Below are 72,089 nucleotides of genomic sequence, written 5' to 3'. Positions count from 1 at the left end.
GAGTATGAAGGTGATCATGCGGTTGACTGTGAGACTATTGTAGGTATCTCAGGTGGACGGTCATGTGGCAGTGGCAGGGGATGTTGAGGATGAGGTCTGTGAATGCACCCTGGATGTGCACAAGTACTCCTGGAGTCTGGCACTTGTTACTGTGTAGAGGTTTCTCTGTAGTTGAGGTGGCTGGTGTTGTAGACTTGGGTGTCTGTCTGTCTTGACTAGGAGTGGAGCTATCTGCAGGTCATGTCCAGCATGTTTAGGGACTTGCAGCATGAGGGAGTGATGGTGTGGACTTTGAGATTGAGAACTGCATGCAAAAGGACCCCAGGTTGGGTAAATGTGTGGAAAATAAATGAATATGAATATCATTGTAAAAAAAAATGGTAATGTAGTTTCTTATATAGCGCACGTATCACCACAAAGGGTATCTCGGCGCTTGCTTTGGGAACCCGTCCTGGTTTTTCCCTGTGGGATAGCCCAGCTGGGCACCCCCAAGGTGAAAGCCAGGCATCCCGCCGCGGGGGCTGTAGTGGAGATTGAGCAAGCTATTGCCCAGAGTTGCAGAGCGTGAACCCCTGATTCAAGTAGGCACCGAAGCGAGAATTATCAGGTCTGTGGACATTTGGGCTCCAAACCCTGCCGCGTCGGGAATTGAACCCTGGTCCCGGGCCAACCTCTGCTTCTGGGTCTGCCTCCTCTAACCAGTGAGCCACACTTCTCCACTAAGAGATGTCTTAGCCAAATTGTGTGTGTAGGCTTGGAGATCTGAAGATGATAGTTACACTGAGGGTAGTCAGGGTGTTGGTGTAAAACCGTATGTGAGGGAGGCCTTTCTGGCCTGTCCGGACCCTCCTCTGGCCTTGCTTAACCACTCCCTGGCCACTGGAGAGGTCCCTCGCTCCTTTAAACAAGCAGCCGTCCTACCTATCTTGAAAAAACCTAATGCGGACCCTACCATCTTAAGCAATTATCACCCTATATCCCTTCTTCCTTATTTAGGTAAGATTTTGGAGACGTATGTAACCCGCTGCTTGACCTCTTTTATAGAGAAATCCTCCTTCCTGGATGTCCAACAAGCTGGATTTCGACCCCTCCACTCAACCGAGGCGGTTATAGTAGCAGTCATGGATGCCCTCAGGACTGGTGCCGATAAAAACACCTATCAGGCCCTTGTCCTTTTGGACCTTTCTGCAGCATTCGACACGGTCGATCATGCTATTCTGATCGACCGTGTCCACAATGCTGGCATTCAGGGAGTGGCCCTCGACTGGCTAAGTTCCTTTCTTGACCAGCGAACTCAAGCTGTCCACTTGTCCACTTTCTTTGCACCTTACACATTTCTAACTTGCGGGGTCCCCCAGGGCTCGGCACTATCCCCTCTTTTATTTAATCTGTATTTACAACCCCTTTTAGCTATCCTCAGAAACTCTCCGGTCACAATCTTCAATTATGCAGATGATCTTCAGTTAATCTTTCCCATCGATTCCCAACCTTCTTCCAGTTTTCATTTTCAGTCCACTATGTTGACCATCTCAAATTGGATGTGCCACGGTCAACTAAAACTAAACCCCACAAAGACTGAGCTGGTACCCACGGGCGGTCCTGCTAACCCTTGGAATGACACCTTCTGGCCACCTTCCCCGGGGACGGCTCCCACTCCGGTCAGTACAGTCAAGAGTCTAGGGGTGATGTTTTCTGAAGATCTCTCGATGAGGCCACAAATAAACTCAGTGACTTCATCTTGTTTTTTCCAACTCAGGAGGATCTGTAAAATTAGTAGGTTCCTCACAAGAGACGCCCTGATTCTAGTGGTCATTGCCCTCATCACCTCTAGGCTTGACTATGCCAACCTGTTGTACGTGGGGACCCCGGCATGCCACCTCCATCAGCTGCAATTGGTGCAGAATCAGGCTGCCCGCCTGATCTTTCACCAACCCAAGTATCATCATGTCACCCCCCTCCTCCGTAGTCTCCACTGGCTTCCTGTTTCCACTCGGTGTCTGTTCAAGATGGCTTGTAATGTTTTTAAGGCACTTACCGAGGCGGCTCCCGCCTTTATATCATCACGCCTGGTTCGCTACACCCCCCCCAGAACTCTCCGCTCTTCCTCTCTCAACCTCCTTGTGGTCCCCAAATACAAACGGAAAAAACATGGTGGCTCGAGTTTCTCTGTTTTAGCTCCCTCCACCTGGAACTCTCTGCCTCTCACTCTCCGTCTTTGTCCCAGCTATGACTCCTTCCGTAGACAGCTGAAAAGCCTCTTTTTCCAGTCAGCATTCGAGTAACCCCCTCTCCGTGACCTCTGCTGTTTGTCAAGAGCGCCAAGAAACCGTTGGTGTATGTGCGCGGTACAAATATTTTTAATGTAATGTAATGTAATGTGCAGATGTCTGACAAGGCTGAGTGTGTCCTTGGTGTTACATGTGACTCTGAGGGTGTACCTAATTAACTTTGGCCTATCATAATCCTGGATTGTGGTTGAGTACACTGCGGTTGGTCTACTACCCGTCTGTGATGGCAGTGTAGAAGTAGTGTGCTGAAGTTGCGTACTACCACGTCACAGTAATGAAGCCAATGTGTGGTGCTGTTGTGTTGATGAGATAACAGAGTACAAAGTGGTGCTGGTGGAAGTAGCATGTGTGCAGTACGAGGCACATGACCTGGTTTAATGTACATGCACTGTTATGTGGTGCAGCGCAGTGTTGTCTGTATCATTTGCACACATAGCCTGAGAAGCTGTGATGGGTGCGCTTAGGGGTTGCCTGATACCAGGTGGATGTTTGTCTGTGTTCACTGTGTGGAGGGTCGCATGAGCATGAGTCTGTTGTGTCACCCGCATCATGGAATGACCAGAGTGTCTTGCAGTGTGCACGTTGCAGGTGTTGACGGTCCTGCCTATAGCATGGAGGTGGTGCAACAGTGGCACAGACAAGCTGCGGCATGCTTCTGGAATGGATGGTTGGAGGAGTATCTTGTAGGTGTGTGTTGCAGAATCGGGGCACTCGGTGAAACATTGTCACTGGGGATGCAGCAGCAGGAGGAAGTGAACACATGACGGCAGAAGGGTTGACACAACATGCTAGAGTAACACACAAAGACAAGTAATATTGCAAGGCACTAAGTTACTTGTGTATGTAAAGGAAGTAGTGTCTGATTACCCATGGGTCACTGCAAAAAAATGGGTGAACAATCACCAATGAACATGGTCACAGGATTAGGCAACAAAAGGCTAAGTGGGCCACAGGACACATAGCCTCATCAGGTGTAGCTTGAACGTTGTGGGTAGCAAGCTAAACAAAACATACCCAACCATGTAGATCAGAGCTTTCCAAACTCTGTGTCCCGACACAGTAGTGTGTCGCTTGCAAGTGGTGGGTGTGTCGCAGGATGAGGCACTTAGCACGTAATTGCTAATTAGGAGGCATTCCTTTGAAAGAGTGTCTCGGAGTCAGCCACAGCAGCGCAGACTCCGAGACACTCTGCTCTAGGGGGGCCGGCGATTCACAACAAAGCCCCATTAACAAGTAAATGGTCCTTTAAAGACGCCTTTAACTTCTCAAAAACGAGAGATCCTTGGATTTTTTTTTATTTACCTGTTCCTTCAATGTTTAAATTATAAAGCACTGACATCTGAAAGGAGAGTGCGCAGTAGCCAATCGAAGCAAACATGTCCCAAAACGAATTTACTGAAAAGCAAAAATAAAAAAAACAATCTCTGTCAATAAATGTGGGCCAATTTAAAAACTGCCTGTCTGTCCTTGGTAAGAGAAATGCATTGCTTCTTTCTAACATGCGGTGCATTTAATTCTATGTTCCTCACTGGTCCATTTCGTATTTAAACTAGGAAGAATATTTTTTTAAATGTGATCTTTTGTTCCGTTCCTACTTTATAAATATAAAGTAAAGCAGTCTGCAGAGGCGAGGCAGCACTGAGCGCTGTGCTCACAGATTGGTGTCCCTCCCCGCACCCCCCTAGTGACGCCTTAAAGACCTGCATGCCCGGGAGGCTGGGGTGAGGTGCCAGAGGGTGACGGGCAGAGGGAGGGAGACAGTGAGAGAGAGGGAAAATAGAGAGAGGGAGACAGAGACAGGTAGGGAGACAGAGGGACAGATACAGAGGGATTGAGACAGAGAGAGGGAAGGATACAGAGAGAAGGATACAGAGGGGGACAGAGAGGGAGACAGAGAGAGGGAGACAGAGAGAGGGAGATAGAGGGAGGGAGGGAGACAGAGGGAGGGAGGGAGATAGAGAGAGGGAGATAGAGAGAGAGAGAGGGAAATCGATGGAGAGAGGGAGATGGAGAGAGAGAGGGAAATAGAGAGAGAGAGGGAGATGGAGAGAGAGAGGGAGAGAGCGAGGGAGATAGAGGGAGATAGAGAAAGAGAGGGAGATAGATAGAGAGAGAGAGCGAGGGAGATGGAGAGAGAGAGGGAGAGAGAGAGGGAGATGGAGAGAGAGCGGGAGATGGAGAGGGAGATAGAGAGGGAGGGAGATAGAGAGAGAGAGAGAGGGAGAGAGATGGAAAGAGAGAGGGGGAAGGAAAGAGAGAGGGAGAGAGATGGAAAGAGAGAGGGAGATGGAAAGAGAGAGGGAGATGGAGAGAGAGAGGGAGATGGAGAGAGAGGGAGATGTAGAGAGAGGGAGATAGAGAGAGAGAAAGAGGGAGATAGAGAGAGAGGGAGAGAGATGGAAAGGGAGAGGGAAATGGAAAGATAGAGGGAGATGGAGAGAGAGAGAGGGAAATGGAGAGAGAGGGAGATGGAGAGAGAGGGAGATAGAGAGAGAGAAAGAGGGAGATAGAGAGAGAGGGAGGGCGATGGAAAGAGAGAGGGAGAGAGATGGAAAGAGAGAGGGAGATGAAAGAGAGAGGGAGATGGAAAGAAAGAGGGAGATGGAGAGAGAGAGGGAGATGGAGAGAGAGAGGGAGAGAGAGGGATGGAGAGGGAGAGAGAGAGGGAGATCGATAGAGAGAGGGAGATGGAGAGGGAGGGAGATATGGGGGAGATAGAGAGGGAGGGAGATAGAGAGGGGGGAGATAGAGAGAGGGGGGAGATAGAGAGGGAGGGAGATAGAGAGGGAGATAGAGAGGGATGGAGGCAGAGGGAGTGAGACAGAGGGAGGGAGAGAGACACAGACAGACAGAGATGCAGACAGAGACGGGGACAGACAGAGATGCAGATAGAGGGAGACAGACAGACAGAGACAGACAGACACAGGCAGAGACAGACACAGGCAGAGACAGACAGACAGGGAGAGAGACAGACAGATGGAGAGAGACAGAGGGAGAGAGACAGACAGAGACCGAGACAGACAGACAGAGGGAGAGAGACAGACAGAGGGAGAGAGACAGACAGAGTGAGAGAGACAGACACAGACAGCAGACAGACAGACACAGACAGACAGACAGAGACAGACAGACAGACAGAGGAAGATAGACAGACAGACAGACAGAGGGAGATAGACAGACAGACAGAGGGAGACAGAGGGAGAGAGAGGGAGGGAGGGAGACAGACAGAGTGGGAGACAGAAGAAGGGAGACAGAGGGCAACATACAGAGGGAGGGAGACAGCGGGCAACAGACAGAGGGAGGGAGGGAGACAGAGGAAGCAAGACAGACAGAGAGAGACAGAGGGAGGTAGACAGACAGAGAAAGACAGACAGAGAAAGACAGAGGGAGAGAGAGGGGGAGGGAGACAGTTACAGAAAGAGAGAGGGCGAGAGAGAGGGAGACAGACAGAGTGAGTGAGAACCCCCCCCCCCCCCCCCAGCATCACCCTTAGGTAGTTTGGGCTCGCTACGCTACGTTCGCTCGCTACACTGCCTTACTGTGTCCCAAAATTATGCACCTCCAAAAAGTGTGTCCCCAACATAAAAAGTTTGGAAAGCTGTGATGTAGATCATGCACAATATGGTTCATTACCCATTACAAACAGCATGCATGTTGCCACAGTACACATAACCACATATGGAGAATCATCTTAAACAATGCCAAATATGACACATGCAGACTGGCAGGAGAGCTGACGTTACATCAATGAGGTACAATGTACTGTGGTAAAACACAGTTTATACACATTAGTATCTAGTTTGTTGTGAGGCCATGCTGCTGTAGAAAATGTACATGCCCAGTGGCATTGCTCTGAAGACAATAACAGTCATGCAATGATATTACCTGTAATGCTGGTCAAACTATCTCAACACTACTGCCAGGGACTGTTGGTACCTTTGATCCTCAGAGTGGTGCGATTCTGAAAGGGGTCTATCTCCCAATAGCCCCTTGGTCTGAGTCCAATTGACAGACACAAAAGGGTGATCAGGTGAGGCAAGGAGAAGATGGGAACAGCAGGGAGGGAGATCTGAAACAAAGTTAAACAAGCATAAGGATTCCACTCTGCTTGTCACTGAGTCACAGAAAACCTCAGAAAAATATACTGTAAAAGTCACACCTGTGCAGTGTGACCACAGCCACAGAATCATATTTTGGATCACAGATTTTGCAATGATGTGAGATCTGAGGATTGAACAAGCAAACATAATGGGAAGCAGAGTTTGCCACATTAATGAAGGCTGTGTAATGGTCACATGGCTGCTCCAACGCAATTAGATCCTGGCAGTCATCAACTACGTCACAGTGTATGATTGCGGCTGCAAATATTTTCAAATTTAAGGTGTAGCAGTGCTACTCCCACAAAGCCAACAATAGGTAGTTCTCGCTGTGAAACGTTGAGGGTCATGAATGGAAATTACACATCACCCGCAAGATACGTAAGAAGCTCATCCAACGAGGAAGGGAATTATGTAAACACAAGGAAGGCCTGCAGGAGCCATTCGCTGGCTCTCCCAACTGTGACAAACAAAACTAAACATGACAAGCAGGTGGTAACAAACTTAACTGAGAGCAATGAGTAGCAGACAAACACTACCACCCCTACCGTGACCAGGACATGCAGCAGATCACAAGAGGATCCTGGGATAAACGTCACCCGACTGGTTCCACGGAAGCCAATAGATTTGCTACAGCACAAGGTTGTGATGTCATCAGCACAACATACCTGGCATCATGGGAATTGAAAGTTAACATCCACTTACAGAGAAGGCTAGCAAAGCTGTGTTCTCCACCGGCACTGCGGTTGCGACATGACAGTGACATGACATACTGGCACAAGGGCCAATGCATCCATACAAACAGACTCACAGGTCAGTTGACCAAACATGTGGAACATACCCTGGAACACACCTACACAACATGGTTTTGAGGAAATCCAACTGTACTGGTCCACAAGGTTGAGGGGATGAGCCAGACACATCCAGCTGCACACAGTTAGGCTGCAATTCCCAACAGAGCCTGAGGTTGTGATGTCCCACACATGTCAACATGTGCCATCAGCAATGTGTTGTTGGCCAGTTTAATACACATTGATGTATTCACCAGAGTCACAACCCAACATCAGTTGACTGTCAATAATGGTGACTGTCCTGTCATGGGAGTGTAGCAACATGAAATTTCCTCGATGGTAATGAGACAGGTATGGAACCCATTTAAGTAATGGCAGTAGTTTTTCAGTGGCTTCTAATTGTCCCAAACCGTCGTACAACAGTTTTATGTATTGTAATTACTAAATCTTTCAGAACACTGCTACCTACAACGTTGCCTAAAGGTTGTGTAAAGCATGCTTAATCTCTTAACTGTGCAATTTAAAGCCATTATGAGATTTATTTTAAAATGTTTTTTTAAAATGTATTGTATTATTTGTCTGTATGCTTTTATGATTTTAAACCTAAAATCGAATAAAGCCTTTTTGATTTGATTTGATTTGAGACAGGTATGTATGGTCACACAACATGCTCATGAACATTTTCCACACATTCAACCACCATGCCAATCCAAAATGGCCTGTTTGTATTCATTACCCAAACTGACATTTCCACAGGTCCATGCATAGAACTCTGATTCGCCACACGTTGCAATCATCATGAGGAATAGCAGGAGGACTAAGATGACACAAACAGACAACAGGCAGGGTGACCTGAGAATGACAGGCACGCAAGCGTTAACGTCCAGAATATTTCCATATAGACATGGTCATGTAGACTACACTAACAATGTAGTACACTTGTCAATTCCAATATCACTCATTGTGCATCTGTGTGTCATGACATCAGCACTTGTGGGCCACATCACAAAAAACATCAAAGTGATGTTGCGTACAGTTAGCTGGACACCCACTATGCTACACATGCTTCTCTATGGTCCAAGCTAGCACACTATTTTCAAGTGACTCACCATTAAGAGAAAAAGTTGCGTATGAGCTGACTCCGGATATCATCCTCCTCCTCATCGCTTGCAACCTGGCCATGGCCTTCCTGCTCAACGGGTGGATGTTTCAGCTCCTCAGGATCCAGGATGAGTGGCATGGCCTTCTCTACTGCCATGCTGTGCAGCATGCAGCACACGATGAAGATGTAAAAAACCTGACCGGGGCGTATTGGAGGATCCGCCAGTCTTATTGAGGCACCTGAACCAGCTCTTCAGGAGTCCAAACGTCCGCTCGATCACTCACCTGGTCTGCCCGTGTGCATTATTGTAACGGTGGTCTGCAGCTGTTCTCGGGTTGCGTAGCGGAGTCATGAGCCACGGCATGTTGGGATGTCCAGCGTCTCCTACAAATATACATCATGTCAATGAGTGTGTCATGAGATGCCATTTGAAAATACTATGACCTTGAGACATACATGAGAAACAGAGTATACCCACCAACAAGACATGCCCTATGGCTGTGCAGCTGCAGCATCATCTGTGGTACCCTGCTACGCATGTTAGCAAGACACACCACCAGGGCATTTATAGAGTGGTAATGTTTCCTGTTGCGGTAGGCCTGTTCCTGAGCCTATTGTGGCTCCAAAGCCACATGCGTTCCATCAATTGAGCCAATTATATGTGGCATCTGTCCCAAGGCAAGAAATTCACCCTTGACATCTGTCAACTCTTCTGGAGTAGGAAATTTGATAAATTCATCAATGTGGCCCAACATAGCACCTCACACATCACGTAGGACATGGCTGAACATGGGTTCGGACATCCCCCCCACATCAGCTATGGTGAATTGGAACGTACCTGTAGCAAAGAAATGTAGGGCTTCCATCACCTTTAGCTTGGGTGTCAGCGCTGTTGGATACCCGTGTTGTGGTTGGAGATGTAGTTCCAGCCTGTCCGTCAAGTCCTGTATCAACTCCCGAGTGAATCGGTAACGGCAGATGCAGTCACGTTACTTCCCTCATGGTCTCCAAGTCTGGAAAAGGCCTTGGTAGAGGCGGTGCCCTGCACGACATATTTAGGAGTAATTGGGAAAATACTGTCAGGCAAATCCGATAACAATGTACATAGCATAAGCAACACTGCTACAACACATCAAATCACTATTGACTCTGGCGTGACCAATACATCCAGGACACATATGGCAGTTAGCTGGAACTCCACCATGACAACAGATACACCTGTTGTCTGTGAAATGGACATCACATGCACACAAATGAGCTGCTGTGCTGGTCAGAGTAAGCAGGACAATATATCACATTAGTGACAAACCTCACCTGACCTGCATAAGAAGGTTGGCATCACACCCAGACAGCTAACGGCAAGGCACACAGCCATGTCACATCACATCACTGCCATGTGTGCGCATCGTCTCTGAATTGTGATGGTGCCATACGTGAGCGTGTGCAATGTACATTCCCCCTGCGTCAACTCCAGCCTGTGGCAGGCACCCTGAACAACGCCCCCCCCCCCTGCGTCAACTCCAGCCTATGGAAGGCACCCTGTACAACGCACCATCCCCCTGCGTCAACTTCAGCCTGTGGAAGGCACCCTGTACAATGCACCGTCCCCCTGCATCAACTCCAGCCTGTGGAACGCACTCTGTACAACGACCGTACCCCACCATTGCTGTGTGCGTGAGTGCGCATCTTTTCACTATTGTAATCGTGCCATATGCGAGCGGACCATACTCCACCATTGCGTGTGTGTGTGCGTATTGTTTCACTATTGAAATCGTGCCATACGCGAGCGGACCGTACCCCACCATTGCGTGTGTGTGTGTGCATCGTTTCACTATTGTATATGTGGCCATTGCGATGGAAAACGCACCATACTTGTGTGGGGATCCCAGAAAATACATAGGAACACCTAGGGGATGAGCAGAATGCCCAAACTGCAGGCTGGTTGTCATGGAAACTGAGATTTGAGTGTGTGCTACAGGTGTCCTGCAAAATTCAGTTGGGCAAAACTATACAATGTTGCAAAATTTGTTGTGGAGCTAAAGCTCAATTTTTAAACCATGCAAATGTGTGTCAGGGTCTTAAGTGGAATGGGATTGGAAGAAACATAGGATGCTAAGTAATCTGGCCTATCACACTCTACTCCTGAGACTGACAGCCCATCAGCAGCACTGATTGAATGCTGCATATGGCTATGAGAGGGCACTTGCCTGCACAACATTGGAGTGGACTACACTGCTGCTGTCTCTGCTTTTCCTGGACCCTGATTTTGCTGGCCATGGAGAGGGCACCCGCATTCAGTGAGGAGGAGAACCAAACCCTGCTGGATGCCCTCCTACCAAACTACAGCAAGCTGTATGGGGAACCAGGGGAGCAGGTGAGTGATGAATTTGTGAGTGTCACTACAGCCATTGTGTATTTGTGGAACAGACATGCAATGTGGTTTTGAGTGAGTGCCGGGTGTGGACTTTGTGGTATCTCCCATGCAGTGAATGATGTAGTTCAATGGTGTTCACTGCTTAGCTGCGTTGTGCTAACTGTGACATTCAATGCAATGTGATTCACACATTCTGCTGTGCCACACCTTGAACGTGTTATTACCATGATTTACTGAGGTGTAACAGTGTTCCCCCCAGAGTGACAGATGAATGTACTCACTGGTGTTAATTGTTTTTTGTGACCTGTGTGGATGTTGGCCAAATGCATGGTTTGAACTCATGAACATTGAAGACTCTGAATGTTTCTTGTCACCTGGCAAAGTGTATATGTGATGTTTTGCAACACAGCTGCATGGCATATGCCACATCTGTAGCCATCTGATGTGACAAGTATGCAGTGTCGTGTGCATGACTTGGACAGTTAGCATGACACCTGTGTCACATCTTTGTCAAGTGTGACATGTGCAAAGTGAGGGTTGTATGCACTGTTGACACTGACAAGCAGATGATGTGTGCCAGGGTGTTTATGTGTGGTCTGCTGAGGGTTCTTGGGTGTAGTGGGATATGTGGCAGCATGTCACGTGCTGTCCACCACCCTGCTGTTGCATGTCTTGTTCAGTGTGTTACATGCTCAGTGAGTGGTTTCACACCTGATGGCATCTGTTGCCTTTAAAAAGCATGTAGTGCATTCATGTGTGCTCACAGGCCACATTCACATGGACAATGTTGCAAGTCCTGTCAGCATCCTATGCCCTGTGGTCATCGTCAATGTGGTGCAAGTGTGAGTCTTTGGGACATGGAGCAGGTGTACTTATGTTGTTTCACTTTGTCTTCCTGACAGGTAACTGCCTATGAGAAGGGGAAGATCTGGTCGGACATCACCAGGGCTGTCAGGGCTGTCAGGTCTGTGGGGGGCCCTCGCCGAAGGATCCGTAACATCAGGAAGAGGTGGCAGGACATCCGGTGCTGGACCCGCCGTATTGCCCGGATTCGGCAAACTGAACCCGGCAGTGCGCGAGTCTACCAGAGTGAAGGATCAACTCCGAGATAATTGACAGATAAGACTCCGCACGTTGCAGAACGGAATACGCAGTGACGGCGTTAGAATTCCAAAAGAGAAACATGTGAAGCGCTGCTAGCACGCAAACCACGAACAAAGTATCAACATATCAAAGCGGGAAGAGAGCCGTTACCCGATCGGGACTACCACAATTAATTCCGAGGACTAACAACTTTTGCTGCATGAGAGAACGCTTTATCTAAATGGAAAGGCTGCCCACAGTTGCAATTTGAGAACAACCCGGTTCTCATTGGTTCCACAGACACAGATTGTTCATAAAGCCCTGATGAGAGTTCGGGAACCTTCTTGGCCCTTACTCGAAACGCGTCGGCTCACCAGCGGGAACAAACTAGTATATTGAGTATACACTAGGAATAAAAGAGACTCATCCTATTATTGTTCCTTAGCATCTCTAAAATTGATGTAGCTTTGTGACAAATTACGAAGTTGATTTTCTTTCGGAATAAAAAAATATTCAGTGCGATGTTTGTATTGTTCATGCAATAATTGTCACGTCAATGTGTTGTTGTTTAACTTGTAAATATAATTGACACAGTATTCGTCTTGTTTGAAATGTATATACACGTGGTAAATGTTTAGATTTGAATGTGTACATTTTTCTGCCCTAAATATTCTTGAAAATTTTTTTTGGAAAAATAAAATGAAGTAATTGGTACAAATTGAGGTACCTGACTGAACACAACTAAGTATCTGTTTGGTCTCATTGAATTTGTGACATAGAAGTAACAAAGAGGGTGCAGGCATTTTTCTCTCTTTTTCCTTGATCCAAATAAGGTCCAGCCTGCCCCTGTCCCGTTTGGACCTAACTCCCTCAGTTTTTCAAAGTATTGCCCGGGTCCAGCTGAAGCTTGAAGCTCCACGCCAGCATGGCGGCACCCGTCACCTCACCCCCCACATGCTCCGGGTCCTGGAAGTGGTTTTTCCTGACCTCCATAGGCAGTTGCAGGAGGGACAGCAGCAAGGAGGGGGTAGGTACATGTCTGTTTGTTGTCATGTGTGTCACATGCTACCTGCGGTGATCTGAAGCCTGGTAACACTCCCACAGGTGGGGTGGTCTGGTCAGACAGGCAATGTATGCATTGTATTTTCAAATCCACATATTAGGCTGATGCTATTTTACATCCCGTCCCCTCCTCCACATGTGTCCCCTGCCTTGTGTATTTTGTTTTTGCACATGTACTCCTAGGGTGCAATGTATTAGTATGCATATTGCTTAGCACATCATCTTGTTGGTTGGAGGTCTGTGACACGTGTTGGTACCTTACCTGTTCCGCAACCTGTGCACTGTTTGCCCTTCATGATTTTTGTGAATGATCATGAGTCTCAACATGGAGTTCACCACAGGTATGCCTCAGTGGCATTTGTCCCTGGTAAACTTTGTATTTCTCACATGTTAGCTACATGTGCACACTGTCCATGTATACAAAATTTGGCTTGGGCATACTCACACTGGGCAGTGCCTGTGTGTCTATTCACAAGAATATGTTGCTGGTTGTTTGTGACTAATATGGATGGGCAGGCACACGAGGTGACCTTGGGTTTTTTAAATTGCAGCACAGTTATTGATACCCTGATTCTGAGTTTTCACTTCTTGAGCTGTATCGCTCACATTGACGGAGTGATGGGTGTGTTGGGCAGGAGAGGTGTAATGGGCATGCCTGTTTAGCCTTGTCAGTGGTGAGCTGTGTATGTAATTTCTGATGTGAAGTCATCTCTATGCACTTACCCAGTGATCCTGGACAATGCTGTCATTGTTGGCTTTACAGGCTATGTTGTTTGCTCACAGAGATGATTTTTCCGCATAGATTTGTGAAACATGTATGTATTGGTGTTGCAACGCAGTTTTGTCTTAGTGTGCACACTACTGTGTTCACATTTCCCATATGGTTGAGGGTGTGTCTACAATGCTGCAATGATTTTGATATTCACAATTGCAGGCACATTAGCTTAGGCATTGTCCTGATTTTGGACATGTGGGCCAATTCTCTTGACAGCCTGTGTGTGTTATGTACTAGCAACTGTATGATCTGGTGATAGATGCCCCTGTGAGGAGTGTCACAAAAGGGGGTGGTGATGGAGGGATCATCTGTACCAATCAAACACTCACACACAGTCAACAGATCAGGGTTTGATCCATCACCGTTCGGTTGGCCACTCTGCCACCCCAGTTCAGACATGGTCATGTGCAAATCAGTCTGACCATGTGCCTCATGGGAACAGTCCAGCCCGAACTGCCAAGCCATGCCTTCCCTGGAATGGCAACAAGCTTTCTGGGACCGGTTTCTGGCATTACAGCCGCCTTCAGCTATGCTTGCTTGAATCCAGATCAGGGTTTCACGCAAGCCTGGCTGAAGATGGCTGTGATGCCAGTGACCGGTCCTAGAAAGCTTGTTTCCGGTCCAGGGATGGCATTACTTGGCAGTTTAGGCAGTACTGATCTCCTGTGGCACAGGGTCATTAAGATTGGCACATGGCCATGTCTGTACTGGGGTGGCAGAGTGGGCAAAAGAACGGTGATGGATCAAAACCTGATCTCTTGACATACAGTGGATCATCATTGTGACTCTCATTCACGTTGTGGCCTGGTCTGCTACTTGTATCCTTGTATCCAAGGAGCGTTGTGTCTATTACAACTGCACAGTAACAGTCTTAAACAATGTGCTGAGTTATGTGGCATGTTGCTCATGATGCATGCCATGATTTGAAATGTGCCCAAAAGATTTTGTGCTCATGTGTCTGATGTGTACAGGTGACTGATACATTTTTTTACTTTCTCCTTGCCAGCAGCACCATCAACCGAAACTGGAGGAGACACAAGCACGGACTAGGCAGAGGAACCCACCATAGTGCCACCAGCTTTGAGGAGTCGGAAGGAGGCAGTGGCACAGAGGGTGAGGGGAGTCAGACGGCCGGACCCCATGAGCAAGACACATCATACCATGCGGACGGGTCGGCTTCAGACTCCCAGGAGGAGGGGGAATACGCAGCTACAGCATCTGCACCCACTCTGTCTGTCCCCTCCTCCTCCAGACCCATCTCCACCCTCCCAGTTGCTAGGGTCCCTTTTGTCTGTGCTGCCCGTGTCTCCTTCGTCCCCGGCACCGCAGCCCTGCCCCTGTCTCCCCTGCTGCCCTCAGTGCTGAGTCTGTGGGCCTACTCTGGCTGATTCAGGTTGGTCAGATGTCTATGCTGACTGTCCTCCATGGGCAAACACAAATCTTGACACAGTTGTTGTCATTCATGGAGGGCATGTCAGCTAACATGTCTGATCAACGTCGGTGTTTGTCGTCCATAGAGTCAACACTTGCCCTCCTGCAGCGTCACCCCCCCCACTCCTTCAGACCCATCCACGTCCACCATACACGCAGACGCACCAGATAACACACCCGAACAGAGACACCCAGCACACCCACATGGAAGTCAAAGCGCAGATCTCCAGGAACCCAATCTCAGGGGGATGTAGGCACACCCACAGGGAGAGGGGACAGATATCACACACGCAGCCACATTCTTTTTCCGCAAGACGTAGAACCCTCTACCTCCACTCCCATGAAGTCCCCGGGTGCAGGTGATACTCTGGCAGAGCTGGCTGCTGTGTGCAGCAGAGTGTTTGTGAGCAGCTTTTCGGAACCACTCGCCACTGAGGAGGATTCCACCACCCCTGCACCCTCAAGACCTACCCTTCCCTCTACTGTCCCTGCGGTGCCGGACCCTGTCCCTGATGATGCCCCCCACGAATCACCGACCCTTTGATTCATTCGTGTGCAGGCAAGTTTGGGGTTGTGAGACTCCACTATCTCCCCCAACAACAAATGTGATTTTGTACTGGCCAATGGCCTAATAATATCCGGGAATTATTACTAATATCTTTTTCCTTTGCTGCTGAATAAAGCATTTTATTTTTCTTTCCAAACATTTGGATTTCTGGTACTTGCTTTAGGTGCTGGGTGCCTAGGAGTTGTCATGGTAATGTTTAGGGATTGTGTAAGATGTATATTTAATGATGTTGATGAGTTGGACCATGGTATCTATGTGCCTTCACAATGTTGCAACAATTGCTCTTTGTTTGTTCAGTTTGCATACAGACATAGTCCCAAAGTGTGTCACTTCCTCAGTGACACATGTGATCTTCACTACAGCCAGTTGCACAATTGTTGTGTTGACTTTTGTGTAGATTTCCTATTTCTTTGTACATTCCCTTCATCAATGGCCATGCCTGCTCACAAATGAATTCTGAACATTGGTCTGTGCCATCCATGCTAGTCACTGTGCTTGGGTTTGTAGTATGTAGTAATGCCTTCAGGGAGACCATCATACTTTTTCACAGTATGCATGACAATGTTATCAGGCTTGACCTTATGATTCAATTTGTAATGCAACTAATTTGTGCACACGAATCACATTTCGGTGCTTTGCATCTAGGGGTTTTCTACCCTGTTCCTTCCATGAGGGAGAAAATGTTTCATTACCTGGACATTCACATCATGGCCGGGATGTACATGACACTTTATTAGTCCATTTGTGCTTCATTTGTTTGGTGGTCTGTTATATGACTACACACTATTGAGTCATGATGGAGGGGTGTGTGGGTGCCTGCCAACTCCATGGGTGGATAAGCATGTGGGAGCAGACAAAACACACACGTGGTGTGTCACGCAGTGTGTGACAGGATACCATCCTCCGTGGAGTAGGTCACTGCTGTGAGTGATGTGTTGATATGCAACTATCATGAGTGTTAGAGGTTATCGATGTACACATACAGGCATGTAGTTGTTGTATGATGGTGGAAATGCACACCCCTATGACTAAGCAATGCTGGGAGTCATGACCACCAACCCCTCCTATGTCTGGGCCTTGCTGGAAGTAATAGCCACCCACCCCCATACTGTTAGGCACTGCTGGGAGTCATAGCCACCCACCCCTCCTATGTCTGGGCACTGCTGGGAGTCATAGCCATCCACTCCCATACTGTTAGGCACTGCTGGGAGTCATAGCCACCCACCTCCATACTGTTAGGCACTGCTGGGAGTCATAGCCACCCACCCCTCCTATGTCTGGGCACTGCTGGGAGTCATAGCCACCCACCCCTCCTATGTCCGGGCCTTGCTGGGAGTCATAGCCACCCACCCCTCCTATGTCTGGGCACTGCTGGGAGTCATAGCCACACACCTCTCCTATGTCTGGGCACTGCTGGGAGTCATAGCCACCCACCCCCATACTGTTAGGCACTGCTGGGTGTCATACCCCACCCACCCACATACTGTTAGGCACTGCTGGGAGTCATAGCCACCCACCCCTCCTATGTCTGGGCCTTGCTGGGAGTCATAGCCACCCACCCCCATACTGTTAGGCACTGCTGGGAGTCATAGCCACCCACCCCTCCTATGTCTGGGCACTGCTGGGAGTCATAGCCATCCACCCCCATACTGTTAGGCACTTCTGGGAGTCAGAGACACCCACCCCATACTGTTATGCACTGCTGGGAGTCATAGCCACCCACCCCTCCTATGTCTGGGCCTTGCTGGGAGTCATAGCCACCCACCCACATACTGTTTGGCACTGCTGGGAGTCATATCCACCCACCCACATACTGTTAGGCACTGCTGAGAGTCATAACCACCCACCCACATACTGTTAGGCACTGCTGGGAGTCATAGCCACCCATCCTTTCTATGTCTGGGCACTGCTGGGAGTCATAGCCACCCACCCCCATACTGTTAGGCACTGCTGGGAGTCATAGCTACCCACCCCCATACTGTTAGGCACTGCTGGGAGTCATAGCCACCCACCCCTCCTGTGTCTGGGCCTTGCTGGGAGTCATAGCCACCCACCCACATACTGTTAGGCACTGGTGGGAGTCATAGCCACCCACCCACATACTTTTAGGCACTGCTGGGAGTCATAGCCACCCACCCCCATACTGTTAGGCACTGCTGGGAGTCATAGCCACTCACCCACATACTGTTAGGCACTGCTGGGAGTCATAGCCACCCACCCCCATACTGTTAGGCACTGCTGGGAGTCATAGCCACTCACCCCCATACTATTAGGCACTGCTGGCAGTCATAGCCACCCACCCCCATACTGTTAGGCACTGCTGGGAGTCATAGACACCCACCCCCATACTGTTAATCACTGCTGGGAGTCATAGCTACCCACCCCTCCTATGTCTGGGCACTGCTGGGAGTCAAAGCCACCCACCCTCATACTGTTACGCACTGCTGGGAGTCATAGCCACCCACCCCCATACTGTTAGGCACTGCTGGGAGTCAAAGCCACCCACCCCTCCTATGTCTGGGCACTGCTGGGAGTCATAGACACCCACCCCCATACTGTTAGGCACTGCTGGGAGTCATAGCCACCCACCCCTCCTATGTCTGGGCCTTGCTGGGAGTCATAGCCAACCACCCACATACTGTTAGGCACTGCTGGGAGTCATAGCCACCCACCCCTCATATGTCTGGGCACTGCTGGGAGTCATAGCCACCCACCCACATACTGTTAGGCACTGCTGGGAGTAATAGCCACCCAACCCTCCTATGTCTGGGCCTTGCTGGGAGTCATAGCCACCCACCCCCACACTGTTAGGTACTGCAGGGAGTCATAGCCACCCACCCCCATACTGTTAGGCACTGCTGGGAGTCATAGCCACCCACCCCCATACAGTTAGGCACTGCTGGGAGTCATAGCCACCCACCCCCATACTGTTAGGGACAGCTGGGAGTCTTTTCCACCCACGACTCAGATGTGACGCACCGTACCCCAACATTAGAGACGTGTGTGCGGCACATGTCACTATTGCAATGGTGATATGCGCTAGCGTATGGCGCAACCTACCCCAACCATAATGGCGTATATGCGGCAGGTATCACTATTGCAATGGTGATATGCACTAGCGTGTGGCGCACCGTACCCCGACATTTATGGCGTATGTGCAGCATGTATCACTATTGCAATGGTGATATGCGCTAGCGTGTGACGCACCGTACAGGTGCACTTCCGTTGTTGCGGTACGTTGTACTCACCGTTTGCGCCGTCGTCGGTTTCTATGTACGAGGTTGTAGGCGTACAGGACTGGGATGACACGGACGATGTGTCATGTCGTGTATGTCGCGTACCGATGTGCGGTTCGGGTCGGACTGTGCTTTTACGGCTGTTTTCAGGTCCCGTAGGAGAAGGGTCATACGGAGTGTCGCTGGAACGAATCGTACTTCCTGGTCAGGATACTGCCGCATTTTTACGTATGGACGTAGCATACAGCGTCACCCGGATACAATCGTATGTACTTTGTTATTGTACGGTGTTTGGTACGGTTCGTACGGGAATCAGCTCTGGGTTAGGATTGTACTTGTTCGTACATACGGAGCAGTTGAAGGTGTACGATTCGTACGGGAAATACGCACCGTACAACTATTCGGAGCGCACTTTCCCAAAACGGATTCGACGCCCTTAGAAGCAACACGAGGGAATGGGAATAAGACTTACAGGCATGTTATTAGGTCCATACTATTCTCTTTGATTTTATGAAGCAGCCAGATCATAAAGAGTCACAACACCACCATATTGATCGTTATAAGATTATGAAGTGTCCTTTGATAACTTATTGTGTGTTGTACTCATAGAATAACTTGGAAGAGATTTATGCCTAGGTGGGGTATCTGTAAGGATAGAGACTAATGGGTTTTATCGACAACATACTGACAGACAGTATCTGAACACTGGATATTTACTCAGAGATTCTGAACATGGATACAGTTTAGGATTAATGAAGCTGGCTCTTCTAGCGATTACACTACATGGTTGCTACCAGATGTATTGGGTAAGAACCGTATTTAAGCGTTTCTATTGGGAATAGTAGTGCATCATGATGAGTGGAGAAGAGGGTCCTGAAACATAATATTGTTTTATGTTTCTAGGGACAGATGATATATCATTGAATGCAAGATTGCTACTTTGGAACCATTTTTTTTAGGGTATGTATCATTTTGTTAGGCTGAGTGTCACAGGTGCTGACTTTACTACTATATGAGTGGGAAACTGAGCTGGTGACAATAATTAACAAGCCACACCAACAGAAACACCAATTGGATTGGTGATGGTTACTTTATTTCCTCTCTGCAATCTTAATATATATTTTTTTAACATTTATATACTTTTTACATACATTTTGATATTTGTATCACAGTCTCCATCTTATTATCTTTATTTTCACCCGTAACAATCACTACAGCAAATTACCATCACTCACTTCTATGCTATGGTGCAGAACCATTTTGAGTGATAACTAATTTATCTCTAGAGTCATATGTATGGATTGTTTGTGGAACTAGTCTGATTTGTAGACTTTGCTCATTATTTTGAGCATCGTATAAATGATCTTGGAATTACTTTAAGTTTGTGCCATCTCATGGATATTCATAGTCAGTCTGGTGGTGAAGTATGAACATATGAATATGTAGTACTAATATTGGGGATGAACATTTTTGTCTTTGTAGTCCTGATGAAGTTGTTGGTAAAGAAATTACCAGGAGACGAAACACATGTTGTCTACAATCTTATGACTACGATTTTGTATTCATGATTTTCCTGAAATCCACATGAAGATTAGAAAGAAAATAAAGAATGGCAATAATCACAATGTTACATGGACCACTGAGTCTGCTGTTTTTTTTTAATGATCAGGATCTTTTCAGTGCCCCGTCTTTCATAGATCAAGTTAATACAGACAATTGTATATGTGACTGCTCACCTTCCCAGATAACACATATAAGCAATTGTTGCAGCTTGTGGAAGAATTCCATCAGGAAACATACAGGAATGTTTCAGAAAATATGTAAAGATTTGGTAGAGTCACCATTTCCATCAGATACATCCACACATTGAAAGGGGCAGGTGCAACTAGTGCTCCCTGTGTGCTCTAAAGAGTCCTAAAGGTGCTCCAAAACAGCTTAATAGCAATTCTGGAATATTTCTGGTTATATAAATACCTGAATATTTAACTGTGCCTTCACTCCGAGCTTTATGACTTTTGGTATTCACAAAGGGCATTTACGAATAGTAAATGCCCTTTGTAGTAGGAATCTTCAAAGCTAATTTCTCACTGTTGGAGAGCTGGTCTGGGGCACTTGTTTACCGCCCCCCCCGGTCCTAAGACAGACTTTGCGGACAAACTTGTCGACCTGTTAGCCACATTTGCTCTCGCGTTGAATACATTTTTACTCTTGGGTGATTTCAACGTCCACGGAGAACTGCTCACATCCCCGGAAGTGAGCAAGCTTCTTACGAACCTGAAACAGCTGGGGCTCTCGCAGAGAGTCCTAGGATCCACCCACAAGGGGGGGGGGGGGTCAAACCCTGGATCTAGTTTTCACAAATATAGACTCTTTCAGTTTTGATCCTCCGGCGCCCCTCACTTGGACGGATCATGCAATGATCAAGTTCACGTTGGCCCCTTGCAGGACGACTCTCGTAGACCAGCTTACAGGGAGGGGGAAACAATCTCAGCGCCAATAGAATAAGCTTTCCTTCCAGACTTTTAAAGCCGAATTCCAAGCGTTGCTCCCGTTGGCGGACCAAGATGTATCAAGAGCCCTGAAGGGCTTCGGGGAGGGCCTGGAACATGTTCTGGATATAATCATACCTGTAAACAGACAGTCCAGACCCACACATAGCCGGCGCTCAGCCCAATGGTAATCGATCGAACTTAAATAGGAAAAATCCTCCTTTAAAAAGTTGGAAAGAGCCTGGCAACGGAATAAGTCTCCACAGGCAAAGGCGTTATTTAAATCGGCACAGGCGGTATATTATCACAATTTAAAGGCAGCCAGATGTCAGTTTATTGTGAGTCAAATAGAAAAGGGCAGAAAACTCCTCTTAAGCCCTATTTGACATTGTAAAGGACTTCACCGATCCGGCTGCATGTCAACCTCCATCCACTGAATCGCAAGAGTTATGTGACTCATTGGCTGATTTTTTTCAGCAAAAAATCGATAAAATTTATGCCAATTTTCCAACTCAGGAACAGGCTCTTTCACCACCTGATTGTAGTTTGGTAAGCCACATCAAGCAGATGGACTGCTCTCTGGAATTCTTTACGCCGATTTCCCTTCTGGAGACACAAAAAGCTCTGAAGGTTGCGAAATCTGGCTCCCCGGCAGACCTCTGCCCCCCCAAGACCATGGCACTTCTCTCTAACACTCTGGCCCATCGATTCAAAGGATTTTTAATTTCTCGATCTCAGAAGGTGTGGTCCCACTACCGTGGAAGGAAGCTTTTGTTCGCCCTATACTTAAGAAGCCCACTGCCAACCCTCAGGAGTTGGGCAACTATCACCCTATCTCCTTGCTCCCTTTATTGGGAAAAATGTTGGAGAGCGTTATAAACCTGCAGCTAAACAGGTACCTAGAAACAAATAACATCTTGGACCATTCACAATCAGGGTTCCGGAGGGGCTTTAGTACCGAAACGGCCGTACTGGCCGTTTGGACTCCCTTAGGATGACCATAGATGCGATTGGCTCTGCAGTCCTGGTGTTGCTTGACCTCTCTTCGGCTTTTGATACCATCTCTCATGTTAAGCTCGCGGAGAGGATGAGAGCTGCAGGGAAACAGGGCCTAGCCCTTAAGTGGCTGCAGAGCTTCCTGCAGGACAGATATCAAACGGTCACTATGGGCCCCTATCAGTCCAAATAAACTCAGTTGGACAAGGGTGTTCCCCAGGGCTCCTGCCTTAGCCCCACGCTTTTTAATATCTATATGGCGCTTTTGGCTAAGGAGGTGGAAGCCCTGGGGTTCAAGACGATATCTTACGCCGACGATACCCAATTGGTGTTCAACTGTGGTCCAGATGTGGAGGCGGATAGACTCCGTTTTCGCTCAGGTATGCTGGCCATCGCAAGTTGGATGGCTAAAAACTGCCTCCAACTAAACCAAGCAAGACAGAAGTCATGCTGCTGGGAAAGGCCGATGAGTCCTGGTCCTTTGACTGGTGGCCGGCGCAACTTGGTCCGTCTCCCATGCCATCACAGAGTGTGAACAATCTGGGTATTAAACTGGACCGCTTCCTCTCAATGCGAGATCACATTTCCTCGCTAGCCGGGGCGTGTTACTATAGACTAAGACTGCTACATAAGATCCTCCCGTTTATCCCCCTGACACTTCGCAGAACGCTAACCCAGGCAACGATTATAAGCCGGCTGGACTATGGCAAAGCTTTGCTTGCAGAGGTCGGTATAGCCCACACGAGGAAATTTCAGATTATTCAGAATACGGCCGCTAGGCTGGTCTTGAATCATCCAGCGGGCACCCCTTCACTGCCACTGCTGAAAACATTGCACTGGCTTCCAGTTAAACAAAGGTATTTTTTCAAAGTCTGCTGCCTGACCTTCTCTGCTCTTCAAGGTATAGGCCCAGTATATCTCCAACAGAAAATGGAAAAGCATATTCCCAACCGCCCATTGAGGTCTAGCTCGTTGTTACTACTCCACACTCCGCGTAATAAATGCAGTAGGTCAGGGGGCAGGGCCTTTTCTTATTTGGCCCCTAAATACTGGAACAGTCTCCCCGTGACCCTTCGAAGTATCCCCTCCTACATGGCTTTCAGGAAACATCTTAAAGCATACCTGTTCTAATACTGCCTTATCTGGTTATTTGCCTCTTGTTGTGAATAAGAAAAAGCGCTGAGATGCCCCCCGGTGATTTGTGCGCTATACAAACTATCCTAACATAACATAACATAACATAACATAACATAACATAACATAACATAACATAACATTTGTGAATACCGAAAGTCGTAAAGTGAGACTATCGTCTAACTTTACCTTTGTGAATAGGCCCAATTTTTAGACCTTCCCAATGATTGGGAAAAGATTTGCATAGGACTTCTCAATGTATAGAATACCCTCATCTGCATATAGTTGACAATGGCCTATATGAGGCACATTTTGACGTGTCTCTCCGAGGTTTAAGAAGTATGGTAATCACCTCAAGCATTGTGGGAGGTCGGTAGCCTTTCCTAATAGAGGCATTATGTACTTTCTAGAAGCTAAGATATCAGAAATTCCATGTAAAGCTCAACAGGAGCCCCTTCCCCAAGGCCTTACCATGAGAGAATTCCTTGATACCTGCTTTAAGTCTTCTACCACTAATGGGGAGTTAAGAAGTTCTCGCACCTCACCTTCCACCCAAACCAGGGCCACACCATCTAAGTATGAGCAATCTCATTTGGGCGACAGTGGTGTTTGGATGCATAGAGCTTTATCTAATACTGGGCAAAGTGCATTTAAAATGTCTATGGAGGCAGACAAGATGGCGCCATTGCCTACTTTTATGAAGGAGATTTCAGCACTCTCTGTGGCAGTCTTGATTACCAAGCCAGCATTCTCCCTGCCCTGTCTCCTTTGCCAAACACATGTTTCTTAAGGTAAAGTATTTCCCAGTCTGCTGCCTCTCGGAACTCCACCAACAGTTCCTTGGACTTGGTAAAAATAGATTTAGTTTGGGTGTATTCAGTTTCCAACTCTAGGTTTTGTATCCAGATAGTCAACATGGATTTAAGAATGCACACTTCATTAGAAATACAGACCCCGCATATGTAGACCTTGAAAGCCTCCCACAAAGTCTCAGCAGCAGATATAGAAAGTTGATTCCAACTAAAGTACTCCAAGATGGCGGTTTTGACCTCATAACAAAACACCAGGTCCCATAGCCCGGATCTCTTCAACTGCCAACTTATTACAAGCGGAGTTGGAGCAGTATCCTCTACAGTGAGTAGAAAAGGTGAGTGGACTGAAAAAGTTCAGGGCAGAATGCAGACATCCCACATTTTAGCTAGGAGAGTTCGGGATGGGAGTCAAATATCAATTTGGGTTGACATGTCAATTCCTGAAGAATAATATGTATATACCAAGTCAGATGGATGAAGAGCTCTCCACACGTCAACAAAGTCCTACAGCTGCATCACATATTACAAAGTCACTCCTGCTTTTGCGGGATGCCTGCTGGATCAGGACATCGCATCTGAGTATGGATGTAAACATTAAACTCACTATGCCAAAGAACCGGACAGCCATAATTCTTCACAGATTTAATTATGACTTCATCAGAAAAATTGGGGGACATCAAGAAGCAGTCCATTGATATTAATCAGGAAAAACGGCCATGCATCAAGCAGACCCCCCACCACCACCAATCTGACACTCATTCCAGTGATATTTTCCTTGAATGTGAACCCCAGGGACTTTTTGACAAGTTTCTCACCCCTCTGGATTTAGTAGAAAATGAAGATAAGTAACAATGGGAGCTCAATGAGGATGCAAATGTAGGACTGGTTGATGATGATATATGTGTCTCCTGGAGCAGAGCAATGTCCATCTTGTGTCTGTCCAGGTAGGTCATTATCTGTCAAGCTTTGCGAGGTTTATTCAATCTTAGAATATTCCAACGAATACATCAAACCATTAAATCGCTTGGGGTTGTGTATCATTATTTAGGGGTGGGCGTAGTTCGCGAAGTAGCGCTACGCGAAGATACGCGAAGTGCACTTCGCACTACGCGAACTTCACATAGCACTACGTGAGCTGCGTAGTAGCATGTTCGCACTGTGCAAGATGCGTTTTCAATGATTGCACAGTGCGGACAAGCATCCGGCACTGTGCAATCATTGAAAATGGCATCTTGCTCAGTGCGAGCTGTAGTTTTCTGCTGCTCGAGTAGATTATTACTCGAGCGGCAGCTTTCTCAACGCGAACTGGTAGTTTCTCATTGAGAGCGGTTGCGAGCATGCGCAACCACTCACAATGAGAAACCTGACCTCCCCGCGTTGAGAAACTCGCCGGGATGTCATTTTGTTTGCTCGCGGTCGCGAACATGACGTTGAGGACCACGAACAATCAAAAAATGACTGCTGCACTACGCTACGCTGCACTACACGTGTTCGCACTGTGCTACGTGCAGCTCGCGTAGTGCGAAGTTGCGCAAACTTCGCAAACTCCGCGAGCGTAGCATAGTGCTTCGCCCAGGGTTAATTATAATGACAACAGATGTTACTGCGCTCAATAAACAAACAATTACAATTGGAGGTAGTCTACTAAACATTCTCTTGTTGTCACTGCAAGGATTGAATGAAAGAACAAATCAACCCCAAGACACATATCACTCCTCCCTCCACCTGCACCAACACCAAATGCCACACCCAAACACAAAAAGACAGAAGAAAACACTCTACAACACAAATCATCAATTCCACTTGTGGGATTCACGCAGGTAGTTCAAGTTCAAGTTCGAGCATTTATGTAGCGCACTACTCACCCAGAGGGTCTCAAGGCGCTTGGGGAAGGGGTTCATTATTTGTCGAATAGCCAGGTTTTAAGTTCTTTTCTGAAGGAGATGTGGTTTTGAGTAAGGCGGAGGTGAGTGGGGAGTGAGTTCCAGGTCTTGGCAGCAAGGAAGGAGAAAGATCTGCCACCCATGGTGGATTTTCGGATGCGCGGGACTGCGGCGAGGGCTTGATTGGACGATCTTAGTTGGCGGGTGGGTTTGTAGAAGGACAGTCGAGTGTTGAGGCATTCGGGTCCTAGATTGTAGAGGGCCTTGTGTGCGTGGGTGAGAAGGCGGAATGTAATTCTTTTGTTGACGGGAAGCCAGTGGAGGTCTTTTAGGTGTCCGGTGATGTGATCTTGGCGAGGGATGTCTAATATGAGTCTCGCTGATGCGTTTTGGATGCGTTGGAGTTTTTTCTGTAATTTTGCTGTGATTCTGGCATATAGTGTGTTCCCATAATCCAGTCGACTCGTGACCAGTGCGTGGGTGACAGTCTTTCTTGTCTCGAGGGGGATCCAGCGGAAGATCTTTTTGAGAATGCGAAGTACGTTGAAGCAGGAGGATGAGACTGTGTTGACTTGTCTGGACATCGAGAGAGAGGAGTCTAGGATGAAGCCAAGGTTACGTGCATGGTCTGTGGGTGTGGGTGCTGTGCCCAGAGCGAAAGGCCACCAAGAGTCGTCCCAGGCAGAGGATTGTCTGAGTTGAGTTTTAGGCGGCTATGTTTCATCCATTCGGCTACTTCTTTCATGCCATCGTGAAGATTGGTTTTGGCGGTGTTAGGGTCTTTGGTGAGGGAAAGGATTAACTGGGTGTCGTCGGCGTAAGAGATGATGTTAAGGTTGTGTTGACGCGCGATGGAGGCGAGTGGACTCATGTAAACATTGAAGAGGGTGGGACTGAGTGAAGATCCTTGTGGTACGCCACAGATGACTTTAGTGGCCTCTGAGTTGAATGGGGGAAGTTGGACTCTTTGTCTTTGACTCGATGTTGCTGAGGCGTTGTATAAGGGTGTTGTGGCAGACTGTGTCGAAAGCGGCGGAGAGGTCGAGTAGAATGAGGGCCACTGTTTCTCCGTTGTCCAGTAGTGTTCGGATGTCGTCAGTCGCTGCAATGAGGGCGGTTTCAGTGCTGTGTTTGGCTCGAAACCCGGATTGAGATGGATCGAGGGAGTTGTTGGATTCAAGGAAAGCGGCGAGCTGGCTGTTGACGGCTTTCTCAATGACTTTGGCCGGGAATGGGAGGAGGGATATGGGTCGGTAGTTTTTAAGTTCAGAGGGGTCTGCTGTGGGTTTCTTCAGAAGGGCGCTGAGTTCGGCATGTTTCCAGCTTTCTGGAAAGGTGGCAGAGTTGAACGAGCAGTTGATGACATCACGGAGATGAGGTGCGATGATGGAGTCCGCTTTGTTGAAGATGTGGTGGGGGCAGGGGTCGGTTGGCGAGCCAGAGTGGATTGAGTTCATTAGGCGGATGGTGTCTTCAGTGGTGATTGGGTTCCAGGCGCTAAGGTTGTTAGTTGGCGGAGTAGGATCTGAGGGGGTGGGGAGGGTTGATCGCTGGGAGTATTCTCAAAGATGTTGTGGATGTCGGCAATTTTGTTGTAGAAGAAGGAGGATAACGCATCGCAGAGGTCTTGGGAGGGAGTGATGTCGTTAGATGCTGCGGTGGGGTTGGTGAATTCTTTGACGATGTTGAAAAGTTCCTTGCTGTTGTGAGTGTTGTTGTCGAGACGATCCTTGAATGCTGATTTCTTGGCGGATCGAATCAGTTGGTGGTGTTTGCGGGTGGCTGCCTTGAGGGTGGCCATGTTGTCGGTGGTTGGGTTTTTTCTCCATGTTTTCTCCAGGGTGCGGCATAGCTTCTTGGATTTTTTAAGGTCATCATTGAACCAGGGAGCCTTTTTGCTGGCTGAATTGATCTGGTGCTTTTTCAGGGGTGCTAATTTGTCAGCACTGTGGGTGATCCATTGCTTGAGATTGGTGGCCGCTTGGTTTGGGTCCAATGAGAGGGTGGGAGGGTTTTGGTTGAGTGATGTGAGGAGTTGGTCGGAGTTGATTTTGTTCCAGTTTCTCCGAGGAATAGGTTGAGGGCGGTTGGGGGTCAGGGTGGTTTTGTAGCTGAAGTGAACACAGCTGTGGTCGGTCCAGTGGAAAGCTGTGGTGCGATCGAAGGAGATGTGCTTGCTGGAGGTGAAGATAGGGTCGAGCGTGTGTCCGGCTACATGTGTGGGGGTGTCAACAAGTTGTTTGAGTCCGAGATTGGCCAGGTTGTCCAGAAGGGTGGTGGTGTTGCTGTCGTGTTTGTTTTCAAGGTGGTAGTTGAGGTCTCCTAAAAGAATGTAGTTCTCGGAGGCGAGGGCATGTGGGCTGACGAAGTCCGTGATGTCATCGCTGAATTGAGCGCGGGTACCTGGAGGCCTGTAGATGAGGGTGCCTCTAAGTGTGGTCCTAGGGTCGGTGTGGATCTGAAAGTGGAGATGTTCGGCGGTTGCGAGATTATCGTCGGAGCTGGTCGTGATTTTGATGGTGTTCCTATGGATGATGGCGATGCCTCCTCCTGTTTGATTGGTGCGGTCTTTTTGGATAATCTTGTAAGCGTCCGGTATGGCTATGGCGATGTCGGGTGCTGATGATGTGTTCATCCATGTTTCTGTAAGGAAGGCGATGTCCGGTGACGCAGTGTCGAGTAGGTCCCAGAGTTCAGTTGCGTGTTTGTGATCCGAGCGGGTGTTAAGCAGGATGCACTTCAGGCGGTTAGAGTCGGAGCTGCGTATGGAGGAAGTGGATTTGGTGAGGGTCCTGAAGCAGTTGAACTTGCAGGAGAGGCAGGCGAATGGGCCGTGGGTACGTCCTGGGTAGGTAGGTAGGTGTCATAGAGCACAGACCAGCCCTGAGTAAATCCCAAACGATACTAGAAAGTATAGTGTCTTTAGCCTAACAGCAGATCGCCATGAGAATAAAACTGAAAATGATGAAATGTGAGACAAGTGACACCCGATTAGCTCATAAACATGGAATGAGAAATCAACAATATACAGTGATGAGTGTCAAAGGCAGTGCACAAAAGATGCCAAAATGACGCAAGATTACAGACCTTCATAAAACAATACATTGATTCATTTTCAGTAAAATTTGATTCTCTATTGGCACAACCTCCCCTGGAACAGGTCGGGCTGCCAGATCTAGCAATGTCGTTGTGCTTAAGATATAATATGAACTCCAGAGCAGTGCAAGCTTGCACAAAAAAAATTGTTTTACCATTATGCTCCACTCTTAGACTGTCGCGTAGTTCCCACTAATCAGTAGGACCTGCACGTTTGTGGGCAACATAAACTGTGGGTGAGGTTTCTAGAATGATTCCATGCACCCCCACAGTATATGTTGGCATAGAGACCAGCTAGCTCACAATGCCACCACAAGCCCTCCTAACACAAACAGGGAGCGAATGATTTCTGTCCAACACTGAACATAACAACCCTGACCTTAGGAATCTTGGTAATAGATCTATAATCCTTTTGCTCAGTCACATATACACTCTTGTTCTCTGAGAAATATACAGAGACTACACAATAGGATGTTCTTCAATATATTTTTTGGACCAATGTTATTCTTATAAAGAATACATGTACTGTGATAATCAGTAGAGAGAAGCATATGAAAGTGATTACACACACCAAAATAGTAAATAGCAGGTATAGTTCCACCATAGTGCTAAGAACAGCGTATATATGCAGGCAAATAAAACAAGGTAGTGATCAGGCGTACTCCTATTATGCAATCCCTACCCTACGTGTGTCTAGAGTGTGTATGAGTGTGTAGCCAAGAATCCCCCATAAGATGATCCATCCTCATTACCTGGTGGGACAGAATGTAGGACGCCGTCTTGGTCACAAACTGAACACCCCTCACAGAGATGTTAGGCGGCTGCTTGGTGAAGCATCAGCATGCAGGGACCTCTCAATGTCAGCAGAAGTGAATACTCTGGCAACCCCTCGAAATGCTTATTTATTTATAATAAAAATCATCCTTGCGATGTATATACAGATTAGCACTGTTATGGGTTTGCAGATAACCCTGTTGCCACGTGAATGAAGATAAGATGACATTATACAGCGTGCAAGGCCTTGTACTCTGTGTTTGAGGCATCACAATAATGTTGCGCTAAGTGAAATGTGTAAGCAAATCAGTTTCAGAGAAACTAATCCAACATTGTCACACACGCAAATATGTGTAAAAGGTTATCGTAAAACATTATTGTGCAGAAAGAGGGTAATGTAGGAAAATGCGCAGTATTGCTATGTGTACCCAAGTTCGGCACATACCAGGATGGGCTGGGAACAACATGGAGATTTTAATGGCCTTTAAGCTCAAAATCTTTAGACTTTTTGAAACAATTGTGTTGCTGCTTGGACCATGAGGAAGAAGTCTAGGTAAAAGGCTAATGGGGATCCTGCACTCACCGTGAATGGTCTGGGACTCTGTACTGGATGGGGCTTAGGGGACAGAGATCAATGCACAAGCTTCATAATGAAGTCTACAGAGAAGGACTGATGACCTGAAAGCGGTTCCAGGAGTTGTTTCACAAAGAGATTCGTATTGGCATTCAGTGGAGTCTGGCACTTCCATAATACAAATATGGTTACAGTGGAAGTGTCCCTCCTGGTCCTTATTCTTTACCTTCACAATCTGAAGGGCCTGAGTCAATCGGGCGAGGGTGTTGATCGCCTGTTGCTGCAAGTCTTCCATGTTTCATATTCTAGCCTTGACCTGTGTGATCCTACTTATCCACTCGTAACTGAAAGTGATCCCTTCTGCTGCTCCTGGTATTGATCTTGTTGTCAATAGATTGGAGACTTTCCAACATATCGTGCAGGGACAGGTTTGGGTGAAATCTGTGAGAGTCCACTGTCAAGGAGTTTCCTTGCTTTTTATGGAACTGTAGCCTAGACTGCTTGTGATCCACCTTGCCCATGATGGCCCCCCCTGGGAAACTGGCAACTTTTCAAGCACAGTTTACCTGGCACAAGCCACCTTTCAGCACAGTTTCACTGCAGCACAAGAGACCCAAGAGCATCAGGGGGAACACCCTGAGAGCTACGATTCCATGTGGTTTAGGGTTTATGAAAGTGAAGTTCAATGTACCTCAAGAAACAGAGAGCAGTGAATGATGGGGTAGGTGATCAGATTAGTCCCTGCAATGAAGGGTGCACGTCTTCCACACCTGCACTGCAACAACAGTGCTCAATGCGCTAGTTCTGCCCAGCACCCAAGGTTCCACTCCGGCTAGGAAACAGCAAAAACGTTAATTTTTGGACTTCTTGAAATAGTTATCACAAGCTGAATTGAGGGGTGAAGTCCAATTTGTAATAAATAGTTTGAAAAAAATACTTTTAGAAAGATAACCTTTCCCTGCCTAAAGACGCTAGAGGTCCATTTGCATGAGCTATAACTATCACCCAGGAGCTGAATAGCTTCTGTTGAGAAAGTGAATTATTAGTTGGGGCGGATGGTAGTCCCCCACAAGTAATAATGACACTATAGTTGTTACTTCCAGAAAAGGGTAATAATTTAAACCTGAACACAACTCCTGGTTGCTATGGCACAAAGCAGACAGGCTTAAAATAAGAAAAGGTGTAAAGCAAAAAGTTGAAAACACAAGACAATAAAAATACCCATTCCAATTTATAAAAATGGATAAAATTCTAATGAACAAATTGACACCAAAATGAAAAAAATTCAAAAGGTGAACTGGAGATATGAATTTTCAAAGTTTTAACTAAAACTAGTTGCAAAAAGCATTTAGCACTAACCGCGGTCATCTGTTTACGCTTGACCAGTAACTAGGGGTGAGTGAAGGCAGACCGCGATGGAGTAAGTGTCAAATAAGAAGCCCAGGTTTGTCTCAGATGGAATGTTTGTCTTCTGACTTAGTCTCTAAAATGGAAGTCAAATATCCTCAGCAGGGCAAGTCCCTGGATGTGGCTAAGATGGGTTCCATTAGGCCTTATAACCATTAGACAAAGTCCAGGTGAAGCTGTTGACATTTTGAGGGAAAGCTCCAAGCAGGAAAAATTCAAAATGTGCACCCCAGGAAGGTCTCTTACCCTCTGAATGCTTCTGGTGACTTCACACAGTGAACATCTCTACCTTCGAACTTAGGGCCTGTTAGAAATGGGATTTTTGGTAGGCTAGGGAATGCGCCAAAGCCAGGCAGAAACCACCACTCTAGTCAGGATAAGGGAGTTACACTCCTAAAATAACCTCTGCTCAACCTCTTGGTAGCTTGATGTATAAAGCATTTGTACATAACCAACAGTAATACAATGTAAGCACTACAAAAGGACACCACACCAGTTTAGAAAAATATCCAATATTTTTATATACTAAAGACAAGACCAAAAACTATAAAAATCCACAATACAGTACTTAAAAATTTTTGGTTATCAAATTATGATTGAAAAACAGTTCATTGATGTCGATAGCTTCGTCCAGGGCTATCACGGCGTTGTGAGCAAACAAATACAAATAGTTCTGGCTGACCGCGGGCCAGCTACGGTGTGGGGAAGACCCGCAAACAGTACCTTTTAGAAATACAGGGCGCCGGCGACCTCTCGTTGAGCTTCTGAAAGCACGGCGTCTGCAGGCGTCGGTTCCGGAGGTCGGTTCCGGAGTCGGGGCCCTTGAAGTCACACGCGTTGCAGATCGAACTCCACTGTGTCAAAGTCTTGAGTGTTGGTGTTGGTAGGCGTCCGGTGCTGTGATGGGAAGTGCAGTGGTGCGGCGTGTGGGGCCCTCAGGTCACGATGCGAGCAGCAGCTCAGTGGCGGCATCAGATGCGTTGTCAGTGAGACCAGGGTCGCGGTGCGAAGTGAATGCGGAGCGCGTTGCAGTGCTGGCAGGTTGCGATGCAAGCGGCGCCGCTGTCATTGCCGAAGCGCAGTCGTCGGCTGACAAACTGAAATCGATGGTGCCGGAGTCGGTAGGCCAAGGCTGCGATGTGGGATGAGAGCAGTCCGTCGTGTAACTTTACGAGCGGTGCCCTCGAACCATGGTGCAAGCAGTGGCGTTGATTTTGGCATGGAGCATCGTCGTCGGGGATACCAAGGCGACCTGAAGCGAGGCGGTGTGGAGTGCGGGGCTCACAGGTCGCGGTGCAAGCAGCGGCTTGGTGGCGGCATCATCAGGTGTTGTCGGTTAGACCCGGGTGGCGGTGCGGAATTGCGGCGGTGCTCTTGGCTGTGCCTTCAGGACACGGAGTCAGCAGCAGCAGCGTAGATGTCGTCGGGTTGCTTTTCTTCTGTTGAAGCACAAAACACACAGTTCCAGTGCTGAGGGCAGAAGAGCTTGAAGTCTTTGCTGTTCCTGAGACTTCTTGAACAGGGGACAATCTCTACCTCAACCCCTTGGAGAAACTCACAAAAGTAGATTGCAGAAAGTTCAGTCCAGTCCTTTCAGTGCCCAAGACAGAAGCAGCCACTGCAGGCCATCATAGCAAAGCACACATCAAAGTGGTAGTTCCTCCTCACAGCTTCTCCAGCTCTTCTTCTTGGCAGTCTTCTTGATCCAAAAGAGTTCTAAAGTTCAGGGGTCTGGGCCCCAGTATTTATATTCCCAAATCATTTGATCTCTTGGTCAGAGAGTGTCTGTGCCCAACCAGAACTAGTTCTGCCTTCTCTGGTGTGACTTCCTGGCAGGAGGTGGAGACGGCATGGTAAGAGGCAGACCAGCCCCTTTGCGGTGCAAGGAAATCCTTTCCCCTTCCCCAATTGCATCCCAGGTCTTTTCAGCCCTTTCCCGACCCACCTAGGCTATCTGGAGCCACTCCGGCACCCCAGCCTTCTGTCATCCAAAACCCGGACAGGCAATCCACATTCCAGCAGAGGCACACAGGATGACTGAGCAACAAAATACCTACTTTCTAAAAGTGGCATTTTCAAACACAGAATGAAAAAAATCACCTTCACTAAAAGCTGCATTTTTAGATTCTGAGTTCAGGCATACTAAACATTGTTTTCCTACCTAATTCCCTGGGCCAGTTATGTTTATAGGATGTTATAAACAAACTCCCCATTCTGTCCTATTGGGAACAGGTAGCCTTGCAATAGCGAAAAACTAAATTGGCCGTAATTCTCTATCAGGGCATGCCACACACACCAGGGCATGTCCTACCTTTCACATACATTGCACCCGGCCCACAAGGGTACCTTGGGCCTACCTTAGGGGTGCCTGACATGTAAGAAAAGGGAAGATTAGGGACTGGCAGGTGTGTGCACTGGCCAAGTCAACATGACAGTTACAAATTGCGTGCAGACTCTGCAATGGCAGGTCTGAGTTACCTTTACAGGGCTACTCACGTGGGTGGCACAATCAGTGCTGCAGGCCCACTAGTACCATTTGATTTACAGGCCCTGGCACACTCAGTGCACTTTACTAGGGACTAACGAGTAAATCAAATATCTAATCACGGAAACACCAATCCATAATACAATTTACACAGAAAGCATATGCACTTCAGCACTGATTAGCAGTGGTAAAGTGCCCAGAGTCCTAAAAACAACACAAACAGGTTAGGAAAAAATAGGAGGAAGAAGCAAAAGGTTGGGGATAACCCTGCAAAAAGGGCCATTTCCAACCGGGCCTGATTGAGATATCGGCAGACAGGTTACTCATTCACAACAGTGACGGATATCCCATTTGCCAAAATCTAAATCCCATAGGATATTATGGGATTTATATTTCAGCAGACATGCTATCTCTCCCTGTTGTGACAAAGTAACTCATCCGCACATATCTAAATCAGGCCTGTGGTTACTTTTTTGGAGCTCGGATACCTCTAGTTGGGCAAGGCTGAATTATTTAGCCATATAGGGCTCCACAAGGCTGCATAACTTCTCCACAATGTCCAGCTGAAATGGATTTGCTGCTGTGGAAAATATCTACCATCAGAAATGTGAATCTTAGGCCCAACGGCAACTCTCCTTTGTGGGATTGACTCAACTGGTTGGTCCTGGTGTTCTGTCTGTCCTCCGTGCAAAAGTCTTGAAAAAGTTTACAGCTCTCAGGTTTTAGGGTTAGGCAGGACGAATACGCTCTGACATCATCCACGGATTCTAGGACTTCAGTAACAGCAGTTGAGGGTCAGGGCTCACTCCAACAGAAGCCACCACCCAGCAGGGTCCACTGCAGGTCCAATTGGAACTGGTCAGCTGGGCTCTTCCAGGAAACAACTTTAGTATCCCTGTAGCATAACAGGAGGTAAGCCAACTAACCTTTAGAGTCCACTATTTTGTCCTGGGTACAAGTGGGAGTAGGTTCGGCCCATACAGTTTTTCTTAGATGTTACAACTGCAGGTGCAGTGCTTTTTTTGTCTTCCACAGGCCCAATAGTGTTCTAACGAAGGTACCAAGGGGTGTCACATTTATGCCTGCCATTAGTCTGTGGGTGGGGTGACTCAAGGCCTGCTCTAAACAATGGGCAGCTAATTCACACCTGCTCAAGGGCTTCTAGAGTATTCAAGCAGGGTAAAGGTATTTTTAAAGTTCATCTTATGAAATATTTGGTACAAATATGACTTTACTAATGAATTGAGCTTGTAATAAATATTTAAAAAGCCCACAAATTTACCTTTTATCTGGTTTCTAGGTGGATATAACTTTATAAACTGTAATCATATATCCTTATGCTTTGCTATGGAACAGCTAGCCCTGTTACAGTCAAAATAGTTTTAGGTATTGTCACTGTAAGAACATGTTTAACATTAAACTGTTACATGTCCTACTTTTAAATATCATGCACACAGCTTTATGGGTATTTAACACCTATTAAAGGGTGGCATATTAAGGTTTAAAAGGGAGGTTAATGCCGGTCAAAAGTGGTTATTTCGACGGGTTGAATTTTAACTTGCACAGCCAAGTTACTGGTGGCAGTTCTAAAGTTATGTTTTGAATTGTCACCTTAGTGCTAGCACAATATATGCTGCAGACCACACGTGACATTTAACTTACAGGCCCTGGGTACACCTTCTACTATATACTAGGGGCTACAGGTAAGTTAAATATGCTGATTAGGAGTATAGCCAATTTACTATATTCGAAGAAGAAGGGCGTGAGAAGTGATATAGGGTTTGCTCACCTTCCCAAACATCTATCAATACAAAAATAACAGAAGGGGACCCCAACAGTGCTGAGCCTATCCCTTCATTCCAGCCCAAGGGGATCACCCTATGGTATTCAAATGGCTCTCTCCCACTGGAATTCCATGTGGCATGCTTCATCATAGAGTCCATGTAGAGATACCTAGGGTAGCTGGACGGGCTCACCTTGGTAGCCAAGGCAGCTCTCTGGTTATTGGGTGGAATCCTTGATTTAAAATAGTCTAGGGTATCCTGAATGATAATTTTAATTCTATTTTCAAACTGCACACTGATGGAGTTAAACACGGGTGGACCATGAGTATTCTCTGTATCCCTATGTCAACATTTTACAGCCATCTCGCCAATGCCTTACCAGGCTAGTTGGCTTTTGTCAGGAAATCACAAGGATTCAATTAGTATCCTATCTGCGTGCATTCAATTGTGAAACGTCTTGCATGCTGGACTTGGCCCTTTTTGCAGGGTCATCCCAGAACGTTTTGCCTTCCTCCTGTATTGTTTCTGACCTGTTTTTGTTTGTTTTATGACTCTGGGCACTTTACCACTGCTGATCAGTACTAAAGTGCATATGCTCTCCTTGTAAATTGTTGTTAAGGATTAGTGATTCCATTATTGCCATATTTGATTTACTAGTCAGCCCCTAGTTTAGTGCAAAATGTGTGTCCAGGGTCTGTAAATCAAATGCTGCTAGTGGGCTGCAGCACTGATTGCACCACCCACAGAAGCAGCCTGTAAGATGTTACTCTGGCCTGCCATTGAAGAGCCTGTGTGCAGTCTGGTGCATCTTTTTTGTGCTTCTTCTTGGATTGGATTGGAACTGAAGTTCTGGTCCCAGGAGAGCCCCGTAAATAATAGTTTAGAGGGTGTTAAGAGTGCAAGGGATTGTGGCAATGGGCTACTTGTCCCTGTGGCTAATCCACCCTGAGGTGACAACATCCTGTGGGTGTACATCACCTTTCTACCCAGAACTCTCTCCTTTAAAGGTTTTTCAAAACGGCAAAACCCTTCTTTGTTTGTACAGACCTCCTAGTCCACCCTAATGTGTGACTACCCTTTTGGGGGTGCATGCCTTCCTGACTGGTTTCTTCTCCCACTCACAAAAGTAGTCCCAAGTCTATAGGATGTGTTCCTTAGTGTATGAACACTTCCAGTCTCAAGTGCTCGAAAGACATATAGAGTACCAAGGACAAACAGAAAGGATTTAAATAGAAGCCAGACTAGAGATGCAGAAGCAAAGGCCAACACTCGGATGACCTAAAAGAAAATGAAAAAGAAACCGTAAGGGATCATTGGTGTCCCATCATTACACATTGCGTGTCCAGTGTCGTCATCTGAAATGCCAAAAACAACTTAACTTTGCCTTACCTCCATATTGGAAGGGGGTAGAAGACAAAAGTTGTATCCTCTTATAGGAATCTTTACAAGAGAATAATGTAAGAGGGAAGCTCTCTTATATATATGTAGTGCAGTGCAAGAAAACAACAAAGGAAAAAGTGTGAGATTAAAACAGGATACACACCGGAGACTCAGAATAACAATAACTTTCTAAATCTAAACTTACAGATGTATTCCTATCTAAAAACAGTGAAAAATTAACTCAAGAGCAGTTAAAGTACAGCACTGCTCTTCTGGTCGACATGTTTCAGCTTACGGGGTACAAAAACTCCTTCGCTTTCTTCAGGACCTTGATGCTTCAAAACAGAAAGAAGCTTTTTCACTGCCAACAAGTAATTACTTATACATACTGTTTGTTGGTCGCATCTTTATGCAATCCAGAATCCAAATCCTCCATGTGGGCATGATGTATCTAACATCTGAAAGAAAAATCAAAAACAACTGCATCTCTTATCTGTCAAACAAAAAAAATCGCATTCATTCATTCATTATGCAGTGCACCACGAGGACTAGACCTCACCTCTCTTGGCACCAGCACTTGTCAAAGTGGCCCGCTCTGTGGACACAATAATCTAAGGTACAGGAAAAAGCATGTAATTATAATTGAATCACAGGCTCTATTCTTAAAAAATATAATTTCCTGGAGACAATGGTTTTGTAATAATTACATGCTTTTTCCTGTACCTGTGATTATTGTGTCCACAGAGTGGGCCTCTTTGACAAATGTTGGTGCCAAGAGAGGTGAGGTCTAGTCCTCGTGGTGCACTGGTAAGTTTACCATTGCATAATGAATGAATGAATGCGATTTTTATTTTGACAGATAAGAGATGCAGTTGTTTTTGTTTTTTCTTTCAGGGTTTGCAAACCAACGCATATGACCACCAGCAAAGATAGGTGAGACCCAAGATCTAGAAATGGGTTACCATCAAAATTCTTGTTAGTGATCTAATTTTCTCATCTGGCCATCCACAGTACAGGGCTGGATTGTCTCTAGATCATTTGAGACTAATTCCAGATCCACCTGACGGGACTGGGGTCAAACCCACAATCACATGCTGACCATGCGTGGGATCACTAAATGGAATCAAGTGCAGTGCAAAGAGTGAAAGTGTAGGAAACGTGAAGTTAAAAAGGAATAGAGGACTCACAGTAAGAAAACTTTAATGTCTGTAAGCCTCTTTCTGTTTAAAAACCAGAACAGTGCAAAACCGCAGTGTAAACAAATGACTGCTTAGGGGCCAACATGTTTCTGCCAAGTCGGGGATTAACTCCCTTGGCTTTCTTCAGGGCCTCTGTTCTTAAAAACTTTTGCTACTGCTAGTGAAAAGTACACTCAAAATAATAAGGAAAACGAAAACAGTGACATTATAAAGGATATATACTCTTATTCCTCCATGTCAGCTGGTGTATCAATCACCTAAAAGGAAGATGCACAGTGGTATAATTACATTGGATATTCAACAGTGTAAATCATTATAGGAAAGGACTACCATGGTTCCTTACTCACCCTTCTTGACAGGGGAAATTACCTCACCTCACCTAGACCAAGCTCAGAGTAAGGGAGGCCACGCTCTAAGGATAAGAAAGGAAGGGGAAATCCAGAGTCAGACACAGAAAAGAAACTATACTTTTCTATCTTGCGGGAGTCCCTTGTGGATATCCTATCTCAGAGCAATATTCTCTCCACCCACATCCCTTCTGTGCTCACCCACAGGCCCTCAAACTACAAGGCTTTGGGGAAAATGTCTGGAAAATCGCTATAGGGACATGAGCTTATATCATAAAACATTTGTTTAGAAAAACACGGACTCGTGGCCACACTCACCTCTCCGTCGTTGCCCCGAACTGTATCTGAGGTTGGGGGAGGCAACGCCCAAGAAGAGTGTCCGTTTATTTGTAAAATTCGGACTACTTCGATTACCCTATCATCGCAGAGATTAATCATCATGTGAGTTGGAGGGCTGCTTTAGGGTTTAAGGAGGTGGTTTAGAAAAATGGACGCAGTTCCAGTCAGCTCCGCGTAATGTCGCTTACCGATTGTTTTTGTCGCGTCTTCTCGCGAGATCTTAGCGGAACTACAAGAGTATGGGAAATGTAGTTTGTCGTGTGTCAAAATTGACTATTGACTGAACTCTCTCGTATCGGTGTCTCAATCTTACTTTAATAATCTGGATCGACGGCAAGTCTCCATATATATTACTGTGATTATAGAGACATCACCGGTTGACCACAGCTACGCGTAATCTCGCCGCTGGTGTATAAAGTAACGTATTACTGTGGAACTACAAAAAAATGGGAATTGTAGTCCATCGACTGACGTGGCTCAATTTCATTGTGATTACAATAGATATTTAGGGTATTTAGATTGTACTGCTCTGTTCAAGAACATAAGTAGCTTCATGTAATTTAAGAGTAGTGTATTGTAGATCAAATAGGCTATCCGTCGGGATCAAAAAAACAATCTATGGTAATTCATAGTCGACAGCCTTATAACTATATTGATACACATATCATTGTTATGTCTGAACTTCTATGAGAGGAAGTATCGCAAAATCAGGATGGCATGAGTTTGTTGCTTGAATAGGTCAAACTTAATGGCAAGGTTCATATCATGGGCACCTTATAGTATGTGAATTTTATAAAGTATCAACACTGATTTTTCGCATCGTGCAGTGGGAAAAGTATCTAATCATGGACATCTTTCTGTAAACAGATAGTTACACATATTGCAAAAACTTCAAGGGTATTGCGTTGGTATATCATGATTTTTCAGAATTGAATAATATGACATGTCCGCAAGGGAAACATTTTTTTGATAATGGATCAGAGCATAGTCCAGGGAATGTCGTCATTTAGACCCCGGGAATCTGTTGATAATTTAAATATCCATTTTTGTTCCTTGATGAATAAGTATCTTGATATATCCCCAATATGTGATGGTATGAAAGGCTTTCCTAAGATTGTCCAGGTCAAATCGGTCTCATTGTGATTGTGCTTAATGAAGTGTTTCGTCAGTTTGGAGACACTCTTTTTGCAACGAAAAGCACTTTTGTGTCTTCTGCCCCCCTCCAAGATGGAGGTAAGGCGAAGTTAAGTTGTTTTTGGCATCCCAGATGATGACACTGGACACGCAATGTGCAATGATGGGACACCAATGATCCCTTACGGTTACTTTTTCATTTTCTTTTAGGTCATCCGAGTGTTGGCCTTTACTTCTGCATCTCTAGTGTGGCTTCTATTTAAATCCTTTCTGTTTGTCTTTTGTACTCTATATCTCTTTCGAGCACTTGAGACTGGAAGTGTTCATACACTAAAGAACACGTCCTATAGACTTCGGACTACTTTTGTGAGTGCTAAATTGAATAAGGGGATTCAGTCTGTTAGTCTTTAATTTCCCTTTGGTCCTCCCTTTTGTGTTTGGTTTCTTTTCCCACCTGCCTGCAATGCTAATCTACCCAAGGACCAAGAAGGGCTTTCTCCTCCAATGGGGGACAAGTTAATTGCATATCAAGGGCGGTAAAGCCTTGGAGGCTCACTGCCTTGATTACTGTAAACAATAGCGACCCTGGGAGGAAGAAGGTGTGATCTCCTTCCTGCCCAGGCCTTTGTCTACCTCCTGGGGAAGTGTTAGCACAACACACCAGGAGGGCAGACTTGGGGAAGCCTGCCAAGGCATTGGGTATTGTTTCCTAGGTGGGAACACACTCAGGGTGGCATCACTGAGCATGCCAGCACACCCTTGACATGAGAATCATGTCTAGGGTGAAAAAGCATGGTGTTTGAGGCCAAAAACGACACAATTTTGTGGTACCATTATGGAACTGGTTATCCTAAGTTTGCTCCATAGCCAGCTCATGTTATTCTATGAACACTATTCACACTAAGGGGCTCATTAGGATCGCGGACGGACTTGCGTCTGTCCGCGACCCCAGAGTAGGAGGGAACCTCCGCCTGGCCTGTGGAGTTCCCTCCTGTGAAATTAGGATGTGACCGCCACCTTAGCATTTTGGGGGGTACGCCTCCTGAATCACTTCTTTCCCCATGTGCCTGCATGCTAATCTGCATGCTAATCTGCCAGAGGCACGATAAGGGGTCTGTCCTCCACTGGGAGACAAGTTAATTCCATATCAAGGGAGGTGAAGCCTTTGAGGCTCGCTGCCATGATTACTGAAAACATTTGCCATCCTGGGAGAAAGGAGGTGTGACCTCCTTCCTGCCCAGGTCTTTGTCTCCATCCTGGGGAAGTGTTAGCACAACACACCAGGAGGACTCCATCCTGGGAAAGTGTCAGCACAACACACCAGGAGGGCAGACTCTTGTCTTGGCGGCAAACGGCTCGGTAAGCCTGCCAAGGTACTGGGTACTGTTTCCTAGGTGGGGTGGAACTCCTGGGCATGCCAGCTCACCCTTGACATGAGAACCATGTCAGGGGTTAAAAAAGCATGGCATTTGACACCAAACATGACACAATTCAGTGGTACCATAAGGGAGCTGGCTGTCCCAAGTGTGCAGGTTAGCCATCCCATATTATTCTATGGACACTACTCACAGTAAATCCAGGCTTTACAGGGTTACTTTGGGGATATATATATGGGTATACATATATATATATCCACACCAGTTATATAATGCACCCTATCTTTGGGCTAGAAAAGGCATGCATTAAGGGTGACCTACTTTCATTAAGGCAATGGTGTGACTCTGCAGCACATAGTGTGTGCAAATCCCTTCTTGAGTAGACAGGCTGCTCATACAGGGCTGCAATGGCAATCCTTCAGTCACACTTTTACTTGGGTCATACAGGGCGGCACAATAAAGTTCGGCAGTCCTGGTGACTCCTTTCATCACCCTTGACCTGGCTACCACTGGTACCATATACTAGGGACTTACAAGGAATGACAAGTGCCTTGCCAATTGGGTGTACCAATTCATAGTTAGCTTTTGGGGAAAGAGCACCGGCAAAGGGGCCCAGTTAACAGGTCCCAATACACTATCAGAATCAAAAACCAACATCTAACTGTTCTAATAGGGGCAAAAAGAGGGGTGATGTGCAAAGAAGCCCGGTTTCCAACATTCAACCTATAAATTTGGTAAGGAAACACCTTTTCTACAGTCAAAGCTTGAGTACAATATAGCAGCAAGCAGATTCAATATTCTGCTTTGACTTCTACTTATGCAAATGAGCAAAACCTTTCAAGATTGACTTGCAGTTTCATTATTCAGCTTATATACAATATCCTCCAAGAGAGATCCCTAGCCCTACTCCGTCGTCTTCTAAATGTGTTATCCCTACTCTCCTACTGGAACTTTGGCCCCAGGGAATGTTCCTTAAGTCTTTTATTCACCTTTGGAAAACATTTTTGAAGTTAATTTATTTCAGCCTTATTTTTTCTCTATTTTTTACACAGTTCAGCAGTGGTCGTCTCAAATAATTAGATTTTTGAATTAACTAAACAGTGCTTGTCAAATTCTTAATAGCAATATCTTATTCAGAGATTTTATTGAATCAGTGCTGTTTTAGTGTGACATATCATGGAGGTTCAAATGTCTCTGATCTCCATTCATCAACATTTTGACCGTATACATTTGACAGGTTCTCTGCATAAGTACATTAAGGTGCAGAAAACCTGCAGCAAGGTACTCTTGCTCGTTTGGATCTACTAGGTGTCAGTTGATCCTCTTCTGTTTCACTTATACTAGTAGATTCTGTTTCTTCGCTGGTATACGTTCAACTGACACACTTAATCTAAATTGCCTCCTACCATTTGACCATTCTGATCTCCATAGGGGTCTTTCTTTTCTCACATTGGTTCCTTCATCAGGATCATTTGATGTTCTTGGGATACTTCAACAGTGCCTTTATCCTCAGCTCTCACTACTTCTTCTTCAATGTGTATTTCCACAAAACTTTGCAAGATTTCTGGAACTTGAACCAGTGTAGGATTTTACTGTACTTCATTCCCCTCTGGTCCTTCACAACTGCAAGGCATGCACTCAAATAGGTATCCCAGCGCATTTGACAACAGGATTGGTAGTCAGGAGACCTGGTGGGGGCCTTTCCACCTGTGCTCCAAGGAAGATTTCCTCACGTTTATTCACCAAAAGCCAGCCACCAGAGGTAAGGTTGTGGCACTGCTCCTGATGTAGACTGGCAGTGGCAGCTCGAACCTGATGAAAAACAGAACACAACACATCAGCTAATCCTTGACAGAGTATCATATCATCTGTGATATTTACGAGCATATTTGCAGGCACAGCAGGCAGTCTCATGACACAAACCATAAGGATTTTGTGTGGTGATAATACAGTTCTCCTGTCAGGGGTACTTTCAAGACTTTGAAGACTAATCCAAACCAATGGTAAGGCATCTGGCCATTTTGAAGAAGTGGATGCACAAACTTTGGCCAATCGAGATTTCAGCATACTATTCAGTTGCTCAAGTATCCCGGAAGCCTCAGAACAATAGCTATCTCTGTTCCACTTGAAGGGCTACACACTTTCTAAGGACACATTCTAAGGACCTTATTATTGAAATGGGTCTCTTGGTCTGATTCCAGAGAAACCAGGTATCCAAACTGCGGTATGAGTTCATGTAACAACAGTTTAGTTACAACGAGACTGTCATTCCTCTCTGTTGGGTAGGAATCCATCCATCAGCAGAAAATGTACACTATAACCAGGACATACCTCAGCACATTACAGGCATTGGAATACAGTCCAACTGCATCCTATTAAAGGGTCCTCCTGATCTTCCTACATGAATGAAGTTTACAGGTGTCCTCCTTCCTGCATTCATCTGCTGACTTGTCACACATAGGTCTTCTGCTAAAACTCTGAATCTGGGATTATACCAATTCTGCCTAAACAGTCGAATCATTGTGTCCCTTCCACTGTGCGGAAATGTCATAACAGCAGGCCATCTGGCATCACAGGCCTTTCATCTGCTAAAACCCAGCTGTCATTGCCATTTTTAACACATCCTGCTATTTTTCCTCTGAAACCTCTTCCTGAAATTAAATGATTTCTTCCAATGTATCAGCCACTGGCAACAGTATTGAAATTGTAGTGTTTTCATCAGATTAATGTCTATATTCTCCATTAAATGTACATATCGCAAGTGCACAATATTGTACAACTTCATTAGCATATGGATTTCCAACTGTGACATAATCATTGCCACTCCTGTGAGATGCACATTTAACTACAGCAATCTCTTGGGGTAACTGTAAATCCTCTAATAATTTAATTACATATTCCCCATTCCTGACAGGGAAGCCAAATCATGCCATAAATCGGGTCTGTGACCATAACTGCCAAAAATCTTGAACCACACCAAAGCCATATTGACTATCTGTAAATATAGCCCCTCTCAAATGACCTGAAATGACCTGAAAGTAAGGCTTCTAAGAGACTAAACTAATATGGTGCAAAACATGTCATCTCTATCCACATGTTGCCATTAAACCTCCATCTTTGTAAACAATAAGCTCACACCTTAAGGTTCATTTTATAATGGCAATATCAGCATTTTTGGGTGCTCTAGGAACTTCAGATATTTTCTGATTGAGATAAAGAAAAACTTAGAGCAGGCCCAGAACTAAAACAGACTAACTAAATGAGAACTGTCATTTTGTTCACAACCGTTAGAATGACAATCAACTAACCCAATGATATAAAACTTTTCATTGCCTAATCCATTCACAGATCCTAGAAAACCTATAGCTATTTTTGCCACATCATATCAGGGAAATTCACAGAAATTAAGAGTGCAATAAGTGTAGAAAAGGCTTTATCTGAACATAAGCAAAACTTAAAAGAATCCACAAGCAACTACATGGTCTTTTCAAAATCAGGCCAACAGAAGTGCAGCTTTAAAATGTCCTTGATTACAGTAATATCCTGGTGTTCTTCTTGAACCAACTTCAATATCCTAGTACATAAGTTGATGGGTACACACCCTTGTCCTTTTTTTAATTCCTTTTTGATACTTAAGATTTCCTTGACTTTAGAAAAAGCTTGCAGTTCCCTCTGAAGAATAACTTTCCATTGACCAACGGTGCACAATACATCTTTTCACTTCTTGCAAAACATGGTCACAACCAAACTCTGTAACCGCTCTTTTTGACTGAGTGCTAATTTCAATACCCATTAAATCAGGTAAATCCATAACACATTCCACACCACCTTCATAATTCCTACAATAGTCTTCTTTTTTGTTGTTGAATTTTCATTGTTGATTTTCAAAAATAAACCAAAACAAAGTGATAGAGATACACTATTTGCAGACACAACTCCAGGGTGTCATCAATCGTGTTTTTGCAAAAGAATATAATCAAGATAACCAAAGGCGTGGGGCAACCAAATCAGCAAGCAGAATTGTGGAGAAACAGAAGTGTGGAAAACAAGGAGAGGTCTAAGTTCCAAGGAGGGACGGTAGAAGGGACTTAGAGTGGGGAGTCTGTGTCTAATGTGCGGAGGTAGTCATCAGTGGCCACCAGATATCTTTAGGACCGGAGGAGGAAGGTTGCAGGTCTGTGTAGTCTTCACTAACAGTTTCGCAGAATGAAATATTTTTGAGCCAAGCATGAGTAAAGGGTGCCCCAGTGCTTCCCCAGTAAAGCGCTATCTCACGTTTAGCCAGTAGGAAGTACAAGGAAACAAAGTGGCACAGGGAGTGCAGTGTCTTTGGTGTATTCCAAAAGTGAGAGAAGAGGGTCTTAGGATATCTCTACATCAGCCATTGCAGAGACATGCGCAAAGACTTAAGTCCAGTGCATGTATTGTGTATCACAGGACAGGTCCAAGCTAGATGTATAAAGTGAACGCAGGGAATATGGTATTTGAGACATATATAAAATCTGGTGGGGTCAAATTTAGCCATATCCGAGGGCGAAAGGTCAATGTGATGGATACATTTAAAATGCAATAATTTGTGTATGTGGTTGCACTAAATACTCTTGATTTGTGAACAGCAATATGCCAATATTCTATCTGTGAGGGGAACACCCAGCTCCTCAGCCCACACCCCTTGAACCCTGGCAGTGGTATCAGGTTTGAGTGTAATGCAAGTAAGATATAGTCATGAGACTAGGCAATTACCATCCCCATTGGCTGCAACAATAGTCAAAGGTGGAAAATCTTTAGGGGGCAGTGGAAAAATGGGAAGCAGAGAACGTAATGTATTATGGAGTCACCGAATATTAAAACTGCCCAGGAAGGATAAATCACATAGGGAAGGTTTTACAATCAGCTGTACAACATGACCGCCGGAAATAGGTCCACCAGGGTGAAGAGGTTAGGTCGGCGGAACACTTGTTGTACGAGCTGATCTCTGGCCAGCAGAAGCCTGGGATTATCAGTAAGGCGAAGAGCAGGAGAATAAAGAGGGCCCCCATCTAGTATCTTCCGCAGTCTACGCAACACCCAACAAGTCGTGGACACTGACAATTCTCTTCTTCTAGGGGAAATCTGGACAGAAAATCTGCCTTTACATTTTCTTTACCAGTGACATACTATACTTCCAAATCAAACTAATACATTGTAGAAAACAACCTGTCTGATCTTGTCAAAACCTTGTCTATCTCATCCATTCCCACCCATCATAAACAAAAGTGTTTTGTAAATAGTATCCAACATGAATTTTCTACCCGATACACACATACAAAATGTTCAGCTGCTAAAACACATGCTAGTGTTTCTCTCTTTATTGTACTTTAGTTTTGTTCATATTTATGTTAACACCTTGATACAAATGCCACAGTGTTATGTTGTTATTCCCAACTTGATCTGAAACAGTGCCTAAACTATGTGAACTTGCAATACCTGTAATAAAACATAAATCTGCATCAACATATGGTGACAAAGCTGGTATATGAATTGTAATTTGTTTTGAGGTTCCTCTTCACTGCATCCAAATTTACAACCCTCCATGGGTAGTTTATTGAGTGGTTAGCTGATGTAATTGTTTTAAAAATTATGAATAATATTTGTACATAGGCAGAAATGCTCTAAGTTGATAATCATCTAAAGGTCTAGGTGCAGCAAGAATAGATTTGGTATGATCAGCTTTGGATTTAATTGTATCAGCAGTTAGCAAATGACCCAAATTATCAACACGATCAGTGAGAAACTTACATTTATCTCTCCTGACTGTGATGGCATGCTCCTATAAGTCTAGTATTTTGTCAAACACTCTGTTGTGTTCCTCCATTGTTCCAGCAGGTATCAAAATGTCTTCCTGGAGTGAATTCCGGGGACATTTCCAAGTAAATTGGACAATAATTTCTGAAATAACTGGGACTGCCTAATCAAGCCCAAACAGCATGGGCAGATCTAGAATCTTCAAAGAGTTGCATTTGATGCCACACAGATCTCAAATCAAGAGTGATAACATATTTAGATCCACCCAACTGTGACCAGATTTCTAAAATCTTAGGTGGGGTAACAGTCAATCAAAATATTTTTGTTTAATGACCTGAGATCTGCACACAAATGTATTTCACCACTTTTTTTGCAACAACTACAGGTGCCACCCATGCTAGTGAATCTACCAGCTCAATTACAAGATCTTTCCCTAAATTATCTATGTGGTCTTTTAAATCTAATGCTGAGTGGGTCATTATGCACCTTGTGACACAGGTATGGCATTTTGTTTTAAAATACTTTTATGTTCATAGTCCATCACACATACTAGTCTATCATCAAATACTTTAGTATATTCATCAATAACTTGTAGAAGAGCTTTTTAAACCAAGGTAATTGGGCAACTTGTGCCTGAATGTAAAACCATGCACAAATTGCACTGGTCTCTCCACCCTAACACTTTGTAACCTCTTTTGGTTACGTATCCTTTGGTGAGAATTTCTCTGTCTTTATACTTTAAACTTTCTGAAAAATAGCCAGGGATATTGATTTTTTTCCAACAAAAGCTACAGGATTCACATACTCTGGAATTTAAAGATGTTTGCCCATTTTTCAAATAATTCTTTTTCACCAATAATGGTAATAAGTGATCCAGAATCAAATGTGCTCTCAGTTGTACTGATCACACTCAGATTTCATATAGAGGATCCCCTTTGCTCACCACCAGCTCTGTCCCTTTGCGATCAGAGACACAAAGGGGCCGATTATGATTGCGGTTTTTCCGCATCCTCGGGGCCGGCGGAAGCCACCGCCGGCCCCGAGGATGCGGAAAAACCGCAGCGGACTGACCAAGGACCCACCGCCACATTAGGATGGCTGGTGGGTCCTGGTTTCCGTCCGCAGCTTTTCCGCCGCGGTCGGCTTACAACCGCGGCGGAAAAGCTCTGATATGGTGACGGTGTCTCTCAGACACCGTCCGCCATATCAGGATGGGCTTTTAAAAGTGCTTTTCCGCGGCGTGTTTTCCGCCGTGGAAAAGCATACGGATCTTCACCTAGGGGGCCCGTTGCGGGCCCCCTAGGTGAAGGAGTGGTGGGGGGTGCACATGGGGGGTACCTATGGTACCCCCCTGCATTTGCATGCAGAAAGCGGCAGGCACCGCAAATGCAGTGTGTGCATTTTTAACATTGCCGCGGGTGCAGCTTGAAGCTGCACCCGCGGCAATGTTAAAAATAGAGGATGTGACCGCCAGGGTGGTGGTCACATCCTAATCGCACAGGAGGGGACTCCGCAGCCCATGCGGACGTCCCCTCCTCCTCAATGATCGCGGACGGACGCAAGTCCGTCCGCGATCATAATCGGCCCCATAATACAAAAATGTGAATACTAGCATTGTAACTTTGCTTAACACTCCACACAGTACTAACTTGTGGGAATTTTTGCTTTCTTTTGCAGACCTCAGCAAAGTGGTCAATTTTACCCCATGTGTTACACAGTTGTCTGTGTTTGTCGGATAAACCAAGACCCACGCCAGTAACATCCATTAGGTCTTGCCTTATTCTCATCACTTTTGTTGCAAAATTTTACATTTTAAAATATCTTTTACTTGATGAAATGCCAGTGGATTCTAAAGCAGTGGGCATTGTATTTTTACATTTTTAGTTGTTTGGAAACCCACATGGACCATTTATTGCTTTTAGCATTATTCCCCGTCTCACTTAGACTTGAGTTTTTTAAACACAAAAATTGAACTTGAAATTTTCTTTCAAAGTACATTACAACAAACTGGTCTCTCAAATAATGGTCTAGAGTTCCATCAAATTCACAAGTTGACCCTAGGATGCGTAATTCCTCAACATATCTGTCAATTGATACTTGAAACAATTATTGTCTTGTGTAAAACTTACTCAATTACAATACTTGCCTCATCTGCAAAAATTATGTGAACGTCTCTCTACTGTTTCAAAATGCTGATAGACTTTGGAATGACTTCAGCCAAATAATCAAAAAAACTGTCCTTCAAATTCTAAGCTATCATACAAAATAGCTAATCTTCTTTTCATATTGTATTGTGTTATGTTAATTTCGATTTATATAGCGCCAAATCACCGACAGGTCTCTTAGCGCTTGCTTTGGGAACCCGTCCTGGCTTTCCCTGCGAGATAACCCCTACTGGGCATCCCCAAGGTGAAGACCAGGCATCCCATCGCGGTGGGCCGTAGTGGAGATTAAGCAAGCTATTGCCCAGAGTTGCAGAGTGTGAACCCATGATTCGAGTAGGCACCGAGGCGAGAATTATCGAGTCCGTGAACATTTTTGAGCTCAAGACCCTGCCGCGTCGGGAATTGAACCCTGGTCCCGGGCCTGACCTCTGCATCAGGGTCTGCCTCCTCTAACCAGTGAGCCACACTTCTCCATCTACAGTAATTAAACACTGTTCAAAACTCGTGTACCACTGTTTCCATATGAGATGACTGGTTTGGCAGGAGTAGGTAAACATTGGCTTGGCAGAAATGCACCTTGCATATTTATTTTTAGCGTTGTCTGAAATAGCAAAGTTATTTTGACAACTTTGTAGCTGGAATAATTCTGTTTAATTATTGGTTATGTGAGCTCAAATTCTCTGCATTCACATTTGTTGCATGACCAAATATGCTGCTGATTAATGTTGTTGTTAGGTGCTATGGCAACTGTTCAGCCTTTTCCACACATTTGTCAATTAGGTAAAGCATAACCAAAATTGGTCAAAAATTTACAAATTAATTATTTTTTCTTACCCATTTCCCACCAACTCAACCTGCTTGTAGATTGTTAATGTCCAAAACCACTCCTTTAATTCATGTGCATTTTTGTAATAATATGTTCTGCTGGCACATTTTCCTGTTGCCTACCCTCATTGTGGGTATCTTGGCTTGCACATTTTGTTTGAAGATTTATCTGGTCCAAAATGGCCCCACATTGTGCGTGAGATTCTGTCACATGTCAGTGTGTGACCAATTTGTCTGTGACTCGTTTCCGAGGATGGCACTGCCTTTTATGCCTAACCTTTGGTCAGTACATACTGCTCCCAACCACCCTATACATTAAATCAGGATTGCTCTCTCACCTCTGCTTCTTTCAGAAAAGTTATCCGGTCTATGTGCCTCCTCAATTTCTCAGCCACACTCATGTCTCACATTGTCCTCTGATCAATGCTTGCAATATTGTTTATGCAGTTTTGACTGTATTTGCAAGCCTCCTTAAATGCCTTGTATTGTCAAGCACTCATACCCTGCTCGTCGCAAGTGTTGTGAGGGAACAAAGACAGAGTCAGCATATAAAAAAAGATGCTTTATTCCAGAGAAGGTTTGTGCTTCACACAACAATTCTAGCTGCTTCTCTATTCAAGCTGCAGAGTCATAGATGGAACTCTGAGACCGTCACAGCTAATAATCTAAGCATGAAACAGAATCATGACCTTGAACATGAAACATAGAACGGACGGACTCCCAGACTGGGGTAGTGAAATCTGGTGACCTCAGAAGAAGAACATTGATTTCAAAGATTGCAGCGATGAGAGAATGTGCTTATGATTAGAATTAGAGTCCCTGAAGGAGTGGAAAAGTACTTTCTCTCTGAAGCACCGGGGATCTTCTGTGACTTACCTGCTCGCTCCAAGAGAAACACTAAGCAAATACCGCAACACATTCCCCTGCCAGTGGTGACCGCCCTTAAACCATCTTGCTTATTGAAAGTGGTATCCTTTAACATCATGGGCTCACACATTTCATCAAACATAAATAACCCTTAATTTTTTGGGAAACAGAGACCGGACAAAGCCCTCCTTTAAGATACACACTTGACCCATACGAAACGTGAAAAGCTTTGCAGAACCTGAATGGGCTGGCCGTCTATGTCTGTGGGTCATCTTCGTTTCCCACTTTTTGGGAAACAGAGACCGGACAAAGCCCTCCTTTAAGATACACACTTGACCCCTACGGAACGTGAACAGCTTTGCAGAACCTGAATGGGCTGGCCGTTTATGCCTGTGGGTCATCTTTGTCTCCTAATTCAGACATTATGAGAGGCCCAACTAGGAAGAAGTGTGTAGCTATACACCTCTACAAATTCCTTCCCCACAAAGTCCTTCAGTCCTGGGTCACTGCAGACAGCCGCTACATCTTTGTTAAGTTTAAAATTAGGACTACCGTCCTTGTTCTGGGATCGATCTATGCACCCACCGGTTGTATGGTAGACGTATTCAATTCCCTTATGTGCCTCTTTGCCTCTTTCCACAAAGCATGAATTTTGATAGGAGGGGACAGAAATTTAACAATCAATCCTATATTAGACATTATTGATGGAGATGCATGAAGTTGCATTATTAAAGAAGCTAATTTATAAATTAAACAGTACTTTAGTGCAGTTCATTGAGATTTGGCACCTATTGCTACCATAGCACTGCAACCTGACAGGGTAGAGACCTTGATTTGATCCCCGGATGATCCTGACAATTTTTCCTATCCCCCATACCTGATCCATCTACCAAATGTCTGATATTACGGAGGTGTCTCCTGGGTGCTAAATCCCAACAGAGCTTCTTGTTTAGTTTGGTTTTTGTTTCTTGGGGAGTCCCACGGTTTGAAACACAAACTTCTTATTTTTTATGTTTTATTAGTTGTCTTTTCCTCATGCTTGCCTATGATCTAGGTGTTCTGATATCTGTAAATGGGGATTGCTAGGCCTCATTACTAATTGCGCACTGTATTTTCTGCTTAGTGCTCTATCCACAGCCTGTTTAGCATGAGCCCTGCTATGTTGTTGGGCAGCTCCTTCTTGTTGAATTCTTGTACTTGATTTTCAATCTTAATAAAGAAAATGTTATAAACTCTCATTCAGCCTACCTGCAGGCATCTGGTAAGCATTAATGGATGACCTTCCTTCACTGCTACTCAAGTGGGATCCTGATGGTTCATCCACACTTCTAGATGTATAGGACCAAACTCAAATGCACTGCCATATGTGTTGGCAACACCAAATCAGTTCCTGTATTTTGGGGCCTTGTAGTGCGGGGTATTTACTGAAACTTGTAGCGTCATGCAACGCCAGGTAGAATGTTTGGGTCACAATGATGATCTCCTTGGAGACTGGGTCAGCCCTGGTGGGAGTGGACCAGATGGCAGTTGAGGAGCCCAGCAGCTGGTCCTACTACTTGCCTAGTCACTAATAAAGTATTATTACTCACTTCTGTGTAGCCTCATCACTACACTTTTGGGGCGACAATTTAGTGAGTAGGTGTCGAACACCACGCATGCTGTGGTTCCTGTTTCACCTTTGTGCTTCATCTTGACTTCGTACTATGTACTGCGCTGTTGCAGATGTTCAAGTTCCTCCTTTTGGCTGGATGCGCAATCTGGTCATGTGAGGAAGGGAAACCCTGTTTTCCTCTTATAATTACAGTTGTGGCTGTTAAATACAGCACATGCGCCCCAAATGCTAGGTTTGCGCATTGCCTAGCAACCAATTGGCTACTGCAGAGACTCCTGATCCCTCTTCAAAGTTATGAGTGTTATCTAGCAACTGCTATTGGGACACGGAGGCTCCTGATCATTCTTCAAAGTTAGGAGTGTTGCCTAGCAACTGCTTCTGATGTGTGTTGCTCACTAGACATGCATTTGCGACCTGTGCTACCCGTTTGTGCAATTACAGATGCTAATTCACGCAGCTTAATTGGTGCAGTATTTCTGCAGTGTAAATGTAAATGTACAGGAATTTATATAGCGCAAATCACAGAGCGGTTTCTAAGCGCTTGCTTAGGGAACCTGTCCTGGTATTCCCCCCGGCAGGGTATCCGCAAGGTGAAAGCCAGGCTTCCCGCCGCGAGGGGCAGTTGTGGAGATTAAGCAAGTTATTGCCCAGAGTCGCAGAGTGTGAACCGAGTAGGCACCGGAGTGATAATTGTCGAGTCCATGGACATTTTAGGACTCAAGACCCCGCCAAGTCGGGAATTGAACCCTGGTCCCGGGCTGACCTCTGCTTCCAGGTCTGCCTCCTCTAACCAGTGAGCCACACTTCTCCACACAGTGTACGAACACTTTGATTTACACAGCTTAATTTGCTGCGGCAATCAAGGTGTGTGCAAACATTTGGCTCTATTTTTACATGCCGAATCTCACAGCTTTATTGGAGTAGCATTTCCTGAATTCTGTACCTTGCGTCTCCTAGTGTGGTTTGGCAGACTACCTTTGCTGATTCGCACAGCATTTGTGTGGTTCAGAAATTTGGATTTTGCTGATGCACACAGCATACAACAATTCTTTCTCTCTATTTGGCCAACTTCCACAGCACATTAATAGTGTCCTTAAAGGTCTGCAATGCAGCAATAGTATTTCACTGAGTTACACAGCATACAGTTCAGCATTTTAATCAGCCCTCATATAGCATGATACAATCCTGCAATTAATGTTTACGCTGATCTGCACAGCTTATTGTTACATTATAATTTTATTTATATACTTATGTGGTCCTGCAGTAGTTTTGCATTTGCCTGCACTGTTTTGTGCAGCATAGTATCTTCAAACTAATTAATGTGATTACTTACTAAACTGTTTAATTTAGTTTACAGAAAGAGTAAGTAGATTTTTTTTTCACAAATGAAGCCAACCTAACCATGGCAATTCCTGCACCAAACATAATGGTGAATCCACACAAATAATTATTGTGTATTCCAAGAGATCCACCAGTTCCATGGTTACAGCGGAAGGAATATTTTTTTAATTATATTTCCACTATTGACCATGCCAACCAACTTTCTGTCGAAAGGAAAAAGGGATTACTACTACACTATTTAGGCCCAGAAGGTTTGAGAGTTTGCAACCAACTTAATACCGATGACAGTGCAGGGGATGACATTTTTTTGTGAAGTTCTTAGACAATTGGCTACTTACTTTTCTCCAAATATATGTATATGAATTACTCTTTACAAATTTTTCCACAGAAAGCAGGAGAAGAATGAGTAAATTGATAAATAAATAACTCTTTTTGAAAAAAAAACAGTGCTGGATTGTCTTTTTGGAGTCTTACAAGAAGAGTTAGTGAGAGACCAAGTCTTCAGGCATGCTCATGACTCATCTATTCAGGAGAGGTTTTGGATAGATGTAAGAAAAGCTGAGTTGTCTGGAAGATGCACTGAAGCACTCAAGAAAGATAATCTGCTAGTCGAACATGAAACAGTAGCCAAAGTAATGGCCAATAAGCCTAAACTTTTTAAATCCAGCAAAAGTGTATTAAAAAGCTGGGGCTTAAAAGTCTGTGAGAAAGGAACTCAAGTGCTTTAGGTGTGAAAGTAAAAACCATTTGGCCAGTGATATGAATTGTCCGTCCATTAAACAAAAATCCATCAACTGTGGAAAAATTGGGCATTTTCTCATGTAGGTAAAAGTAAAATGTTAAGAAAAGATAAAGCCAAATGTATAGAGGAAGGTCAATGCCTCTAAATCACATACGATGGTTATGGGGCGTGAATGCAACAAAAAAAGACACAAAACTTTTTTTTGCAGGGGAGTCCCTGTTACCAACGTGTCCACATTTCCATATTTGGGGGTAATATTTGACCAGAAAGGAACTTGGGGCCCTCAGATAAGAGCAAAAAGATTGGCGGTAATAAGATCCTCCTCAGCGGTTTTGGGCTTTGCTGGGAAGCTAGGGGCTAGGCCCATGCAAGCTCTTCTGAAAATCTACAAGAGCAAACCAGTGGCCATAGCGGCCTATGGTTCCCAACTGTGGGGTTACGTAAACCTGGATCCAATTCAGAGAGCAGAAAATAGATTCATTAGATCCTTGCTCTCAGTCCCGCAATCCACCCCAACGTATTCTATCCATAAGGAGGTGGGTCTGCCCTATCTGTCTGATACCCTGAGCCTTGCTCCGCTAACTTTGTGGCTGAAATTGTGGACAAATGATGACCTACCTCTGAACCACAAGATTTTGCACGATGTCTTATCCTTGGATAAATACACCAGCATCCCTTGGTTGGCATACGTAGCTAAAACCCTTGCAGATCTGGGTCGCCCAGATCTTTTTTCTTCTCCGGAAAATATTAGGAGACAGGACATAGTAACCATCAAAGAGTTATTTAGGGATAGGCAGGAAGCACGGAGGGAGGACCTCGAACTGTTGAAACCTGCAGTAAGGGCACATAACCTCCTGGTTTGTACACCCTCACTTGCCCCCTACCTGAGCTTTGTCACATTCCCATATCACAGGTTTTTATTATCAAAGTTCCGATTTAATTTGATACATTTTTATCTAGGTTCATTTAAGACCTGGCAGAAGCCTGAGCAGGCCTCACCGTGCTGCTGCGACAATTTTTCGGTGCAGGATACTCTGCACTTTGTTATGTTTTGTAGTATATACCATGAGCAGAGAAAGAAATATTTGTTGCCTATTTTGAAAAAAGCTGGTTTTGTTCAAGTAAGACCAGCCCTGCTCTTTTTACAACTACTACCTAACATACATGTTACTTTTTGTATGGCAAACTTTCTGGTAGCCGCAATGCGGGCGAAACCTGTTAGCCATAGCTTACTTTAAAACTTTTCTTGTTGCTTGAGCATGTTTACGTGATAGATTTGCATAGAAATATTTTATCTGGGAAATGTAAATAGATGTATAGTATGCATTGCATTGCAAAGTAATTGTTTTTTTTTCTTTTATGTTCTTTGTATGACTTGTAATAAGTCGAATAAAGATATTCTGACTGACTGACTGACTATAGAGGAAGGTGCAACAGATTATTTGAGTGAATATGAAGCTGATGATGATGATTCAGGTGTTATGAACATAAGAAGAAAGGTAGTTCTAAACAGTGGAAATGGGAACGACAAATGTAAACTGATGTGCTTACTGAAAACGGGGGAGGGTAGGTATTCACGTTACTGCAGATTCAGATTCACCATTCACCATAGTTAATAAGCCAGTATGTGAAGATACATTTGTGGACAAATTGGGTTCCAATCTTCGTGAAACAGATATTGAACCTGAGAGTTAAACAGGTGAAACCATAGAGTTGTTAGATTACAGAAATGTAATCTTTAGATTCAAGAACAGGAAGTCATTGGGTAAGGTGTATTTTTCCAAGAAAGGTGCATCAGTCCTGGGATAAAGGGACTGGAGAAATTCTAACATCATTTTAGACCCCAATAGAATAGAACTTGTATTGGTGCTAGATGATGGTGAGGTTTTAGGAAAAAGAATGTGTGATGTATTTCCAAATGTTTTTGCTTGAAGAATTGGGAAGATGGAAGGATTCAAACACAAAATAGTTTTGAAGCAGAATGCTTCTCCCAAAATACATAAACTCAGGAAGGTTCTCATATCTATAAGGGAAGAGGTAGAAAACAAATTGGGATGATTAATTAGGGATGGTGTGATAGAACCGGTGAAGTCATCAGAGTGGATAGCTCCATTAGTAGTTGCAAGGAAAGCTAATGGAAAGATCCGATTATGTATTGACCTTGGCCATCCTAATGCTAATATTTTGTTTGACCAATTTCCTTTACCCAAAATCAGTGAGTTGTTGACTAAAACTAGGGGTATGGAGTTATTTTCCACCAATGATTTATCCCAAGGGTACTACCAAATTCCAGTGTGTGAGAATAGTAAGAAGTACACAGTTTTTATTTCTCATATGGGATATTTTCAGTTCACAAGAATGCCATTCGGTTTGGCATGTGCAGCAGCTGTATTTCAGTGTTTAATGTTGAATGAATGAAATAGGTCTTCTAGGGTGCAACTTAGCCCAAGGGCATCAAGGCGTCAGACATAACAGAGCGGACAAACAGACAGACACAGAAGTCTTTCAGCACCGGGTCCAGGATCTACGTATAGGCTTCCCGGAAGAGCCAGGTTTTTAGTTGTTTATGGAAAAGCCCCGGCAAAGGTTGGGAGGCCAGCTCAGGAGGGAGGGTATTCCAGAGTCTGGGAGCCAGAGTGGAAAAGGCTCTGCCTCCCCATCTAGCTTTGCAAATCTCGGAACAGTAAGGAGATTTTTAGAGGAGGAACAAAGCACTCTGCTAGGGCGATAGGGCAGAAGGAGGGAACTGACACCTTCGGAACCATAGCCATACAAGGCCCCATGGGCAAGGCAGAGAAGTTTAAAAGATATCCTAGCCTGAACAGGAAGCCAATGAAGGCCTTTCCGGGCCTGGGATATTGAAGCAAGCCGAGGGAGATCTAAGACCATCCTAGCCGCGGCGTTCTGTACCATTTGGAGGCGATGAACCACAGATTTGTTCATGCCTCCATATAAAGCATTACAATGGTCTAGTCTCGATGAGACCAGAGCCATTGTAGCTTGCTTCCGGGCATCTGGAGATAGATAGGCGGCGATCTTTCTGAGGATCCGGATGATACCACACGGGTCGACACAGTCCTACTGACTTGTAGGTCAAAGGAGAGAGTGGTATCAATCAGGCCTCCAGGTTTCTAGCCGAGCGAGAGGGGACAGGGCAGTCTCCAAGGGAAGGCGGCCACCATTCACTGGACCAGATGTCATGACTCCCCCCAAATATCAGGACCTCCGTTTTCTCCCCATTCAGTTTAAGGAAGTTTTGAATCCTCCACCTGGAAACTACTTCCATACATGATCTAAACTTGGAGGCAAACTCGGCCACTGACTGGGTGAGAGAGACCAGAATTTGGGTGTCGTCAGCGTATGACAGCACCTCAAAGCCAAGTGATCTCACCACCGAGGCAAGGGGGGTCACGTAAATATTAAATAACAGGGGACTTAAGGCAGACCCCTGAGGGACCCCACATTGCAAAGGCCTTAAAGATGACAGAAAATCGCCCAGCTTGACTCGTTGCTCCCTTTAATGGAGGATGGAAGTCAGGCGACTGAGTGCCGAGCCACCAACTCCTATCTCCCCCAGCCTGGAGACCAAGACCGAAGGAGACAAGGTGTCGATTCAATTCAATTCAAAATATCTTTATTCGATTGTTGTGTGCAATCATAAAAGTACAAGTTAAAAATTACAAGGTACAATATAAAAGAAGAATATAAAAGTACAATAATTCATTGGATTCATAAATAAGACATTAACAATTTTAAAAAGGAATTACTATTTTTTAAAGTGCAATTATGTAGTCATACGTTCCCTGATGATCATTACATTCCTTAGGTACAAGGTCGTTGTTGCTACAGATACATGATTATCTAACGCTTGCATACTAATCATCGCCACACGGCAATGACGAAATCCTAATACTCTTAAAAATGGCAATAGAAAATTTTTCCACATTTCATGATACAATTTACAAAATAGAAATACATGTATGGTACTCAGTGAGGAGACATTATCACAGGGACAGCATGGTAGATTGCGCGTCGAGTTATTGATCGTAGGAAAACTGACCAATCTGTGGAAGATATTAAATCTAAAGTGTGAGAGTAAGAAATGCTCATAGTTATTAGGTACATAGATTAGATAGGGCTGAATCTTAAAAGTTGCTAAAACCAATTGGTGCTGCTGAACATAGGGTTTTAAGACCTCCGCAGCAACCCGGTGGAAATCTAAGAGGGCCATCACTGCTTCTTCAAATCTTTTCGTGAAGTTTCTGAGATATCTGTGGGATTCGAGAAGTATTCCTCTCTCCCAATATGTTTCAAGAAGTTAAAAACATACTTCACCCAAGGTATTTTTGTAGCACCTTCCAATTTCAAAATGTCTGTTAGAACGTCTCTGTTTAAATGTGTTGCCTCTTGAGTCCAGAGCCACAGCAGCACTGGCTCTATTTTAATCAGGTCTAAGATATAATACAGGCCTAATTCAGAGTGACAGTTAAAATTGGAGGAGCTTTTGGGAAGTGCCAATATATATTTTACAAAGGAGTTTTCGGCAACCTGAATAGGTGAAGAATTTGCAAAAACAAGGTGTCAAAAGCCGCCGTAAGGTCAAGGAGGAGCGAAAGAGGGGTATGGCCCTTGTCAACTTTAGACCGAATGTTATTGGCAACGACAGTAAGGGCGGATTCTGTGCTATGAGCACTGCGGAAGCCATGCTGCGAGATATCTAAAAGGTTGGAGTCTTCAATGAAGGTGGTGAGGTGACGATTTAGATGAGCCTCCAGGATTTTAGCAGGGGCCGGTAGTAAGGAGATTGGAATGAAATTTTTCAGGACACCAGGGTCCAGAGAGGCCTTTTTTAAAAGCGGTTTTACCACCGCCAATTTCCATGCAGAGGGAAAAATTCCCTCAGTGATAGCCTGGTTCATCACTTCAAGGAGGGGGGAGACAATAGCCTCCCTACAAGATTTCTGGGTTTTTAGAGGACATGGGTCAAGTAGATGATTTAGGCCCTCATATGTGAGAAGAGGAAAATCCAAGAGACTAAATGCTGGATTCACCATAGGAGAGATGGGTTCGTAGGGGGAAAACAAAGGGGCACTAATGTCCAGTTCTGTATTAAGGAGTTCGAGAGATTTATAAATATTGGTGATTTTGGTGTGAAAGAAAGATGAGATATTATCGCAAAGTTCCTGAGATTCTACAATAGGATCCATAATCTTAGGGGCAGAAATACAGTTGATGATTTTAAAAAGGTCTCTAGATGATTTTAATGATGCCGTCAGATTGGTATAATGGGCCTTTTTCTCCTCAGTTATTGCTATCTTATATGCCTTAAGGAGCAGTTTATGTTGTGCCTTTCCAGCGAAATCTGGGTGGGCATGCCATTTCCTTTCTTGTTTCCTTCAGTCCTTTCTCAGTTTTCTAAGGCGATCACTAAACCAAGGCATAGAGGGACTCTTGCGGGCACAGTAATACTGTTTAGCAGGCGCCAAAATATCTACAGCTCTAGAGATGGAATTGGTCAGGGCCAATGCAGCAGAGTTTACATTACTATCGGGGAAAGGTGTAAGTCCAGTCATATATGGGGCCAGGGTTTGATTACTGATCTGCTTAAAATTACGTCTGAGTTCCCCTGTCTTAGTGTCAGAGAGAGACAGGGAAGGGTGGGGAATGTTCAGCTCAAAAGGTACTGCCAGATGGTCTGACCAGGCCAAAGGAATAGGAGTTTCAATTTTGAGCCTGATATCGTTTGAGAAGATGCCATCGAGCGTATGGCCTGTCAGATGAGTGGGACCAGCCACAAACTGTGTCAGGCCACATGCAGCAAGGGAGTCCACCAGGGAGGTAGTATCTGTAGAACTAACATTTTCTAAATGAAAGTTAAAATCACCTAACAGAGTGAAATTTGGCCTGCCAAGGAATGGTTCGACAAGATTCCTAATGTCCTGGGTAAAAGAGGGTCTAGGACCTGGAGGCCTATAACACAGAATGCCTGAGAAGAAAGCTGTAGCAGTGGAGTTCAAAGAGAAGTATAATGCTTCAAAATAGTCAGAAGGGGTAGATAGAAAATCAAACCGGCAGGTGAGCGAAGTCTTATGCAATATGCCTAGACCGCCCCCTCTGCGCCCGATTCTGTCCATCCTGAACAATGCATATCCTGATGGAATGGCATCGACTAAGTCGGGACCTGAAGATTCCGAGTAATAAAGACCCAGGAAGGTTTCTTTTGTGAGACAAAGTCGTAGAAAGCAATATTGTTTTTGCACAGCGACCTGGCGTTGATAAGAAGGCCTACCTCTATTAACGAGGCAGGACTCTATGTTCATTATTTTGAGAAAATTAGACCACATCTCAGTTTTTCAAGATTATATTCTTGTGATGGATAAGAATAGCAATGTTCAAATGAAGGTAGCGCTGTTTCAACTAAACAGTGTCCCCATAGAGCACTCCTCTGGGGTAGAACCCCCTGTTATTTCTAAATTGGAGGTAAACAAAATTCAAACTATTTTCTTTATGTTCTTCACATTTATTTTAAACCATGTTACGGCACAATGGTATTCAGGAATATCATCATCACAAATTCTTTTGTTTATATATTCCCAAATTATTGTTTGGATGCATAAATGTAACTTGCTTCAAATCCTGGTTTAGGATTAATGCTCCCAATGCATTTCGGGACCAAGCCCTTCATCAGGGAAATGTTCTGTGTAGTAAAACAGATTATCGTTCAAGGGGATCATGGCCTCCAGGAGTTACCAAATTCAATAAATTATATGCACACATATAAAAGGTATCTAAATTTCTCAAGGGTGCAGTTCACGGCATGTTAGTAAGTCTTTCAAGTGAACCATGGTGCATTGGCCGACATTGACGTCATTATACATAATGTGACTGAATGAAGAGATAGTAAATCTAGTGCGTCATGTGCCTATCGCGGACAAAACGAGTGAGACATTCAATTGTGCAGTTAAAAAGTGCAGTGGTATAGCATAATTATAACTTAAGAAGAATGGTGATATAAACAATTTATAGAAGTAAAGCCAACTGTGCTGGTTTTAAAATGTGGCGGGTGTACTAATAGTGTGTGATAAACCAAAAAGTGATACCCTTAAACTTTAAAAGGCAGTGCTTGAGAGTGCGATGAAAGCTTATGCAAAGAATCGAGTGGTACATTCTGCATAAATATTCCATTTCACTCTGAACTCTAGGCAATACAATGAAATTAAAATCAGAAAACAGTCTTACAAAAGTGATGCGATGGTGCCGCCAGGAGATGCAAGTGAAATTCTTACCGAATATTATACACGGAGAATCAGAAGCTTAGTAGATGACCGCGTTCCAGTCCAAGCATCTACAGACTCGGCCTGATGAAAGGCAGTATTCAGAAACCAGTGCCAAGGTCTACAGACTTGGTGGCTATCTTGTAGTGATGACTATCGGAATATGAACGCTAGTGAAAAGAACCGTGAGTGGAAAACGAAAAGTACACAGTGGATGAAATAACGACATACGGGAATCGTCCCTGGTATAACAAGGTAACACAGACATAGATGTAAAAAATGTAATCAATGACTGTGGGTCATTGTTCTAAACCATTTGTTCATCATTGGCACAATAATAATGAAAAAGGATTATAAATGAAAAATTATCAATGCGACTAATAGAAATCACTTTACAGGGAGCAACTAAATTCTAAGCGTTCAGTAAGACCCTTATGGTAACAAGCATCCCATTTTTTTATCCAGTACAGTTCACGCTGTAACAATTTCTTTCTGTTATCAACGCCTTCCTTCACAGGAACAACTTGCAAGACCAAAAATCTTAATTGACTCACATTGTGCTTATGTATGGAAAAAGGAGCGGCAACTGGCGCTTTCTCGACATGATTTCTTATGGTGCTTTGGTGTTCGGTTAATCGTGTTTTGATTTTCCATTCAGTTTTTCCCACGTAAATGAGCCCACACAGGCACTTTCAGGAGGTAGATCAAGTTCTTAGAATCACACGTGGCTGTGGTAAAAAACCTAATCAGAGTACCCATAGTGGGATGGGTCATTTTTGTACCTCTGATAATATTATTGCAATGGCCGCAATTCACAAAGGGTAAAATTCCTTTGTACATGATGCCTTTCGGTTGAGGTACTGTGTTTAGAAATTCTTTAAGATTTCTTGTACGTTGATTTGCCAAACAGTGGGAGATTATCAAAAATACCTTTAAAAGTCAGTTTCATTCTGTATCATTGGTCAATGTTTAAGCATGATTTTCTTGATCTGGTAACTTTTTTTTGAGAACTTCGATACGAACACAGGTCTATTACTGGATTTTTCTCTTTTTTGTGTTGTCAGTAGATCTTTACGGTCAGTTTTATCCGGTCTATGGGTACTCCGATTAGGTTATTTACCACAGCCACGTGTGATTCTAAGAACTTGATCTACCTCCTGAAAGTGCCCGTGCCGGCTCATTTACGTGGGAAAAACTCAACGGAAAATCAAAACACGATTAACCGAACATAAAAGCACCATAAAAAATCATGTTGAAAAAGCACCAGTTGCCGCTCATTTTTCCACACACAAGCACAATGTGATCCAATTAAGATTTTTGGTCTTGGAAGTTGTTCCTGCAAAGGAAGGTGTTGATAACAGATAGAAATTGATACAGCGTGAACTGTACTGGATAACAAAATTGGACACTTGTTACCCGAAGGGTCTTAATAAACACTTAGAATTTAGTTGCTACCTGTATAGTGATTTCTATTAGTCACATTGATCATTTTTCATTTATAATCCTCATTCATTAATATTGTGCCAATGATGAACAAATGCTTTAGAAACAATGACCCATAGTCATTGACTACATTTTTTACACATATGTTTGTGTTACATTGTTATACCAGGGACGATTCCAGTATGTATTTATTTCACCCACTGTGCACTTTTCGTTTTCCACTCACACTCCTTTTCACTTGCGTTCATATTCCGATAGTCATCACTACAAGATGGCCACCAAGTCCGTAGACTTTAGAACAGGTTTCTGAATACTTCCCATTTCAAAATGGCATAGGCTCTTTGTGTTTAACTTCCGCTTTCAGCGCGCGCGAGTCTGTAGATGCTTGGACTGGGACGCGGTCACCTACTAAGCTTCTGAGTCTCCGAGTATAGTATTCGGTAAGAATTTCACTTGCACCTAGCTGGCGACACCATCACATCACTTTTGTAAGACTTTTTTCTTATTTTAATTTCATTGTATCGCCTAGAGTTCGGAGTGAAATGGACCATTTATGCAGAATGTACCTGACTCGTTGCATACAATAAAGAACCACTCGATTCTTTGCATAAGTTTTCACAGCATGCTCAAGCACTGCCTTTTATAGTTTATGGGTATCACTTTTTGTTTTATTTATTGCACACTATTAGAACAATTGTCGCGTTTTAAAACCACCACGGTTGGTTTTACTTCTATAAGTTGTTTATATCACCGTTCTTCTTAAGTTATGCTTACACTATAGCGCCACACTTGTTAACCGCACAATTGAAAGTCTCACTAGTTTTGCCCGCAATAGGCACATGACGTGCTGTATTTCCTATCTCTTCATTTGGTCACATTATGTATAATGATGGCAACGTCGGCCAATGCACCATGGTTCCCTTGAAAGACTTACTAACATGCCGTGAACTGCACCCTTGAGAAATTTAGATACCTTAAATTTGTGTGCATATAATTTATTAAATTTTTTAACTTGTGGAGGCCATGATCCCCTTGAAGCATAATCTGTTTTACTTCACAGAACGTTCCCCTGATTAAGGGCTTGGTCCTGAAATGCATTGGGAGCAATAATCCTAAACCAGGATTCGAAGCAAGTCACATTTATGCATGCAAACGATAATTTTGGAATATATAAACAAAAGAATATTTGATGATCATATTCCTGAATATCATTGTGGCGTATCATGGTTTAAAATAAATGTGAAGAACATAACAAAAATTGTTTGAATTTCGTTTACCTTCAATTTAAAATTAACGGGGGTTCTACCCCAGAGGAGTGCTCTATGGGGACACTGTTTTAGTTGAAACTGCGCTACCTTAATTTGAGTATCATTTGACTCCCTTTGATCAGAGGGAGATACCCATCAGCACCCAACCGTGATCTACAAGTTTACCTGTTAATTACTATTGGATCATTTAGAATAAAGAGTGTGCCGCACAGATCCATTGATCTAAGAATAGTAATGACCATATTGAAAAACTCAAGCATGTTTTGTCATAGTTGAACAGGTATAGTTTAACTGTGAATATGCCAAATGCTGATTTTCTGAGAGGCAGGTGATGTATTTAGAACATGAGATCAGTGCGGCAGGGATCCAATCTAAGACTAAACTAGTGGAAGTATTAAATCTTCTAGTTCTAAAAGTAAGGAAGAAGTTAAATCTTTTCTAGGACTCGTTGACATTTTTTCCAAATTTGTCAGGAATTTTTCTATGAGAACTTTCCACATTATGCGGCTACTTAAAGCCAGAGTGAAATTTGAATGGTCTGTAGAGAGTGAAAATGAATTTCTAGAAGTCATAAATGCAATTGCGGCAGCTCCTGCGTTGCACGGATATGACCCATGGGAAAAAGTGTGATCACCACTAATGCTAGTAGCATTGGTCTTGGGGCAGTTTTATCCTGATACGATAAAAATTGTAACAAAAGAACAACAGCTTGTGCTTCAAGATCATTATCACCAGCTGAAGCAAAAAACACAGTAATTGAAAGAGAGGTATTGCCTTGTGAATGCATGCTTGAACATTTTGGTTAATTTATTTGGGGCAAAGAGGTGACAATCAAGTGTGACCATAAACCTTTGGTTAAGGTATTGACAAAGGTGGGTATGAACATTCATCAATGTTGTCCAGAATTCCAATGAGCTTAATAGACTTTTTTAGCGAATGGAGTATTTACCTAGAAAAGAAATGCAGTGGCTGAATTTCTATCACAGCTGCCTATTCAGATTGTGGAAAACCAAGATGAATTTTTGGATGACATCCAGGTTGCTTTGATATGTTACTATGGATTGGATGCTTCTACTATGGAAGAGTGGGATATTGATTATAACAAGGATTCAACACTAAAGAAGGTGACTGAGTCCTTAAGGAAGGGTTGGCCACCAAACGTTGTGTTCAAGGAACTTAGAACGTTCTGGGAGGTAAGAAACTAATTAACATGCAATGACTGAAGTGTTGTGAGAGGAAAAAGACTTCTTTCCCCTGAATCCTTAAGAAAAACAATAATTTCCCTGTGCCACGAAGGGTATTTAGGGATCATAGGACAAAGATGAATGTGTAAAGGGCCTAATGGTGGCCTGGTATTGTCATTAAACTGGAGAGAGCAGCAAGAGAGTGCAGCATATACATGTCTGCGTATAAAACTCTTAAAATGTTATGGTCTCCTATGAGTGACTTTATGTATCCTGATCCCCCTGGGACTCTGTTGCCGTGGACATTAGGGGACAGGTAGGAAGTACTGGAAAGCACATAATTGCTCTTATGGATGTATTTTCCAAGTGGCCTAATGTGAAAATCATTGTGAAATTAGATACCGATACTGTGATAAAAGGATGACATTTTTCTAAATGAAGGTACTCCTGATACTATTATCAGTGACAATGGAATGCATTTCACCTCAGATTTGATGACACAGTATTTGTGCAAGTGTGGAATTAAACATAGAACAACCTCGTTGTACAATCCCAGTGAAAGTGGTATGGTGGAACGGTACACCAGAGTTTTGAAAGGAGCTATTCAATTGGTATGCAGAAAGAATATTACATTGGAAATTCAAGTTTGTTTAAAAAAACTATATAGTCTTACAGTATCACGGAGGTTGAAGCAACAAAATGTTCTCCTTTTGAATTCATGAGAGGAAGGAAACCCAGATCTAAATGGAATCCTGCATTGTTAAACGCTCTAGGAAATGTAAGTTGGCCATCGTTAGAAGTTAAAAACAATATTTAGCAAAGACATGACAAATATGAAAAATATTATGATGCTAGGTACATCATTAAACACACTGATCTTAAGGTAGGACAATGGGTGAGGATTGAAAAACCTGGAATTGTTTCAAAAAGTAGGCCTAATTATTTTGAACCTTAACATATTATGGAGGTGATGAAAAATTCAGTGAGTCTAGAAAATGGAAAATGCTGAAATTTTAAAAGTGTAGCACTATTTGGACAAGGCCAAGTTAACAACGGGAACAACACATGGTTAGAGCTAGAGCCTGATTCAGGAGAGCATTTGAATCAAGCAAGTATTGAGGTCCTAGTCATAGTACTAGTGGTGTAGTCACAGGAAACAATGCTGATGGAATTATTGGGAAGGATTGTAAATTGACAGATGTAGTTTCTGAAAGAAGTATAATTGAGAATGCTGGGGATATGAGTGAGGGTGTTAATAGTAGATCAAGAAGAGTCATCAAATGAGCTGTTGCATTGAATGATTGTATGTGTGACTAGTCGTAGTTTGGTATAAGTATTCTTCATCCTATATCATTTCCCCAAAGATATGTAATGCCAAAATGATATATTCAATCTTTGAGTCTATTTTCAATGTTATTATTTGTTGTTATTGCTTTTGTTCATTGTGTAGTGTGGGTGTTTACAGAACCTTGTAGCGTCATGCAATACCATGTAGAATGTTTGGGTCACAATGATGTTCTCAATAGAGACCGGTTCCACGCTGCTGGGAGTGGATCAGTTGTCAGTTGAGGAGCCCACCAGCTGGTCCTACTACTTGCCTAGTCGCCAATAAAGTGTTATTACTCACTTCAGTGTAGCATCATCATTACAAGCCTCTTGCCTCTCAGGAGAGGTTTGAAAGAGGCAAAGTGCAGCACTATAAACAAGAAAACCCTGGAGCTGCACTCCTGAGGGCTCTTCCATAGAACCTGGAAGAACAATCAGCTCTTGCACTCTCTCTCTCTTTCACACCTCCTCACACACAAAACATGCACACACACATAACCCCACACATAAACCTACTCAATGCTTTCTGCACAGCAGACGCTCTACGTTCTTTGATTAAATCATAGACTTTTTGAGCTTGAGCTGGTACTAGGCTGTTCCAATTAGAAAGTTAAGACCAGCATTCATATCACATTATCAAAGCCAAACCTGCAGACCTATTTTACATCCAAACCATATCAACCACCGTTGATCCAGTGATGGCCTTGGAAAAGATTGAGTGGTTAGCTTTTGAGTTTGGCCCGATTTAGGGGTATAAGCTAAATGTATTAAAGACACAAGTTTTATGCACTGATAATGTACAAATGTTGGATTCTAGAGTAGTATCAGAAGTTGTGTATTTAGGTATTAAAATTAAGACAACCATGTGGAAAAAGGTAGGGCTGATGGCCTTTTTCAAAGTTGCCCGGCGCTAACCGCCTCTATACCATTCTAGTTATCAAACAAAGAGGCAGGCGCTGGAGACTGGAAGGCAGGAAACAGAAGTTTTATTCCGACGGAGCAGAACACATCAGATCAGACAACAAGGTATCGTTTCGAGGTGCTCTAACAGCCTCTCTGAGGCCTGGCCTTTTATACTCTGGTTTATGACATGTGAGCATTCTTTATTGCAGAAAAGACTCTTTGAAGTATGAGAAGACATCCCCGGAATCCTCGTTTCAAACCCACCCCCGCATGTATCCACAATAGAGGTCCTCACCCCACATACAACAGGAGGGGGCTATCACGCAGCTGAGTGTTCCACCGATTCTTAGGATGTGTGCGCCTGATCGTATCCCAGGGGGTGGGGAGGCCATGATCAATAGTAGCTCCTTTGAAGAGGAGCGACTCCATACAATAGGGGGGCAATAAACTGTATCCCCCGGCTAGGTGATGACCTGGGACCCGTGCGGACAATCGGACTCAGAGGAAGGGGTCATCAAAGGAGAGGTATTCATGAAAGGAATGGTCTGCACGGACAATCGAGCGTAGAGGAAGAGTTTATCAAAAGAGGGGTATTCATGAAAGGAAAGGAAGTGTTGGTCAGGCGCGGGTGCGACTCCCAAGGACAGAGTCATGCGGAAGGAGAGGGTTTATGACTTGTGCATGTGAGAGCGGGGGCAGCCAGGGTGTGCAGGGGATGCTCGCAGGGTCAGGGGAGCGCGCTGGTGATCGATCCTGAACAGGGGGACCATGGTACCTAAAATAGCTGCCATGCATATTGTACATGGATGACAAGATGGCGCAGATGATGTTCAGTTCGCAAACTAAAATTCCACAACCATGAAAGAAATAGTAGATGTTAATTGGCTGGATGTACTGCAACATATTAAACAGTCACTGGATAGGTGGGGGCGTCTTCAATTAACGATAATCGGTAGAGGGAATATTATTAAAATGAGTATCTTGTCAAAAGTACTATATTTATTTAGGTCTATCCCTCTCGAGATTCCTCTTATTTATTTGCAGCAATTACAATCTTTATGCTCAAAATTTCTCTGGACCCTGGGGAAGCCACGGCGGGCGATGAGATTGATGACACTTCCTGTTGAGAGAGGGGGACGTGCTATTCCAGATTTTACTTTATATTATTATGTTTGTTTTTTGCAAAGAATTCGCTTGTTGTTGACAGGGGAATTAATAGAGAACAGTGCAGCAGCACCATCTATAATTCAGCTTTTGATAGGGAGTCAGGCCAATCGGTGTCTGTTTAGAGAACTGGAATGGAGTTACTACAAAAGAACTCGTTTTAAGGTTATGGAATCAGCATTCAAAACTTGGAGGAAGGTATCGAGAATGATTGGTCTAGGTAAATTGACATATTATACACCTATGAATGCTAATAAAACACTACCTCCTATATTCTGGGATAAGATAGCTAGGGATTGGGTCCATAAGGGTATTGAACAAATGGGGGACTTTTTTGTAGCCGTTGGGCTTATGTTGACATTTGAAGAATTAGCTCAGAAATGTAATTTAATTAACACTCAATTCTTTAAATATCTTCAAATTCGTGACTTTTTGATTCGGAAACAGTTTAATTATGAACCAAATGTTTTGGTTGAGGCAATTCGTCAGCAGGGTAAAATTGGAGACTTGTATAAAATACTGATGGCATTTAAACCTGACGATTTAGAGAAACATAACTTATATTGGCAGACTGTGTTGAGAGAAACAGATTTGGTTGTAGAGGATGCTATTTCAATCTCCCAGGAAGCCTTCCTGTCGGCCAATTGGAAGGCTCAATTTTTTTAAACTGTATTCAGATTATACTATACTCCTGATCGCATGGTTAAATGGGGTACTCGCTATGATGGCAAATGTTTTCGCTGTGGGAGTGACAATGCAGATAGTTTACATATATTCTTTAGTTGTGTTAAACTATTTTCTTTTCTGCATAACATTGAAATGTTTTTATCCGTTATAACACGATGCATTGCTAAGTTCTCTCCAGCTCTTATGCTGTTAGGCGTTGGGCAAGTGGTTAAAAAAGGGATGCCCCTTTATAAATATAGATATATTCTATTCGTAGCGATGACTGCAGCCCGCCTATGTATTGCATCTGATTGGCTGCAAACTGAGCCACCAGCTTTTGAATTTTGGCGGGCTAAATTTTATAATTTGTATAAATTAGAATGGAATCTTTATGCTTTGAAAGGGGCAAAAAATCGAAAACTTGGTATTTTGATCTGGGGGCAATTCATGATCATGTGGAAATGGGGTAGTTCAATTTGTATACTGATGAATTCTTTTTTTCTTTTTTCTTTTTATTTTACTGAGTGTTATAATTGTTCTTTTGCTGATTGTTGTCTTGATGCTCTTACCGTGGAATAAAAAACAAAAACAAAAAAAAAACCTATCAACCACTGATTCACTCTGAAATACACATCCAGATTACAATGGCATATGAAGATTGTCCCTGTGTATTCAACACATTCCTGCTAAATAGATTGTAGTAACAAATTCCTCACATATGTGCTACATATTGACCAGCTTTGAGGTCAGAAATTTTATTAGCAGATCATTTAAACTGTGAGGGATATGTACAAGGAAGTGGCAGGGCGCGTCGTTAGCCTCCTTGGCTTAACGACGCGCTCCGCCACTTCTGAATAGCAGCACCATATTTACAATAATGTGGTACAGCCTTGCGTTTACCCCTGCGATGGCGCTAAGTTTAGCAACTTAGCACCAATGCAAGCACCCTTGCACCAGAGTGCAAGGTTATCTGCGTGCAGGGGAGGATTATTTATGTGCAGGAAGGTGTCCCTTCCAGCACATAAACAATCCTAAAATGCCATTCTGGCACTTTCATGTGTGCTGCTTCATGCAGCACACATGAAAGTGACAAAAGGGCATTTTTTTTAAGGTTTGTTTATGTACAGGAAGGGACACCTTCCTGTACATAAACAAACCATGGCATTTTGCTTTTTCCATGTGTGCTGCACAAGGCAGCACACATGGAAAAAGCAAAAACTAGGAGAAATAATGCATTTCTCCTAATTTCGCCAACTTGAGACCAGGGTTTTCCTGGTCTTCATTTTGGCACTGCCTCCTAAGTATGCCACCCTTGTACATAGGGGGCAGCGTCAAATGCAATGGGTGTTACGATGGAACGCCCACTAAAACATCCACCGCACGCCCCTTTTACGCTAACCGTAGCGTGAAAGGGGGCCTTATGTAGAAGGCAGCGTTAAGCCACGTTAAGTGGCTTAACGCTGCCTTGAAAATAAGGCACAGCCCCTATCGCGACCACAACGTCCGTAAAAG

This window comes from Lissotriton vulgaris, chromosome 5 (genome assembly GCF_964263255.1).
Source record: "Lissotriton vulgaris chromosome 5, aLisVul1.2, whole genome shotgun sequence".
NCBI classification, from domain to species: Eukaryota; Metazoa; Chordata; class Amphibia; order Caudata; family Salamandridae; genus Lissotriton; species Lissotriton vulgaris.
Note: the sequence above shows the minus strand (reverse complement) of the source record.